This window comes from Oryza glaberrima, chromosome 9 (assembly GCF_000147395.1).
Source record: "Oryza glaberrima chromosome 9, OglaRS2, whole genome shotgun sequence".
In the NCBI taxonomy this organism is placed as follows: Eukaryota; Viridiplantae; Streptophyta; class Magnoliopsida; order Poales; family Poaceae; genus Oryza; species Oryza glaberrima.
This window is the reverse complement of record NC_068334.1, coordinates 500,082-562,862: the sequence shown is the minus strand read 5'-3', so window position 1 is coordinate 562,862 and position 62,781 is coordinate 500,082. Positions and strand designations below refer to the sequence as shown.

The following is a 62,781-nucleotide window of genomic DNA, read 5'->3' as shown; positions in this document are numbered from 1 at the left end:
CCATCATGCCATCCTGCTCGCCGTCGCGGCTTGGTTGGTTCGCGGCTACCTAATTCGGTCATCAATGATGGCTGCTGCTTCCTGCCGCCTGGACGGCCCACCGACACCGACTGTGCATGGCCGAGTCTTCGTTGCCGCCGTTGTTGCCGCTGAACTGTAGGGTTTGCGATGTGGATTGGGGAGAGGAGTCAGCGGTAGAAGAAAGGGCCTCCTGACATTTGCAAAATAACCAGTGCCAGAAAGGTCAATTGTATTCTGTAAAATCATTATTTTCTTTTGTTGGAGACTAATGGTCTGCGTCGCCCCCGGGAGCACGGACAACGCCCCATCCTCCTTCCGCTACCCCCTCCCTCCTCCTCCCCTTCGCCACGAGGACGGCGGCAAAGCCGGCCTGCCGTAAGGACGGCGGCGGCGGGACTCTCTCCCCCACGAGGAAGCTTAGCGGCGGGGACACCGAGGCTGCTCGATAGCGGCGGGTAAGTGGTCGACGCGGCGGATCCAGCCACGCCGGATGTGGATCCGCCTCCCCTGGCGGCAGATCTAGCCTCCCTGGGGCCAGATCGGGGCGGAGCGATGGCGGACTTCATGGCGACGGTGGCAGGAGAAGGTGATGGATGCGGCGATGATGGCAAAGGCCCTCAGGGAAGAGGCTGATGTGCACTAGGGTTCCCGATCTTCCGAAAGGTTCTGATAAACAACGATTTGGGCGGAGTCACGACACAAATCGATCCGGCTTCTTGAACGTGCACGCTCTTGAGCCCCGCAATCGCAGCACCACGTCTCCTCTGGTTATCACCCGTGTCGAAACGCAGATGACCTCGCCGAGAAGGCTAATCCCTATTTGCCAATCGAAGAACACAAACAAGAACGAGATAGAAAACAACCAAAATTGTAGATAAATTAAGCTCACGAGTTGGGGTCTTACAAACCGATCTAGCGACAAAACTGTTCTCGACAGAATAATCTAAGCAAAACCCAAAAACCTAAAGATGGCGGTGGGTACTGATATATAGAGTTTAGGGTTGTGCAACCCCCTCTCGACGCAACCCTAATGGGTTCCAACACAATACACGGTCCAAAGGCCCAAATACGGTGACGCAGCATCGGGACAGATTCTGGACGTCAACTTGTTCGGTCGATTCCCATTGACTCAGAAAGAATTTTGATGTGGGACCAAAACCATTGGAAAGGTTATCTTCTTAGCTTTCCATCCATATAAAGAACGCCCCAATCCGAGCACGTATGCGACCTGGACGCCCGTTTTAGTGCAGACTGGTCCTGAACTCCGAATTGCACCCGAGGTTGACTTGGATTGGGCCTCCACGTTGACTTTGGACGTCCTCGATGATCCTCCATGGCTCTAAGTCCTTCTTCAAGTGTCTCCTTATCCCCTCCATTATTCCTAATCACAATATAATCATTAGGTAGCAATCTATTCTCGAATTCATACAAAGAAGAACATAGGAACGAGCTCACCTCTAAATTCAATTGTCGCGCACGAGCTCTTGTTATCGGTCCTTGAATGACCGTTGGAGGATTGTTGTGTGTATCCGAGGTAGTGATGTCCGCATCAGAGGCCGGATCCGGTCCTCCCGCGGGCGATGGTGGCGGTGGTCGGTCCGGTGCTAGCCTTCTCCGGGTCAGTGTTTTGGTGCTGTCAGTATGTCGGTGGTGGTCATTTTTTTCCTCCTTTTTCTGGTTATGACCTTTTAGGGTTGTAATGTTGTAATTTTTTTCTGCCCTATCAATAGAACTTCGCACTGTCTAGTGTAAGTCGTTTAAAAAATTATTTCCTATCGTTTTATATTTCTTTACGCAACAACTCCGGCTCCACTAACTTTTGTCCAAAGTAAAGGCAAAGGCCTCATTCATTTCAAAAGAGAGAGGGACAAAAAAAAACTGTAGAATATAGAGATAAAATTAATATTAAATATTAAAGTAGGGGAATGAACGAAATTATCCTAGTCTATAAATGTCCTCATTAGCCATGATTTGGTTAAGCCACATCATTAGCATTTTCTTAGCCGATGGATTAGAGCCCATCCGACCTTATAAACCATGGATTAAACCATTTCAGCCGTGCAGTTAGCAAAGTTCATTTTGTGTCCCTCAAATATGGTCGAGTTTCAATCACATCGCTCAACGGCAAAACCTGATAGAGAACACTTTTTTTTTTTTGCGTGGTACTACCTCCGTCCCAAAATAAATGTAGCCATGAGTTTCCGCGCCCAATTTTGATTGTCCGTCTTATTTGAAATTTTTTTATAATTAGTATTTTTGTTGTTATAAGATGATAAAACATTAATAGTACTTTACTTGTGACTTATGTTTTTAATTTTTTGCAAAAAATTTTCAAATAAGACGAATGGTCAAAGTTTGACGCGAAAAACCATAGCTGCATTTATTTTGGGACGGAGGGAGTACATAGAACACCCACCCTTAACTTTTAAAATCTAATCCCTCCATGGTTTTAAACGGCAGTTTTGGTTTGATTTGATGTTTACGTGGCAGGTTGACCGTAAGCGGTATAAGTGGTACTCCCTCCGTCCTCTAATATAAGAGATTTTAATATTTGTTGCACTGTTCGACCATTTGTTTTATTAAAAAAAATTAGAATTATTATTTATTTTATTTCTGACTTACTTTATTATCCAAAGTACTTTAAGCACAACTTTTCGTTTTCTTATATCTGCAAAAAAAATTTGAATAAGACAACAGACTTATTTTATTATCCAAAGTACTTTAAGCACAACTTTTCGTTTTTTAATATTTGCACAATTTTTTTTTTGAATAAGACGAGTGATCAAACAGTACAAGTAAAATGTCAAACTTACTTATATTAGTGGATGGAGGGAGTAGTACTTGGGATAAAAAAAACAGAATGTTGAAACCCACATGTCATTGACATCTCCCTCTCTCCCATTTTCGTCCCCATGGAGGAGCACCTTCACGGGAGCCGACTGGTGGTTGTCGCCACGTAGCCAACGCTGTGATTGTGAAGTCAAAGTTGCTGTGAAACATCATTTTACGGTCAACTCTGTACATTAGTTGTCAGTATTAGTCACTAGTGTCTGGCTGTTTGATTTGGATCAGATAACTAAACTAAGTTCAGTTCATTGAGAGAGTTTGAAGATATCCGTCCGAATCATCGCCCCAATCTCTTTGCTCCTGAGGGCAAAGGTTAGCAATACAACTCAAAACTTTGATATATAATCAGCATAGGATGATTCCAGTCTGGTGTGGCTTTACAGCTTAACTGTATAAATATGTTTTCTGCATGTGCAATCTGATCTTCTCGAATTACCTGGTGTGAGTGGGCGACATTGTCACCAAAAAGACCCTTGAATTTCTGGGGTTCATGTGGTTTGTTCTCACCCACTTCACCACCGTATTCAGTACCATCCCATAGGCCTCCATCTGTCTCCATTCCTACCATGTCCTTAACCTCATCTTTAAAAGAACCTTGCCTGCAAGTCCTACACGAGATTTCCTTGTGTCTGCTGATTCGTGTAAATTCAGAGTAGCAAATTGTCACGTGGAGCAGTATTTGAAAGCTATACAACCACTGCAGCATCAAGCTCGTAGAAAGAACAAAACAAAATGGCCTACAAGAACTGGATCATTTTGTTGAAAACTCAAACAACATCGTATGACTATACTTCTCACCAGGCTGAACGACCACCGAGGGAAAATTAGGTTGGTTCACTGCGTTTGGGAAACCTTGGGTCTCAAGACACAGGCCGGCATGCTTCCCATAGACCGCGCCTCCTTTGCCCACAATGCCATTGAGGAAATTTCCAGTGTAGAACTGCACTCCAGGTGCATCTGCCCAAATGTCAAGGACCCTGGAGCTTGAAGGGTCTGTCACTTTCGCCACATGGCACAAACCTGACTTCACTTCACCACAATCAATCACAAAGTTGTGATCATAGCCACCAGGGACTTGATCAATCCTGCTGCCAATTGTGGTCTCTGTCAGGAAATTGAAGGGTGAGCCACTAACTGGCATCATCTCACCGGTGGGTATTGAGGTTTCATCTACCGGTGTTATCTGAGACCCCAAAATCTGAACAGTATGTGCAAGCACATCTCCTGAGTTGTGGCCTGCCAGGTTCCAGTAGGTGTGCTGTGCTAAACTGATGGGTGTGGCCTTATTCAAAGGTATAGCCTCCATCTCCAACTTCAGTGTCGTACTTGCCAGAATAGAATATCTAGCGGTGACAGAAACATCTCCTGGGAAACCTGTTTTGTGAAAAATTAAAATCAGTCCTGGCACTTACATAGTTGCTTGTTTTCCGGAAGTTTTTAAAATACCTTCCTCTCCATCTTTACTGTAATATTTGAAGGTGATTGATGGGTTCTCCCCTTTGACATATTCAGCAACTTCCCAGATGACTTTGTCAAAACCTTTGAATCCACCTGAGATCCCATATTCAGTTGCATTAGTTTAAAGAAGACCAAATTGAAATAGCTGCAGTGGCATATATCTCTTTTTGAGTTTTTGTCCTCTATGCATACATGTGTGCAGTTAGATTAGGACGAAAATATGAAAAAAAGCAAGGTCCGTTATGAAAGATTGAATGCAAATGAGCCATTCTTGTTGAGAAATTAAGAACTACACCCCCGCACCACACAATACACCAAATATGCATTTTTGCATGTTTCTTGCATGAAGCATTAACATGGATGACATGTATCAAATAAGAGACGGAATAAAAGTATCAGGGAAATTCACAGCCAGATCCAAATTCAGTGAATGGTACAAGTCAAACATTTCTCAATATCTAACATTATTAAGGATATAAATTCAAAAAAAGAAAGAGAATCATTTCAATAGAGCGACTAATCAGGTGAGTCATCTTCACCACAGCAAGCCAACAACTGTTCATATTGTTGTTTGCTTGTCATTGCTGTTGCTAGTATCAGGTGTAAGAGTGTAAACTATTGGCCAAATAACTCATAATTTTCTTTCAAATGTACTTTTTGGGGGGACTACACCTTTGAATAAGGTAACTCATGGAGCAATAATATGAACTCCAAGAACAGATTACTATTGTGGCTTGGCAAAAGGGAATGGAACCGAACAAGAATAATTTCCAAACCGGGCAGCTACACTAACACAAACTGCTACAGAAAATAGACCGTACTGATGATTCGACAAGGTAAATATCCATACTTGGTCGTAATATAAAGAAACATCAAGTAACAAGTAGGTTTAGTTTTTTCAAGGGTGGTGGATCTAGTAATCCCATTAACTCAGTATTAATGGGACAGTTCCTCTAGGATTAATTAGAAATATTAGGAGGTAATAAAAAATGGATATTAAGTAAATCCAGCAGAAATATCATTATCATGTACACTTGATCAGCAACAGATGGTTCACACAAGAACAAACAGGCAATAGTTCACTATTACTTACGCATGTATGCCTGAAATATGCACAAAACAATGAATTTATGCAGAGTACCTTATGTCTTACCATGAAGAGTGTTTGGAGGGTTGTTGATAGCCAGACTATACTGCTTATCATTTAAAGTAAACTTCCCATCCTTGATCCTATTTGCAACTCGCCCAACAATGCAGCCAAAATAAGGTGAAGTGCCATTCTGATCATAGGAAAACTCAAACCATCAGTGCCAAACCAACTTATATAAGCATATTAAAAAATAGGGGTGCCATCGTTTGGCATATTGGTGGAATAAGCCAAACGGCATATTTGCAAACGAAAAATAATTTGTGAATAAAACTTTTATATATGTGTTCTTAGCGATCTAAAAGCAAAGGCTGAAAAATAAACTTCAATGAAAAAACCCCAAAATTAGCTCCAAATTTAACGTTGAAAATTCAAATTTTGGCTGATAAGCATATGAATATGCCAAACGATGGGGACCTAGCCATATTTCCAAGCATGTTTCAGTGAGTTTCAGACAATAGCTTCAAGTTCCATAGGAGTTAGAAGCAGGTTTCCAGAAATTTCAAGAAGCTGTTGAATTTGCATGTTTGGAATTTTTATCCTTGTTTTAACAAGTTCCACGAAGAGTTCTAAAAGGGATCACACAATTGTAGACGAAACATAGACCAAATGTAAGATTCATAGAAGTTTCAACAATAAAGGCTCGTGAGGTCAGTTTTAGGTGCTTGAAGTAACAGCTGGCCACTATAGGGTAATTAGACAAAATGCAATTGGTGTTTGCTATGCTGCAATTTTTTGGGGGCTGCCTATAAAAAATTGACATGTAACATGTCGCACGGCCACAATTTTATTAATTATTTATAAAACAAGTGCTAGAACACCACCTCATTCTGCAATTAAGTATTGATGAAGTAAAACTCATCATAAATATCCATACAACAATCTAATATATTGGTCTTTTTATGACTTAGAAATTAGTGACCACAAAACAATGTTAGGAAAACTCAACGAGTGTTGTATCATTTGAATGTTAATTTCTAGATTATGTGCTATGAGACTACCATCCAAAGTTATGCTGCCAATACATAATGTAGCAGAACAAATACGGAAGTTTCTTAAAAAGCACAATTTGGTAGTTATGAACTCAATGCTGTGAACAGCATGATTGATGATGATATTAGCCTTACGATGTAGTAGTAGGCTAGACGCTAACCCATACACTGATACTTTTATTGATTGATTAGATGGGAAAATAGAAAAGAAGAAATCATCACTTTAAACCATATGATTTACATAGTCCAAGAGAACAGTCATAAAGGCGCTAATATGAATTATCAGCTATAGGGAATTGTAATATGGTAATTAGAGATATATTAGGATATGATTGATTTGTATGGACTCCTTCCTTATCTCCTCTACATGTACTCCTATATATACTGGGACCCCGAGGCTAAATACAATCGTCCAATATTCACAGTACATCTCTCCCCATACACTTCAATAGGAATAACACAATCAAAAACATGAAAAAGGAATTGGTAACATGCCGACACACTTAAGAATACAACATGTTTTCCTATGTGCCAATTTCACATGCTGTGAATCACACTAACCTTTCTAGCGAGAGCTGCTTGTTAGAAAATGTGCATTATCCATGAGTGAATGTGTTACTGTAGTATAATATTAGTTTCGTTAATTTAGAGATAGGATTAGATTTGTAAGATTATCTTCTTGAAAGTCAAGTTACCCCCTTCTAAGGATCAGAAAATCATCTCTATTAGCCAAACAAAGATAAATAAACAAATCCCTGGTCCCTAAAACTCTAAGTGCCGGTCTTTCCCATGGCCATCTTGTCTGAATCTATTCCTCCCCAAATGGGGAAATCCTTCACAAAGCCACTCGACTTCAAGTTGTCACCAACCAAACTCTCTGTGATGGATGTTTACCCCATGATGATCAAAGGATCATTACAAAAGGGAAGAAAAGGTAAATTAAAAGAGAGGTACAATTGATAAGTGAATGCATTTAATATTTCCTAACCCAATATATGTTTGGAATTTCTTTAGGCAGCTGAACCCATGTGAGCAATCCTCATTCCTGATCAATTTTCCTTTTTTGACAATTTGTAACTTGGGAAAGCAAGCAAACATGAAACAAGATCAATGCAGAGATCAGATCAAAGTTGTTATAACTCAGTCCTATGATTTTATCACCAAATTTTCTTCGATTAAGGAGGGAATTTCTCAGAAGTGACTAATAAGCATGCCATAAATATATTTTAGATGGGTACAAAATGGATATGAAGGGAATTACTAACTGGATACTTAATTATTTCAGTAATTTTTTATACTTCACTTTCATACTTACGGACGATTTAAAAGCTCCGACAAGTAATGCTCAAAACTGTTGTGGAATGTTCTTTTTACTAGTTTACTTCCAGTAGACAGGTAAAAGTGCTACAGACTGCAAACTAAACATATAATTTAATTATCAGATTATACCTCCAACCGTAATTACTAGTACTAGTAACCAGCTTCAAGTTATTCAGGCATGCATCATTAAATGTGCTGCATTTCTCCTGGAAAAGAAAAACAAACAAAACTCATGTACTGTGCCCCATCATTAGTAGTTAATTGTACTAGACATGGACATGTCAAAAGATGAAAAAATCTCCAGCCTAGTCGTCACACTTACTACCACAAAGATGTAAAAAAAAAAGCAAGCCTCGAACAAGCTAATTAACAGCTAGGAATAGAAACATATGCATCAGCGACTCACCTGATAAGGATCCAGGGAATCGAATCCAAGCACCACATCATCAAGAACCCCTGAGAAAAACACAAACAACACCGTGAATCAATCCCAAGCAGCGCAAGAAAGAAGAAAAGAAGAGCAAATATCCAGCGAGGCAGCACCATTGTTATCTGGGACCAGGAGCGAGGTGACGGTGGCGCCGACATTGGTGATCCAGGCACGGATCCTGCCACCGTGGAGCTCAAAGAGGTCGGGGGGAGGGGGAGAGGGGGCGGGCATGGGGAGGAGGAGCTTGGGGTGGTTCTTGGAGGGGCGGAGCGAGGCAGCGGGAGAGGAGAAGATGGTGAAGGAGGCGAGGAGGTAGACGGCGGCGAGGAGGACAAGGAAGAAGGGAGGGGTGACGCGGAGGAGCTTGGAGACAGGATGAGAGGAGTGGGGGTGATCCGGTGGGCGGAGCCGGTTGGAGCTGGAAGGGAGGCGCAGGAGATGCGGGAGTGGGTGGGTTGGAGATGGAGTCCGCGGGGAGAGGGAGGAGGAAGAAGAATGGTGGTGGTGAACTCCCACAAGCTGCTCCATTTCCTCCGGAGATCTCTCCTCTCAGCTTTCGCAGGGAGCGCTGCGTTCGTTATGTGTGTTTGGCTTCGCCTAGATGCAAATCCTGGAGCTGCTGTTGGTTTCGGTTGACTAGTAATGGTAGGGTTCAACTTTCACGACATGCTCAACATGGTATAATATCTACTAGTACCTGAGTAATAAGGTATTATGGTGTTTACTACAATATATATGGTAGGAGAAGACATTAGCTTTCACTTGTCCCATTCAATTGTATGACATGAGAGGAGAAGAGGAGAGTGAGAAGAAAAAGTATTGTTGTTTTATTCTTATGGGTAGGCATATAGATAACTCATTCTAAAGACTATTATATAGACTATTTTCACAATGTATAAGTACCACTTTAGAGGCTTAAGACCCCCTCCTATTGCTACATTGTGGTTGCGCGTAAAGCTTCAACTCCTAAATTTAGCTCCTAAACCTAGCTCCGCTCCCATTTTAGATGAAACTGAAATTATTTGGAGCTCCACCAAAGATGCCCTTATCACCTAACTCGAAATCCAAAACTTTGGTGGAAGCTAGCTCTTATCTAAATCTAATCTAAAGTCTTCAAACCTACTGGGAACTGAAACCCTCACGGCATTTTGCGCTGGCGTGGATGCTGCGGGGTCGCGACACGTCATCCAGCGCTGGAAAACTGTGAGATTTCGCGAGCGCCCGTGCGTCCGCGTAGGCGTTGGTCGTTTTGCAAAAAGATCCTTTATTTAATTGATAATTTGTTTTACATCCCTACCATTTAGTTTCCACGTTATGTGCTCTTACGGATAGGCTCTCTAGGAGTCAACATATTGTACACAAAGAAGAAGAAAACCACAAAATAGGACTGCGCTCGGATAAATGAAACATAAGGGGCTTTTATGAAAAAAATTCTATCCCTATCACCCCTCCCCAGAAACCCTAGCGGCCTCCATTCCCCCTCTCCTCTCGCGCTCACGCGGCCGCCGCCTCCTCTTCGTGCCGCCGCCCACACTCCTCGCAACGCCGCCTACTCTCCTCGCTGCAGGTGCCGCCGTCGCCGTCGCGTCGCCTACTCTCCTCGCAGCGCCGCCGTCGCCCCGTCGCCTACTCTCCTCGCTGTAGGTGCCGCCGTCGCCTCTCGCACCCAACCGCGTTGCCACACCTCCCTCTGGCCACCGTGCGGCCAGATTCGGCGGAGGGTAGGTCATGTCCGCCGGATCGGACAGCCACGACATCCCCGCCGGCGGATCGGGTTGCCCGGAGGCGAGGTCTAGCACGGGAGGCTCATCAATAGCGGCCGTTTGTCCACGGTGGCGTGCTCCACGAGGAAAGCCCCTGCACTCAACCCTCTTCTTTCTTCTCACTTGAATATGATCCAAAGCACCACACAATGGCAAGGAAATGAAGCAAAGATTGGTGGATGCACAGGGATTTATCTCTGGTGGTGCAGTGATGCCAAGATAAGCGCAGAATACAAAGATGACGGCATCGGCCAAGGTGAGGGTTTGATCTGGTCGTTTGCAGCTTGACTGATTGTTGTGGCTTCATCCGGTTGTTGTCTCCTTGCCAGGATCTGGTGGCTGTGTTTTTCTCAGGATGGGACATAATGGATCTAGCGGTGTTATGAACAAGGTTGGGTACAACAACTGATTGGATGGAAACTGGAACATCTCCATTTCCCCTTGTCCCTTTGCATCGGCTACTCTTTGATCTTTGCAGGTACTCTTTCCTTCATCCCTCTACTGCCTACTCTTTACTCTGCTACTTTGTTTAACCTATGTATACCATGTGCTTAGGATGCATCAGATGAACCTATCCAGTAATTAATTTTTTTTTGCATTTTTACACTCTGTTGTCAAATTACAGACTTCCAATATCATAAATCACATGTTATGTCTGATCTTTCAGTGTCTGAGTATCTCAGACCACATATTATATCGGTTCTTTCAGTGTATATGTGTGTGGAATTCTAGCTTGTGCCCTTTTCTATCTTTGTTGCAATTAGCAATGACTAGAATGGGAGAAGTAAGTAAATCTGATCTGACTTTGACATGTATAGGTTCTTGCTTCATCAAACGAGTGCATCATGATAATATGGATGTCCTGGGAGGCCTGCTGGACAGTCAATATTGTTGTGGTGGTGGAAGTATTATGCATAGCAGCCCTTATTTTGCTATCGAAATGTTAATCAGGTACATCTTAATGTTGATTCCTGTATATTTCGGATGTGTGCTCTGATTACTGGTGGTTTGCCATATTAATGCTCTTTTCGCCAATATACAATATTATTTTCTCTCAGTGATCATGCTCAGCTCATCCCTTACATGGGTTATATGTGGACTGCTTTTCCTGTCTATTTTATCAGTTGCTCACACCATTTTTATTTCTTGCAACCAAAAACATCAACATGCCACTTATGCTATTAAATAAAATTTTCTTTTTGCTAATGCTATCAACAAGCTAACACGGTCAAAAGTAACCACTAAACACCCTATTTTGCAGTTTGTGGTATTCTCTGTTTTTAGTAATAACAGATAAGTGCAGAACTTGAACATTTACTGTTTCATTAATTGTTTTTAATTTTCATATACATGTAGATATTTCTGGCAATCTCCCTGCATTGGTACCTGATCAAGTCCGGAAACTGAAGAAACTCAGCGTGCTAACTTTGGCTGAGTCAACAAAGGTGCAAATTTGGGCTGATACTATCTAATGTGCTATGCATTTTTTTTTTTGCTTATCCTGTGTACATAAAGTTGCAAGGGAGTGTTTAGATCCTTGGCAATGGGGATTTTAGCCTTGCATAACAAGGGGAGTTATCGTTTGGAAGTAAAAAAAAAAATCTAATTTTCCCTGGCAATCTAGCTTAACGAGTGTTAGAAAAAAACTTGCTGTCGAAGGAGAGAAAAAAGGGGCCCATCTTCATCGACAAGCATATGAGCGTGCACTGTTGATGGCACCAAATATCGTGCCTCACTACCTTGCTTATGTGGGCCATAGATGAAATGAGCAAGTTTAAGCTAGGCTGAGCAAAGATAATTTAAGATCCAAATGTATCCTCAGAATTGTTTCATCAAATAATAGCTGGTTTGCATGTTTATTATCTAGGTTTTTCATTCTTCTTCCTTTACATATGATGGGAAATAGTTCTATGCAGCTATAAGTGTTAAATGATGGCGATTCTCTGAAAAAAAAATAATAATCAATGCCAGAAACAAGCTTCTTCCATTCTATTATGTGTGCCCAATTTAGTTTTACACTATCTGTAAATCCTATCTTATTCTTTATCTGCATAGCCTGTTTGAGTGTGCACTGGAAGTAAAGTTCATGTAGTATTATCTTTTACCTTAAAACTTTGTTCTATGTTTTTGCTTTAGATGGTCCTAAATGTGCTTGGTTTTTATTCTCATTTCTATTCAGGTGCTACTGTATGATCAACTCATGCAAGAATTGGATGTTTCCAATGTAATAGAACTTGAAGATTTCATCTTCAATGAGTGCATGTACTCGGTGATAATCCTATCTGTAGATCCTATCTTATTCTTTATGTCGTTCTCATAAGTGATGTTGACCAGTGGGCAGTGGCACACACGATGTGTGGGATGGCTGCCTGCCTGTCTGCTTGCCTCTTACCATCATTCCTTTCCCTTTGTTTTTTCATGCTGTCTCTTTCTCCCTTTGTATGTGTGTTGCAGCCTTGCAGGTTCTCACTATCATGTATTTCTGAATTTGTGCAGGTTCTTGGCAAATAACTCAGATTTCCTTTAGCACATCATTTCTGGATAAAAAGTATAAGAGGTTGGCTTTCTGTTTTGATTCAACCTCTTTTACTGATTTATTGCATTCTTTAGATTGCTCTTTATGAATCTTTAGCTATCGAGATTCATAAATTTGTTTGCTTCATTCTTTTATGTGGTCTACTTACAGTTGCTTTGCAAATCAAGAGGCACACTTCAAATGATCTGGAAGAAACCCCCACCTTAAATCCTTAACACACTACAAACCACAACTATCTTTAATCATCTGTTGCAATATAATCTTTTTCAGCAAGGAACAGTACAGTAGGAATGAGCAGAAAAGATTGGTTTATTTGTAATAACACGTGTTCTTTTTATCTTGTAATAAAATGTATTACCAGCTTGACAAAAGGAAACTATCCGTTTATGTTTTATAGGCTCAATATTAAACTAATATCATTAGTATCACATTTTTTAATAATATTCTTAAGCCTAAACCTAAACTGAATTATATGGAAGCTGTCTGATTTTGAATGGCTTTGGTAAGTAATGTAGTATTTCTTAACTATTTCTAATATCATCAATGAAGAGATGATCTTCTTAACGCTTTTTCTTTCATGTGCCATGTACTACTTAAAAAAAGAATTGAATACAACGTGAAGAATTGGAGGGGATCTCACTTGGCGCTTCACATTTGAGGGGATCTCACTAGGTCAATTGGCATGTTTGCTTTATTTTATTTCAGCTCATCAGAAACAAGCAACCAAGGTCTGGTTCTTTATAGATTATTGCCCGCGGATGGCCATGCTCTTCAGCAACCAAAAAAATTTGATATAATGAAATTCCTTCCTCCCATAAAGCTTCAGAGCTGGTGGTTGAGCTTCCTACCACGCAAAGCTGAAATTTCATTTTTGAAATATTCCTACTGTACTGTTCCTTGCTGCTTTAAAATTGTTGTGCTTTTGTTTGTAGAGTGTGCTGAATTAATCATAGAACCAGATTTACAGTAGGAATTCATGGAAGCAGCTTATATAAACATATGTAAGATTTAATTTATGTGAATTAAAATAAAAAAAGTGGTTTAGATAGTTAATTGTGGATTGAAGAAATAAATATAAGGATGCAATGGCAACACATATTCATTTTATATCTTCTATTATTCAGCATAGGAATGGTTTCAGATTTTTCAGGTTTTACAGATAGAAGCAATAACAATATTTCAATATAAACACAAGAGGAACACTCTTACTTGTTGGTGACATCTATAAACGGGAGGCACCAGGGTGTCAATTTAGCTTTCTAGCATGTCCTGCTTATAAAAATCATCCCAGCATTGTTGTTTGCCTGAATTAGCTGTAGAAAAAAATATTATTGAATGGATACACAAATTATCTCTAGAAAAAATCTGCACTACAAAACATAGAAACATGATGTAGTATATCAATTTTAACATATAGAATCAATAAATCACACTAATCTGCTCTGCTTGCTGGGCCTCACAGCTCATAACGACAACAACCGCACATTTCTTCGGAAGTTTGATCATTGCAAGCATGTCATATGCTCTCTATAAATGTAATGTGCATGGGTGTCATATCAGGTTGCTATTCAAAATTCATATAAAAAATTATACTGCACCACTGGGAGTTTATGACTTACATATTTATGCTAACTGTATCCAAATGAGATTATAAATCATTTTCAGCTTACCTCTAATAGTAGTAGAGGCAGACCAATTTATTGCTCCATATGCTTCCTTTCTTCCGCTAGGACCGCTACATGTACTCTCAATTCTTTTGAAGCACTCATTCCTTTTGTCAGCAGTGAGGGAGGGATACTTCTTGCTAGCATGTTTTCTACTTAATTTGAGTCAACTTAAATTTTAGTTTCTACATGATGATGTTTCATACCTTTTTTTTGTGGGTGGAGGAGAGGTGTGGTAAGCAGAACAGAACAGAACATGACCGAAGAGGGAAAAGATCAGCTATAGGAAAGCATATTACCAGTGACATAATTGCAGGAGGCTGACTTGACCAGCCTCATTATCCGCCTCCACCAATTGTTATTTATATGCATTCTTTTATCAGCAAGCACCTATTGATCCTGCAATTCATGCATTAGAAAACAAAATTAAGTACTACTCAAATACAGCTGACAATAACAAATTAGCTAGCTGCATATTATATTTTCTAGCTCTTCGGCTCTTGACCATGCACATTATGCATGAACCATGCTTGCGCCCTTGCGCATAATAAAGGCTTACATTTTTGCATAGCAGAAAGGCATGATTCTTTGCCTCAATTATTTTTTCACATCATGATTAGTGGCAAGCAATATTAAACAGTAAAGGAAAAATTCACATTGTTCACAGTGACTAATACAGTATCAAGTTTGAAAGAAATACAAAGAAATCACCTAGAGAAAACTCACATAGATTACATAAGCAACATGTACCACTAATGAAAACATCCAATAACACTTAGAGCAAAACATTGGTTATAATTAGCAGTTATTCAGTCAGATTGTCCCAATATTTCTGGATTGGTCTTCAGATGAAAAATCACCTGTTACTCCTAATGTAGCAGCAAGCAACTTAGACTGCAGCTTCTCCATACTTTTCACCATCTCTACAACTTGACTGCCTGGTGCTGTTTGATAGCTTCCAACTCTTGGAGAATCTTATTTTTTTTAAAAAAAGTTTTAGTTTGTGCTTTAGTGCTTCAGCAGTTCAGCTAAAGCACAAACTTGGTAGAAAATTAAGTCTCAATTCACAATTGTATCAGTGGCGTTTTACTCCGCCTTGAGTTGACTGCTTTTATGCTATTATCAACATAGAAATGGATTTGTGAAAAGCCAAAATTTCTATTGTAAATTGTTGTGCTATTTGTCCTGTCATTTTTTTATTCATCCTGTCAAAATTCCTACTGCACAACTCCTGCTCAATTAATTAAATAGATGTTTACAGATGTTTTGATACACTATATTGTAAATTGAGATTTAGTTTTCTATCAAGATTGGATTGTATATTACAGAATTGGTACTCTTGTATGCCATAATGCATCTTCCTTCACTCATTTTACTAAAATAATCGAAGTCTTCTTTTCTGAGGCCACCGTTGCAGCGCGCAAAGCGCGCGTTTGCCTCTAGTAAGATATCAAGGTGACTTGAAAGTGTTTGGCTAACTCGATCAGTTCCAAAATCTTACAAGAGAGGAGATAGGCGAAGGACGGACAATACCTTAGAATCATAATGTGGAACATCGATTCATCCTACAGCATAGAATTATAACCAATCAATTCGAGTTAATATGATATTTTCATTATCTTTTCTCCAAGTACTATTAGAACAATAAATTGAAGATCATCTAATATTTCATTATACTCTTTTCTCCAACTACTGTAATTAGGACCAACCAATTCATCTGGTTTTTTTTTCATTCAAACCATGTCTCAGGAAACAACATAAGCATCACAAAAGGGGAAAAAAATTCTAGCACAATTTCCATGAATCCATGACAAAGCAGCCTAAAATGGATTTATTTATTGCATTCTAATTCTAGCAACCAATTAATCAAAACATTCAATCATTCCCGCTGAAATACTGAACATTCGATGCGAGGAGTTGGGGGAAATTTTAAGGTTTGGTGAAAAAAATATTGTGTCGCCACCGTGAGCCATAGTTGTCACGCCCAGAAATTCATGAACCAGAATTTCTAAGCTGAATGTGCATTAAATCTCTATCCATGACTAGCCAGGGTACACAAACGACAATTGTTGACATACAAATCCACGTTTTACAAAAAATATAAAAGATTACAAATACAGCGGAAAAGGTAAAAGCGAGCTAAACATAGAAACTTGACTTCTGCAGTGGGGCGACTCTACTCCACAGGCAATCCTTGAGGGCAGCGACAAAACCAACTCCTCAAATCGACCTCCAATGGTGCAACACTTCAACTCTGGTGTGGGGAAGAGAGAGCAAGACTGAGTACTACCCACTGTACTCAGAAAGTCATACCGGAAGAGGAGGTATGATGTAGGATGAATCCAAAGGAGGCTAGGGGTTCATTTGCAATAAAGCAGGTATTTAAAACAGTAGTTGAAAGCAGTAAAAACCATTATAGTAATTAATCAATATTAACCAATCACTGTCCAACGCTATACCAGTTGCAACAGGCCCAACCAACCACCTGAACTACACCGGTTCATTAAGCTAGACTAGGGGTGAGACTAATCCCGATGAACTTGGTTGATCGCCCATAACCGCGGGCACGGCTATTCGAATAGTTTTACTCTGGCCAGAGGTGTACAACTGTACCCACAAGATACGATTCCACACATGTCGCCATGCCTCGAAGTACCACCATGGCCCTGCAATGGGGGAAATCGTGACAAGACCCTTCGCATAACCCGCCCCTAACCATCCACACCACGCTAAGGTTTCACCTCCACCCCTCAACAAGCAGTGGGCAGTCCCCTGGTGCGCTGCGATGAATCCAGCAGCTGGACAACCGGACACCCCGGTCGACCCAACTCCATCACGCCCACCCTTGCCACCGGTGCCTAGGAAAAGGTCGAGCTATACTACAAGTCAAGCAGTTACCCACTCCCGCTTGTGGCAAGCACGGTAAGTCTCCCAGGGTTTCATGTGAACCGGTCCTTAATTGCCATGGGTGCGACCAGCAAAACCATGCACCCATAGCCCACCACTCAGTGTATTTTAATTAACTAACGCCATTGCGGTGACACCAATCCAAAGCTATGCTAATAGTCAAAGTCTATGTAATAATGTGATCCCCATTTGTGTACTAGTTGAACTAGGCATGCCTAAGCATTTCCTAAACCAACATCTAGTCATTTTGATACCCAAGTTATCAATGGCATAGGATAAACAATAAATAGTTAAGTAATAGGACCCATCCCACATGATATTATAAAAAAAGCAATATTTAATAGAAATATGTGACATTTGTAAATTGGGTACAATATGATCAATTGTAATGCAATTGTAATGCATGGCTTACCTTGCTCTCGCACTGATGAGACCTCAGCAACGTCTTCGAGGAACCGCGGATCGACGAAACCACCGAAATCTACGCAAAAAAGCATACAAGAAAAACATACTATAAGTCTACTGAAACAGGAAGCAAAACCATTTTTAATGGATTCTAGGGATTTTTATGAATTTATTGAGACTTGAATGGACTTAAACAGAGCTCGGATGAATTAGTTATGATTTTTAGAAGATTCTCTGTATTTTTTACTATAAAAAGAAAAGCCTTAATTAATTTTATTGCGTAATAAACCCAGGGCTGACGTCAACAGAGGGGGAGCGGTGCCGACATGCAGGCCCCACGGGTCAGCTACTCAAGAGGGAGGGTGAGGCGCCGGCATGCGGGCCCCACCGGTCAGAGGCTCAAGGGGAGAGAGGGGCGCCAGGGGGTCCCATCTGGCAGCGGCTCAAAGACAGGGGCGTCGGCGGGTGGCTCGGCACGGCTCAAGCCGGCCGACCATGACGAGGCGGCGGCGGTGAGCGGCCACCAGCGGCGACCGGCGGACGGCGAGGCGGCGGCGACCGGCGCGAAGGTGGCGGCGCGCGGCCGGAGCGGCGGCGTGGCCAAAGGGGGAGAAAAGAAGGGGGAGGGAGTCCTCACGGGCGGTCTTGGCGGCCGGGGCGGAAAACGAGGGTGGCGGCGATGACCGGCAATGCAGAGGCGCGGACAGGCGGCGGCGGCACCCTAGGGGAGAGCAGAGAGGGGGTTAGGGATAGGGAAGGCGACCACGGCGGGCGCCATTGACGGCCGTAGATGGAGGGGAGGGACAAACTCACCTGCGCACAGGGAGAAAGGGGCTCCGGTGGGGTTTTGTGGCAACCAAGCGGTGGTCGAGGTGCGGGCGACACTAGCGAGCACGACGGCGGCAGTGGCGTGGCTAGACGGCGGCGCTAGGGGAGAGCGATGCGGCGGTGGTAGGAGGCACGGGAGGGGCGGACACGGCGGGGAAACTCCCCGATTTGCGGGCGCACGCGAGGGCGGGAGAAGCGGGGGAGAGGGTGGCGACGTGGGCACGGCGCGGAGTGGAGCGGAGTGGGCGTGGGAGAGGCGGCGGCGTGGGCGGTTGCCGCCGGGGGCGCGGTCGGCTGGAGGAAGGGGACGACCTCGACAGGTGGGCCCCACCTGTCGGCGTCCCGGAGAGGAGGGAGGGAAACTGGCCAGCCCAACAAGAGGGAGGCCGAGCGCGGGAGGGAGATGGGGTGGACTGGGCCGACGGCCCAAGATGGAAAAAGAAAGGAAAAGAAAAAGAAGAAAAAGGGAAATAATTTCTTGGGATTTAAATATTGCGGTTTGTGGATTTTAATTGGTTAAAATTATTTAAAAGGCTCTGAAAATTCCACTAAAAATCTTGTTAATGTATTGCGACATGTGGGACCCAAGAAAAATTCCACAATGCCATTTCCAATTATTAATTGTATTTATTAATTAGGGATTTAGCTCAAGGTTAATTTATACAATTTCTTCAGCTGATTTATTCAACAAATTTTAAAGCAAGGAAAAAGGGGGAAACTTCAGGGCGTGACAATAGTGGGCCTCAATGTGTTGTCATCAGCCGCCGTGCTCGCACTCCACCTTTGGCCGCCACCCTCCGCCGTTGTGCGCCGCCTTCGGCCATGGCCCTCAGCCACCGTGCGTTGGGATGGGAAGGAGACACGAAGGAGGACACACATGGAGGAGGATCTGGTGCACCGCCATCTGTTTCTCATTGTTTCCCCACTGCCGCTGCTCGCTTTCCCCTTCACCGCCTGCTCTTCTGCCTCCCTAGCTTGCATCTTGCCGTCGCAAGAGCAAGAGAGACAGGATGAAGCGATCGCTAGAGACGCTACGCCGCCCGTCACTAGTGAAGATAATAAATAATCTACTTCTAACTTTTAACTCATTTGGTTTAGATCCAATCACTTTAGCATATTTTAAAATCAAATTCGTACTACATTTGAGGAAGTGTAATATAGTTTGAAAAAATTACTAGAGAAACTTGGTGATCACTGGAGAGAAGAGGTGCCCAGGTTTGTATGGATGACGCAACCTTGATGGTAGCGGTGGTTTTTCTGATAGTGCTAGTCGTCTTCTCGAAAGACTTGCTCCAACTGGTTTCCATCTCCTCAAATCTCTCCAAAACTCGCTTGAGCATCTCATCGATCTTGCACTCACATCCCTCCATTCATCTTGAAATAGCCTTAACAATGCTTCTTCCTCAATCTCTTCTTCATGATGAGAAGAACATCCTCCTCATACACCTCAAGTGGACTTTGGCATTCCATCGAATAGCCGGCAAGTACTGCTCTGATGAAAATTCCCATCGCCTGATTCTTCCTGTGTTACTATAACATATCAATAAAATATAACTTGAGAAATTCGTGAACGAAAATATTTAAATGGGTAAAACCGTCATTTTGCTGTGTGTGCAAATATTATTTTCATTTGTTATTGACTATTCAATAAATCTTCATTATAGGTTTCATATGCATTAAAAAGATAATTAAAATTCTAAGCAATTGTGGTGCAATATAAAATCATGAAAAAAATTCTTAAATAATCTATACAACACATACAAACTACTGTAATTTTGACATCATTTTATCACTTGATTTGATACCTCAGATAAATCATCCAAAACAGCAAAATCTACAAAACCGAAATAGCACATTGCCAAGTTGTTTGGTTGCATGCAACAACTTACCACGCCTAAAGTGAGTTATGCCACAGTTTTTCAGTCACCTGTTTGGTTGATGACTCAACTATGGCTAACCACAACTTTTCTCTAATTTTGGCTAATTACATTTTGTGGCAGCCACACCTAACATGTGGTTTGGCAAAGTTAGTAAGCAACCAAACATTCCCTCACCTTCACCAAAATTCAACCATAGCTCTCCTAGCAAAACCTTTTTTTCAGTATGTTAAAAAAGATATACTTAACTATCAGGAGTATTGGCTTAATTTAATTCGGAATCTAACCACTTTAAATAAGAGCCCCAAGTTCTTTAAAAATTTACCATGGTAATTCTAAAAGTGGTTTAGCCTTGGGACTTGGCTCATGTTAAAGGTCACATCCTTCTCTACCTATTGCTGGCTTGTCTGCCCTAAGTCCCAATATAAGTAGAGAAACACAAGAGTGCAAAATCAAACCTTGAAATAGTCTCCATAGTTTGTGTTTCATTCTCTCTATCACTGCCAGTGGGGCCCAGGGTCCGTGGGGCCCAGGGTCCGTGGGACCTACTTGTCATCCTCAAGATCACACCCCAGCTCACCCCCACTGCCTGCCAAGTGCCCTAGAACTTGTCATGGCCACCGGTTGACACCTAGCTCGAACTTGACACCTAAATCTCCACCATTTGACCATCCACCTCGCCAGCATACTCCATGTCTCTCCCTTATCAGTTCTACGAAGACACAAAGCGATTTAACCTCGGAATCGCCGGAAACGGCCTTGTCTTTCTTGTCGATCACAAGTGTTTGATCGTTGCCATCCGCTCTCTGGTGAGGTTCGCTTCAAACCATCATTGGGAACGTATTTCTATTTCTATGCCTAATCTATCGATGCCTTTTGTTTTCGAGATCGAGCCGTTCAAGAACGTCGGAGCGCGGCCACGGCTGCCCCCGGTGTCCAAAGCGCCGCCGTTCGTCGCTCCGCCGTTCCCATTGACCCGGTGCATTTCTGGCTGAGCCCTCACGCCCCCGACGTCGCCAAGGAATCGAACCAGGAGCGCGTGGATAGGGAGATCCCCTCTTTCTTCCTCAAGTCCGGCCGCCGCCCTCGCCGGCCATCGCCGTCGAATTCTCGTGAGCGTGGTATATATATGTCTTGTCTTTGCAGTGATTGACTGCTGGTTTTTTGGTTGGTTTGTTGATGGATTAGGTTACCGATGTGTAATTAGCACCAGTTGCCGCCGCCGATGTGTAATTAGCACCAGTTGCATCCACGAATTGGACTGCGTCGTCGACGTCCTTGCCGCCGCCGCCTTCGTCGTAGAGGCACTGCCCATATAAAAATTTTTAGACTGCAGTGAATCAAAATTTTTTAGTACCACATGGGAAAACTTCGTTGCTTGAATCAAAATTTTTTAGTACCACAAGGAGTTTGGCAGGTTTGGTTGCTTGGCGATCGAGGTACGGCCGGCCTTGTGCGTTAGATAACAACCAAGGCACTCCTTAACCTACTCATGAGTCTCCGGACAAACGCCTCGCCTGCCAAACTCCTTTTCTTTTTTTTTTTCAAAAAATATAAAAGTAAATTTCACTTACCTAGATATTATATGAAAAAGGTGAATTTTACTTACCCATATTGGTACACCGGCCTTGTGCGTTAGATAACAACCAAGGCACTCCTTAACCTACTCACGAGTCTCCGGACAAACGCCTCGCCTGCCAAACTCCTTTTCTTTTTTTTTTCAAAAAATATAAAAGAAAATTTCACTTACCCAGATATTATATGAAAAAGGTAAATTTTACTTACCCATATTGGTTTACTTAAAGCCCGTGGGATCTTTGGAAAGTTAGGGGCGCCACGTCAGCAGATTGGTTCGGTTAATTAAAGCGCATATGCATTTAGCGATGGTAGTGCGCAGCGATAGTGCAGCTTATGTTTTACTAAATTGGTTTGGTAGGGCAAGATTAGATGCGTTTGTTGCCTTTTATCGTTCCTATTGGGCCATGTTTCCTGTGCCGGCCCTTCCTTTGCATATGGGCTTTTCCTTTTCTCATTGCTCGGCCCATGTTCTATCTCGGTGGTCCTACTGAAACGATCCTCCTACTGCGTCCACACGAAGCAGCGCTCAGAAACTCTGCTCGGCGTGTACGGCGCACGCCGGATTGGCGCCGTCCCCTGCCGCCGTACGTGGTAGTGGAGGATGCTTGGTGAAATCTCCTCTCGGCTGCTCCGCGCATCCCTTCTCTCCCCATTTTCTCCTCTTCGGTTTTCTCGGTGAGGTCGCCGACGATTTCATCTCCTTTCTTTTTCCTCTTTCTTCCTGCTCAGTACCAGTCTAATCCAGCGATTTCTCCCTTTCCTCTTCTTCCCCAGGGTTTCCTTCACCGTTCTATTGCGCATTGCCTTCCCCTCGGAGCTGCTTGCCTCACCGGTTTGGTCGGCTGCGTGCGCTCGGTCGGGAGGCCCTAGGGCCTCCACTTTGTCTGTGAAGGTAATCGAATGAAAGGCTTCTAGATTATGACTGTTTGCTTGGGTCATGCCAATTTTTTATGTTTATTGTATCAGCTTGATTACTCAGATTTATTATTGGTGTTTCGATTTGTTCTTTCTGTGTATTATTATGTGCATCCTCTGTTGCTTACTGCCTGTATGTAGTGTGGGAGGCAATATGTTGTGTTGTTTTCCTGCCATCCTTATTTGCCAATGCCAAGTGTATTTACACCTCCACTAGCCAATCTACCTTGCACATATCGACTACATCCCCACCTTCAACCATGGAAGACCCAGACGAAGGGGACAGCGGCAGCTTCGACGCAACACCAACAGTTCAGCCTGTTCTTCTCCAATCTGCTGATATACAGAATGATGAGGTTGGAGAACCAGAGGACCAATATATTCTTCTCTCATCCACTCATCCAGATCTTCAAGAAAATCAGGTATTTCTATCAACAATATTCCTTCTTCAGATTTATTCTTAATTCGTTTGAGTGGCATCCATATATTCATCTTTTTGCTTCCCCACATATTCACACTCATCCATTCATCATATCCTTTGTTCAAAAATAGCCTTCACTTCCAGCAACCAACTAATAATATCTTCCAACAGATTCAGACAAGCCAAACAACAGTGCATGCTCCACCCACATATGAAGTTCTGTCACAGGCAACTGGATCTGAACTTGCTTTGCATATGGATATTGAGGACAATCCTGCTTCAGAGCAATATGTCTATGTCCCAGGAGTAAGTCAACAGAAAAGAGCACCTTTTCTTCCGCCCAATCCAATTTAGACTTAAAGTTCGTTCACCACAAAAACTTATACTCTATCCTTTGAAACTATGATGCATTCACTGCTGATCACCCATGTGGTTCAAACAGATTACAGTATAACTGGTCATTACATATGCACAAAATAGATTGCATTCCAATAAAGCGTGTACAGAAGGCTAGCAAACAACATTTTTTCCATATGAATATAGTTTTGCCAACCAATACTAATATATATCTGTACCTGTACATATTTTTTTTTAGACAACTGATTTATCTTTTTCCAATATACACACAACTGAATTGGACTAACAAATGTTTTTTACTCACCTTGATATCAATAGGTTGCAACTAAAGTCTATATCTCCAAGCAGCTCCTGCTAAATGAGATTGCATCCAAGCTTGGCTTAATAATACATTCGTTACTAGTCAAGGTTGAAGAGACAGATCAATACAGGGCAAGCTTAACCATGGATTTACCAAGAGCAGGCATTCGTGTATAAAAAAACAAGATACATTCTATGGCGATATAGCGTAGACATCCTATGATGCTAAAGAGAGTGTTGCACATGCTGCCATTCAGTGCCTTCAGAAAAAGAAAAATATTGCAGATGAAGATATTAACTATAATTCTCTCATATGCACTGAGAAAAAGTTCCACACAACTAAACAAATGTTAGACCTGTTCGCACATAGTCTGCAACTCCAAAGAAATGAAGGACACCTTCTCCAATTGAAATATAACAAGTTAGTGCATAAGATCACCAAGATCTGTGCCCAGAGTACGTCATATCTACCCATACGTGTCAATGGTTCAGACAACCAGCATGGGCAAACAAATGACATAACTGTTACATACACTGGTCGCTCTCCACCTATCACATCAAATGAGATATTTGCAAAGAAACTGGTAGCTCTCATGCGGTTCAAGCATGATCAATCCTCTTCCTTCCCACATAGACAGGTATTATTCATGCTCCTGCTTTACACATATCACCATTTTGAATATACCAACAACTCATCACTAGACACTACATGTTGTTGACCCAGCTATACATCACAATTATTCAATAATATAGATTCCCTTTTTGCAGGATAAACAAGGGCCTGTGTCAGCTGGGTAGGAAATGCAAACATGGTTAAACCATCAAGGAACTGCGGCACGATACTACTTTGCATGTCTCCTTTTTTTGTGGCATATGGCCAAACATCCTAAGACATCATAACTGATGTTCAGCCACAATATCCCTATATATTATCACCATCTTCTAGCAAAGCTATATAAATATTGCGCCCTGTACACATAGTTCCTGATGTTATGCCTCGCACAAACATATCGACTCCATGTAAAATATTATATGCTATATATGTACTGATGTGCTCTCTTTTATGTGAAAAAAAATTATGCCTCTTCTGTTCATCACCATCTTCTACATCAATGAATACCAGACAACTTCCTGTTTTGATCCTTCTTATTAATCTGATTGAAAACAGTTCATTACAGAAACCATGACAGGCTTTTAAATATATGCTACATACAAACTCATAAATCACACCTATCCATTTGTACGCATCTTAGATATATTGTCTCTCCCTTTTCCCTTTTATAAGATAATGACAATATTGTTGCTACATGTTGATCTAGAAAACTAAATATGTTCTCTATCTTACTTCCTTTCAGATTTTGTTTTCACAATCATTGAAATTTGGGTGGTTTGATTCCCTTTATGATCATGCTTACCTATGCCCTCCTAATCTCAAGGTGAGCACAAAAATCTCCTTTTGTTCTATCCACTATATACCAGTTTGTATGCAGATTTCAGACTTTCAGTCTAGGATTTGTATATCCATTTGAAAATGTAAGAATAATCCATGACTTGATGATTATTTTTGCATTTATTACTGATTTTTATTCACCTAGCTCTACCATACGTTGTTTTTTTTAATGGTTTATGGCTAAAATCTTAGTTGTGTCTGTAACTCTATATATTGCTGAACATTTAATGTAAGCCTAGCTTTCCCATATGCATCAATTTGGAAAAAAAAAAGAGTGAAAAGTAAACCTTGTGCTCACTTATGATCTTCAGAAAAATTATATGTTGATATTATTTTCAGCTAACAACTATTTCTACAAAGCCATGGCTTATTGGTTGCTTTTGCAACATATTACCTCGAGGGAATGCAAATTAGAAATGACATGCTTCTTTGTTACCTTTCTCCTATGATCATGTTGAACTGATTTGCTGCCCTCCTCCCTTTTCCCCTTCTACTTGAAATAATTTGCTGTCCTCCTCCCTTTTCCCCTTCTACTTGAAATAAGTCAAACTCAAGCTCTCTTCGACTAACAATGAAGACAGATAATTGACCTTTGCTTATGATGCTGTTTTTTTTTTACCTAAAATACCAGGAACAAGCTCCATACCTCATTGAATTATATTGTGATAACTACAGTAGTCCAATAATGTGTCTATGTAAGTTAAGACATAAAATCCCAACATATAATGCATCTAGCAAGAAATTATTCGAATATAGTTACAGTCTCTTATGCACGTGCGCAGCATAGCGCGCATTTATTGCTAGTAGGTATTATACGAGGACAACCAAGGCACTCCTTAACCTACTCATGAGTCTCCGGACAAACGCCTCGCCTGCCAAACTTCTTTTCTTTTTTTTTTCAAAAAATATAAAAGTAAATTTCATTTACCCAGATATTATATGAAAAAGGTAAATTTTACTTACCCATAGGTATTATACAAGGTCTAATGGTATGGTTATGTGAAACTTGAAGTCTATAATACTTGTGTTATTTGCCATGTTATTTGACACATGGCAAAAACCCGATGTTTTTGACTTTGTGCAACTTGAATCAAAACCCTATGGTTATCACGTTGGATACTCCGCACTGCTCTAAGCCACTTACAAATAACCATGCATATATCTGCCACCATATAAGTTTACTATTCCCGTATGCATAAATCTTAGTTGGGGGGGGGGGGGGGGGGGGGGAGGTGGGCAAAATTTCAGGAATTTGGATATTTTGGAACCGAAAGAAAGAAAATTGAATGAAGTAAAATTTGCTAAGTTCACAAAAAATATAAAAAACATCGGGTGAAATAGTTTCTCAACGGTGAGGTATAATATTTTGGAAATGTTGAACAGAAATTGCGAACCGTCCATGCGGGCGCACATTAATTGTCCCTACTAGAAGTCCAAATTTGCCTGAGTTACACTAATTTTGACGGTCGTTATAGACCAATTTCGACCGTCAATATAACTAAAATAAAGGATAACTAGCTATACTTGCAATGCATATTTATTTTAGAATAATATATTTTCACTTGTACTTGGAGTATTATTTGTTTGCAGAGATTAATGCATAAATAAAGAAGTAATAAAGGAAAACTTCACTCCTAAGCAAGCTTAAGGATAGAGGGGCCCACATGTCAGGTGTAACCGTCCTAAAAACTGTCATAACTGCCACAACCGTCATGAGGATCCACCTGTTAGCCTCCTGACCAAAGCTGGAGGCCTGCTGGGCCGGCTCAGGTTCGGCCGAACCAGGGGTTTGGCCAAACCCTGAGAGTGTCGTCTCATCTCGGCCCTCCACGTGGACGCTTCAGATGTACTCCCAATGATGGTTGCGGGGCATTTTCGACAATTCCAACTGCCATAACCGTCATTGGAAGGCTATATAAATGGGTCACTTAATCCACTTCAATACACACTCAAGCAAGACTTGATCTTTCTCAACTTTAGTTTACTGCTCTAGTGCTAAGTGGAGTAGTATAGAATAGCTTTTGGAGTTCTTGAGTCATCGGAGGAATTCGGATATGGCTCTAGTAGTTTTCCTTTCCTCTTTTGCAAGACCTTTGGAAAAAAAAAGAATATTCTTCTTTATATACTCTCGGTACTTTACTTTGTCTGAGTATCGGTTTTACTTTATATCTATGTCATTATAATTGTGTGGTTAGCCTACCACAGAGGTGCAGTGGTGTGGGTTTAATGTCTGATAATTCGGTTACTCTATGTCATCCATGGGGATATATATAGAGTAGTATTTAATGATGTGAGCATGGTGCTTAGATTATTAAATATCATTATTTGGGTATATATGCTGCAGGACAGTAGAGGTGAGCCGCTGATGGTGACAGCTCAGTACAGGTATTCCTCCACGTTAGTATATATTTCTAAGACAATTCCCTAGGGAGAATACTCCTCCGTATTTAGCCCTGGTTGGACAGCCATGATAGGTTGTCGTAAGAAACTCGGCAACCCGGGTAGTCTCTTGAAACAGCAGGAGGGCACTGATAGGGGGTATTGGCCGCACAGTTATGTACTAGTAGATGTAAACTAGAATTGAGTGTATATTAGAAGTATAGGAATTGATTGATTTTCTATTTCTTCTTCCACATAGCCTAGGATTAATTAATGAGAGAATCAAAGTTCTTGTGCTTCGGGTCACTCTACCCATACATATGAATTAATCCCTGGTTAGATTTTGATTATACAAGTGATGTATATATATTGTTAGCATAGGTCTCTCTTAAATCTTCTCTTGGGATTAAATAAATACGATACCTTGGAATACTTCTGGGTGAAATACTACATTGGTATATTCGTGCACTTGCAGATTATTTCTGTAACCATAAATATACCAACGCTATTTTTGTGCTATTGCTGGGAATTCATATTTCTAGTAACGACGTTAAGAAATACCAACAACTGACATGTACGGGTTGAGGGTTACGGGAGGTGAGTTGGGGTGCGTTAGTGGCAATTTTGCTTACATATTTTAAAAAATTAAAGGGTAGTGAGTCTTTTGGGTGGAGTGGAGTTATGGAGCAGAAAACCCAGCTCCACCCCTAGTTCAGTTTTTTTAGGAGTACATATGCTAACTCCACTTCCAAAAAACGGAGGATCTGGATCGTTAGGCAGATCTCTTGCTCTAAGTAAGTTAGAGTTGAGAGCTAGAGTTGTAACAAACATACCCGAAGATAATAATCAACCTCTAACTTTTAACTCCTTTGGATTTAGATCCAATCACTTTAGCATATTTTAAAATCAAATTCGTACTACACATGAGGAAGTGTAATATATTTTGAAAATGTTATTAGAGAAACTTGGTGGTTGCTGGAGAGAAGAGGTGCCTAGGTTGGTGGAGTGACGTAGCCTAAATGATATCGGTGGTTTTTCTCGACAGTGCTGGCTGTCTCCTCGAAGGACTTACTCCAACCTTTTTACATCTCCTCGAATCTCTCCAAAACTCAAATGAGCATCTCATCGATCTTGTGCTCGCACCCATCCATTCATCTTGTAATAGCCTTAATAATGCTTATTCCCTGATCAGCATCTCCTTCGTGATGGGGAGAACATCTTCGTTGTACACCTCAAATGGACTTGATATTTCATCAAGTAGGTGGCATGTACTGTTCTTATGAAAATTTCCATTGGCCAATGCTTCCTCTGTTACACACTACTGATCTTATTGTCCTGTGTATTCGAGAATTTATTTTCGGTGAAAAGTAATAATTATATTAATGATAGTTCAAATCTCTATCTTGCTTGGGGCATTTATGTAACTTGTTTTAGTAATTGACATGCTTCTTTAACAATGAGAAAATATATTGTGTTCTAATTGACATGCTTCTTTAACAATTAGAAAATTCCTTGTGTTTCCTTGAAAATTTACCAAATCTCTTCTATGCCCTAAGTTTGTTTATTCCCTTATATACCCTTGAATTTTTGTTTGGATATCTTCCATGCCCTTGCCGCTAGTTGACTGGTAAATTCCTTAAAAAAAATCCATCTCTTCCCTTTGGTATTGTTATATTTATGAGTTTGTTAGGGATATATTATTTAGGACAGAAATTATTTTTTATATTTTATTTATGTAGCTTATTTTTTTATTAAAAATGATCTATATAAAAATTGTTAATAATTAAAAAATATTTTCTATGCCATATAAAAAATGATTTTTTAAAAATAATATCTCATATAACAAACTTATAATTATAATAATCTCATTCAATAAATTTCTACACTCAACAATATACTCCATATATCCTATATACTTATATAGTTCATCCCCACTAAGTGTAGTTAATGCTATTTCTCTCTTCTCTCATTAAGCCACATCACCCCAATTATTGCTAGTCTTTGGATGATAAATCTATGGTCCAAATTGTCTCTTCTTTCTTCTCTCTTAAAAACATACCATCTCAATTATTTTTAGTCTCAAAATTGTTTTAGTTTTGATAATCAAATTACATCTTATTTGTACATATTATGCAACTTAATTTTCCACAACAACGCGACAGGGTATTCATCTAGTTTATATTTTTTTCATACCAAAGGGCAAGATGAATTTTTGCACATGAATCTAACGGTCAACTAAAGGCCATTTAGCCGAAAGGGTATGGAAGAGATCCAAGCTAAAATTCGAGGGTATATAAGGGAATGAACAAAACTTAAGGATAGAGAAGGAATTAGGTAAATTTTCAGTAGCACACAAGGAAATCAGATTATGTTTGTCCATTCCTTGTTTGTTGGGATAGTTCTGGCCATTGTAAATGTATAATTATGGAGTGGATCTGACTTTGGGTCTCTTCGCACCACCTTGATGTCTCTTTCCTGCACGCTTGTACTAAAAATTTAGGGAATCAATTGAATCTATTGTACTAATTGCAAGTGATATGTAGAGACCCGTTTCTACATTGAATAATATGATCTTATTTCTGTATTTAGTGGAATGTTCTTATGTTACTTCCTCCGTCCCACTAAACGTGTCGTTCTATGTTCTCGGAAGTGTCCCATAGAAAGTGCCGTTATAGTGTCGTTCTTGATATAGAAGTTGGATTGCTAGAACAACCATAGCAAGCGGATGGTGGGGGACATCCCTGCTGATGAAATGACAACCACATCAAATAGGTAGGGGCAATTTGGTCTTTTTTACATCAAGATAATTTGGCTTGGGAATCTCAAAAAGACATGTTTTTCGGGACGGAGGAAGTAGCTCTCAACTGCAAACATCAAAACGTTTTGAAATTGACATGTATTAGGAGGAGAACTTAGAGATGAGTGATGAATAATATGTTTGTGCTGAACTGTTTACCTCCAATATCTTATCATCATGTATAGTATTACCAGTAACTTTTTGCCATGTCATTTTTGGGAGTTAACTTGCTAATATTGCTGAGTGATGAATATGTTTGTGTTTTACTACCACTCTATCATTGACATGTGTACTACGTTTGGCACATGAAGAGGAAACAAGCCACATAGTAAGTTTGCAATATTATTATAACTGACAATCAATATGGCAATTTACCTATGGAATCACAAAGGGAACTGTTGTCGAAACGACAACCGCATACGTCGAAAGACGTGATTACTCAACAGTGGTTGGAAAACAGTAAAGTGTATTAAATTGAGAATTTTTCTTGGGCTCTCCCCCCGGCCTTAGGGGGCTATTTATATCCCCATTACAGGTCCTTACTACTAGGGTTTAAGTTATACAGGGGAATTTACATGGTTGCCCTTATGAAAGGGACATTTACATGGGTATACAGTGTAATTGAGGTATATGGGCTTCTGATGGGCTGTCTGGCGAACGTTGGCCCAATGGCCACTGGGCGTAAGAGGCCTCCTGGGCCTCCCCTAAGCCGAACTTGCTATGGCGAAGTCACCCTCCTTCGTCATACACTCTTCGCTTTATAGTCTTCGCCCAAGATGCCTTTATCCTTGCGAGGTACCAGCGCGATTCTCCTCCCTTCGCCGTCTTCGCCGTGGAGGCTTCGCCCTAACGAACTTGACGTCTTGGGCTTGAGCCCTCACTGGTTGCATGGTTTCGGCAGGTTTGGTCGAAGGGCCTCATGTCGTACCGCCAACAGGAACCCTTGAAAACTGAATGTTTGTACTGTCTTGTTCCTGTATATGTGGTGCACACGATTTTGTTGCAAAATGACATTTGATCCAAAGAAGATGTTTGATTTAGTATATTTTGGTGCATGAAGCTGGCAATTTTTTTTTTACTTTACATGGAACCGCAGCAATATATGAGTTACACACACAAGCCAATTAATCTTTATGACCTGCTGGACATTAAACAGGGTGTCGACAGAAATGGAGAGAATACTCATCTAAAACGACTTAGAACATCCATGCCCGCTTTCACTTCCATTGAAATGTCACCGAGTATAACAGAAAAAAATTTGTGCGGGAAGCTACTTCTGAGAACAAATGTATTTTTTTCTGCATGTTTTTCAGGGGAGCTAGCATGCTTTTGGAGGAGTGTAGCCTCATGTGCAAATTAAAGTCTGATGCATGTCTTGATCTCAAGTTGTTCTCTTTAAGGTATGGAAGTAGGAGTGGGTCAATTTTCAGGATTGGGTAAAGATGTGTCGACTTCAAGGAAATCCAAAGTCGCAGATTTTTTTTTTAGAAAAAAAACACCAAAAACATGACACGAAATATTTATGGAATCTGGAAAATTTTAGTCAAATTGTTTCCCATATAGAAAATTGCATAAGCTAAGGTGCCGATACAAGAGGAACAAAATCTAGAGTGAGTTTGCACCGGAAGTCTGGGAGGAATTTAGCAAGGGGGTTGCCAAGACGACGTCTCTACGGAGAGGAGCGACGAAACCATCGCCGCTGACGTCCGTCGAGGTCCAAAAAGAACCGAGACTAGGTTTTCACCGACAGCCCCATGAGAGGAGATGGGATGCACAACAGCACCCTCAAGAGGGAGACCGACACTCGAAAGCGTCGTTGTTGCCGTCCCGGCCAAGACCTGGCTAGGTTTTCACCCGCCGCCTACTTGTCTGCAGCTAACGCACCAGTGCTCCACCACCATCAATCTTCTGTCAGCGTGCACACCGCTGCACCGACGCCCCCCGCCGGCTAGCCTCCGCACCGTATCGGCCTTTGCTGTCGGCCACGGCTCCGCGCGCCGAGCTGGCCTCCGCTACCAGCCACGCATCCTCGTGCCGAGCTGGCCTTTGCCGCCGGCCACACCTCCTTGCGCTGCCCGCCACCTTCGGCCTCCTCATCGTGCCCGCCGTTCAACCGACTTCGTTCCCAACCAGCACCCAGCTTCTTCCATCCCCGCCATCGTCTCCTCCTTCCGCCAAAAGCACCACATGGGCGTGGCCGCCGTCGTCATCGTGTCGTCACACCCTCCCGCCAAGCTCTCGTCTCATATGTCTGCACCGTCACCTCCATAGCCATGTCCCGCTGTCTCACCGGCCTCCACCGTCGCCCCGCTGCCTCCACGTCTGCGCCGCATCCTCCACGCGCGCGCTGCCGGCCCACGGGGTTGGCCTCCCGCACCAGGGAGGCCGGAACCGGACAAGGTGGGCAAGATCTGGCGAGGGGCGCCAGACCCAGCGTCGTGGCGCCACCGCCACCACGCCGCTGTACCCCGGCGCCTCGCCATCGCCGCTAGCACGAGGGGCTGGCCTCCCGCGCCGGGGAGGCCGGATCCGGACGACAGGGTGTCGGATCTGGCGGGGAGGGCGTCAGACCAGTGTCGCCGCCTCGCCATCGCCACCCGGTCCACCCAGCCGCCGATGCCATCACCTTTGACGCCGGCAGCCAGGCCATCACGCTCTTCGCCCAGCGCCTGACGCCGTCCCAGGAGCTGGCCGGGGTCGTGGGCTCCGAACCCGCGACCTCGGGGGAGAAGGAGGCCCTGCTGCCGCCGTCCTTGTGGCAGTGAGGCGGAGGAGGGAGGGGGGTGGGGGTGGTGGCGCGCCGGCGGTGGCCACCACCCGTGTCGCCCCTGCCCAGTGTCGTGCAAGGATAGACGACTTATCTGTAAATACTATATAAATGTTATATAAGGACCTATTTAGATCCCCTGGCAAAATTTTACACCATGTTACATTGAATGTTTGGACACATGCATGTAGTATTAAATATAAAAAAAATAACTAATTACGCAGATTGCGTATAAAATGCGAGACAAATCTTTTAAGCCTAATTGTGCCATGATTTGACAATTTGGTGCTACAGTAAACATTTGCTAATGACGGATTAATTAGGCTTAATAAATCCGTCTCGCGGTTTACAGGCGGATTTTGTAATTTGTTTTGTTATTAGACTACGTTTAATACTTCAAATGTGTATCCGTATATCTACTGTGACACGCCAAAACTTTACACCCCTACCTAAGGCTGTGTTCAGCCATGGCTGTTCACATTCTCTACTCCTTGTTTTCCGCGCACACGCTTTTCAAACTGCTAAATGATGCGTTTTTTGCAAAAAGTTCCTATACAAAAGTTGCTTAAGAAAAATCATATTAATCTATTTTTTTTAAAAAATTAGCTAATACTTAATTCTCCTCCCAATTAATCTTCCAATAAGATGCACTCTTGGAGCCAGTGTCGTCTCTCAGGAGACCCTATTGTTGTGTTTTATTTCCAGGATTGCAGGTGCCTTGCAAACAAAATAAACAAAAACAAAACGAAGCTGGAAGAGGCTACGACGCTTCTTGATTTATACATCCTGCAAGTACTTGCATGTTTGATAGTAGAAACAAAGATCCTTTGTATGGGGATAAACATTTTTAGAACTAAATACATAGGAAAATAGTCACACGTTAATATCAGAAACATAGTTCCTCTTTATATGGGAACAAAAGTTTCTTACTGCTTTGAAACCGAGAGCTTTATGAAAACAACAATATGAAGTACCAAAATATAGAGAACAAAAGCAGACCTAAGAATCATCAACCTTTTCAGCCCTTCGGTTCTAAGACCAAATTGATAGGGTCGCCGAACAGCTTTGGCATCAGAATCTTCATGCACAGCCCTGAATGGATTTCGTGCTACACTACCATCATTGTTACGACTTTGAATATTTTTATGTAAATTATTCAACCTTTCCAATTCCTTTTCTTTGGCATGAACATCCACGATCAGGCCTTCAGCTTGAGCCTACCAAACAAAAGAAAAAATGTGGTTAATAGGAATTACAAGTGACAAAAAGCATATTGAAGTTTATAGGCTAAAATTAGAACTGACTTGCTTAGCTGTCAGCTGCTCAATGAGGCTATGTAATTGTTTCTCCAGGACCTTTTCCCTCTGGGCTGCATACGTGACAGAACTGAGGGACTGAAATATACAGAACGTGAAACAAAAATAAATAAATAAATTATACTCCCTCCATCCCTAAATATTTGACGCCATTAACTTTTTTTAAATATGTTTAACCGTTCGTCTTATTCAAAAATTTTAAGTAATTATTAATTCTTTTCCTATCATTTGATTCATTGTTAAATATACTACTACTACTCAAGTTTTTGAATAATATTAACAAAAGTTTTTGAATAAGACAAACGGTCAAACATGTTTTAAAAAGTCAACGGCGTCAAATATTTAGGGACAGACGGAGTATATGTTAAATTTAATGTACGTCAACAGAAGATCTATTAGCATATGTCAGAGCTCAAAGCCTCCAACAACCACTTCTAAGTCAATTTCAAATTTACCCCTTGGCCCTGTATCCAGGAGGGCCTTTATCACTCCAGATCTAACTCATCAAAATTCCATGCTGTGACCACAAAAGTATTTATTACACAAAACGTTAAAAATATCCATGCTACTCTTGGTACGATCATTTTTGTAGGGTACACATATAGCTCAAGAATCCACACAGTTCACAACACAAAATGTATTTCTATGTATATGGCACAACATTGAAATTATCTATGCTCCGTTTGGTAAATCATTTGGTAGGGTATAGTGTATACATGTAGGATGTAGCTCAATGTGGTATTCCAAAAAAAGAAGGCATGGAAGGCTGCATAGTCATTAATTTAGACAACTCGTGTTTCTCTTCAACTAATGATGAAGTAAATAAGACAACAAAAATTTAAAATGTTTATCTTAACAAAAACAATCAAAATTTACCAGGAGTCGGATTCTTCAAGGATTCTCCTTCAACTACGGACCACTCCATCTCCAGCACTCGCACACTACTTTCCAACAATTTCTGTTATGAAGATCTGGTTATAAACCTACTAACTGTTTTAGATTGAGAAATGATTCTATGTTTGTATCATACCAGCTCTTCATTCTTCTCTTTCAAGTCATTAGACTTGAGATTAATCAATGATTCAGCTTCCATCAAAGCATTTCCAGTATTGTCAGAAGCAGCAGCTGATGCTTTATTTTGAGAAGCATATTGCTCATTCTGAGCATTGTCCAGCTGTGCCTTCAAATCCTGCTCTGAAATTTCCATTTCCTGCAAACATCATTTTTCTACTAAGTTATTGTGCAAGTTCCTGCACATTTCTGGTAGGAAAAGAAAACGATATGTTCAAAAAAAAATGTAAGGATATAGCTCAGTTGGAGAGCACAGATCACAACTTAAGTCTCACGCATTATGAGACAAACCATTTTCTTTTGTGAAGACTATGCCTGCCTTCCTGTTTACTGTGCGTATTCAACATTACTACTTAGATAGACGTGCACAGTAGCCAAGTGGAGATAAAGAATAAACAATATACATGTAAAGCCTTCAGTTGTTCAAAAGAATGAAAATCTCTTTTACTAATACAAAAGAAACTAGTGATGATGGTGGTGACAAGTCTGCTATCCAACACGTGACGACTTCTCCAGATAATTATATTATTTGTATAGGTGGTTCGTAACAGACTTATGTGGGGATTGATTTTCAATAAAAAAAATATGTGCAACTTCTGAATTTCAGAATTTATGATATGCTTAATCCAGATGGAACACGTATGTATTTGTCTAGTACAGAAAGAAACAACCCACATTCCTTCAATAGAAATCTTTTCTCCAATTGTATCAGTTGATTGCAGCGCATAATGTACATGTAGTTCTTTCATAATTCAATTAACTCCACATATCTCATATATCCTCCCTAATGCCAATCGCTTAAAGAAAGGTGATCCTCTCCCTAGTCAATGTGCCACCAGTAGGGTATAATGTGCTTAGGAACATCAGGCGAGGAAACCATGAGAAGGATAAGAGAGAGAGATGATGATGATGATGATGATGATGCAAGTGTAGAACTACCTTGTTGATACAACTATGAATAATGTACCTTCAAATTACTCCGAAGCAGAGTAACCTCCATCTGCTTTTCCTGAATTTTCTGCCGACAATTTGATATAGCTTTCTCATAAGCTGCATTTTCTTCTTGAAGTGTTATCTCTCTCTGCAGTGCCTACAAAAAATCTGCGAATTGTATTACAGAAGTCCATAAGAAATGCAGAATATGCCAGGCTGTGTTACTCAGAGTAATTGGACAATAAAATGATTAATTTCGGAAAAAATAACACTTGGACAAGGTCCATATAATAAGATTATTTGATGTAATATGAAAAAATGCATTGATATTCACATACGTGATTAAACATCAAAAAAGTATGAACATAATTCTAGTTAACTAAAAAGTAGAAAATGGGCCAACCTACCAAAACTAAATTTGGTAAGGTACAGATGGGGAAGATATGTCGTTTGCTACCAAATACCGCTAAGTGGTAAAATAAGGGTATTTTGTTTGCTAACGAAAATAAGCTCTACCTAAATTTCTTAAGGCAATGAACTAATCAAGTCCTATGTGTTTTAAAAATACAATTAGAACTGTTTATATAATTTGATATAAGATCTGATCCTGTGAAAAGAAAAAATAATCCTACCTGGGATGGTGATCCTGAAAACAGTGGACATATATTTATACACAACTATCATATGCAAGAATAGCAACAAAACGATCACATCGTGCCGCTCCAGATACAAATCAATGGTGGCCACTTAGCCTCAGCACATTACAAAGGACAACTGCTTGTATTGGAATTTTTGTAGTTATTACCCTTGATAGCATCAGTTTTGACATACCCAGCCTGACCAGATAGACACCACGAAGAGAATTCCTTGCATAAGCTCATTAAACAACATGCATGAGATTATGGCAAAAGTTTAGTCCTTTTACACAGCGTTGCACATCTTTTAGTTTTCAATGATCTCATGAGTCTTTTTTACTTTTCTGTTCCTGAAAAAGTTTTGACATGCCCAGCTTGACCACGAATACCATGTAAAAAAATCAGCTTCATGTATCCAAGCAAGAACATGCATGCAACCAAACGTTCGCATTGCAACACGGGATGGTTCATGTATGTGTAGCCCAATAGGTTGAGAAGAACAGGCCAGCACTTGATGTCTATTAGCACTAGCATGCACACTAAGTTTCAGTTCTAGAGATCAATAATTGGGCCTCCTAACTTATACCACCACATGGTGCACTCTCCAAATTGTGCCGTACACCTGCTTGATGAGAACTCTACCATGGATACTCACACAACACCTAAACCGTCAATTTATGAGGCAAATCGTTTCTATGGTTGAATCAGTACATTTCTAGAATCAGTTGCTACTGTATTCAAGAAAAAGAACCAGTTGGTACCTAAAGATGGAACTGCAAGTTTATATGTGATTAGGTGTAATAGAATGGCATGGTACTGTCCAAGAAAGGACACCACATAACTTTGGGTTTCAGGAATCTTAGTTTGCCCTCTAGTAGTCCAGTGACAGCAATGGCTTCAAGCATGTGTAACTTTTAAATACAGAATCCGGTTGAGAAATTCTTCAATACTTTGGAAAACTTGAGTAGTGCTCTTTCCAACCGTTTCAATCCCACATCAAAACTCATTTTGAGAACAAAAAAATTCAGTTCTACTGCTGTGCCAACAAGCTTTGGCCTTAAGCATAGTTATCATGTGAGCCCACTCAGTGTGACCAGCTCCCAAGTGACCATCACATGCCCTGCTTAGCCACAAACCCTTGGCAAAATTTTCCCTTCCCCCTCATAATTTTCCAAGAATTTTCTAAGTTGTGTCTAGAATAGTTTTCAATGCCACAACCTGTCAAGATATAGTTCACACTAGACCTATTATTTTCTTGCATAACTTATGTGTTCTTGTGGTTCAAGTATTTCAGCTCAACAAGTTTAAATACTTGAACCTGATTATCCCTTGTGTGACTTGTCAATCTATCGATTCATTTTTTGTTATATTGTCCTTAGTTTTTTTTATGTGCATAGCAGGAATTGTTGTCCTAAAAATTGGAAACCTTAAGATGTTCAAGATCACACCAAAAATGAAATAAGGTGAAGTAAAATAATCAAATAAATCATGAAATAATTGATTTGGAACTTGAGAGGTACGTGCAACCCTTAAAACAAGGAACACATGAAATATATACTGACAGTTTTGGGGAGGACAAATGGTTTGGCGGAAGATCGCTGAAGCAAACTTTCTCTCTACTATATGCTATATCTTTTAATAAGATTGTTACCATTGCAAAGGTTATGAATGCAGGATGGAAACTCTTTACATTTAGGAGGGCTCTTTATGGTGAAGGGCCAATTTTATGGCAGAAACTTGCAAGTGTTATGTCAGACCATTCTATTGAATAACCAGAAAGATAAATTAGTTTGATTATTAACTAAAAATGGCCACTTTACTATCTTTTTTTTTTACAAAGAACTAAAACTATAGCGAACACAACTTACTCTCCGACAAACATTGGAAGTTCAAATTACATTTACAAATTAAAGTGGTTATGTGGTTAAATTCTAGAAAAGAGTATCCTGACCAAGGGTATTAGAGCATTGTATGGAAAAGAGATGATAACTAATGCTAATTTTGCACTACTGTCTATTTCTGAAGTGTCCCCTAGCAAGATTCACATGGAATGTAACGGACCTGATACTTTGAGTGATTTATTTGGATCTTGGTTGTCACAGTTCAATAAAAAAATGCAGAAATTAGTTGCCGCTTGGATAGCTGTTCTTTAGTCATTATGGAAAACAGGGAACACATCATGTTTTAAAAATATCATGCCAACTGTCACGTGCTAGGATTATTAGGGATGAAATAGGGTGAAGAGAAATAGATTTGGTTATAACAGAGGAAAGAACTGGGAATGGCCCTGGACCTAAATGACGCGACGCTCTCTGTTGCACCGAGAAGGCAGGGCCGATGGGCACTAAGATAAATCTTGATCTAATGCCTAACTGACCTGAGATAGGATCCCTCCTTATATACATGGAGGACTACTTAACCTAATCCTAACAGACCGTGACTCTATCAAACTGAGCTACGCACTTATCATGAGGGGTGGGGATACCGTTCCCATTGGGCCTAGGACTCCCGGCCCAAAGCCCATGACAAACTGACCTTGTGAGATATTGTATTGAATGTATCATTTGGTCTCATATTGGTCGTCATTGCAGATATTGCAGGGAAACGCAAGTCAGCTGCAATGCGGAAGGGTGGCAGGCTGCCAAAGCAAGTGGCTGCTGAAGTCTTCAGCTTGAGGTATGGGTGGAGATAGCAACCGGCTCGGCTGGAATAATTGCAGGAGCTTGATTGCTGAATTAAATGTGGTTCTTTTTATATCATAAGTTTCATTTTGTGTTGGCAGCGTCTAAGAGTCACTGTTTTATGTCATCTACTGTTGCTCCCCCTTTGCCCTTTGGAAGTGCTTAAGGCTATGTGTCTTTCAGGAGTCTGTTATTAGATGGAAGTGCTTAAGTGCATTTTCTAGTAATGGAAATGTGTGTGTTGGAGGGGTGAAGTTATCCCCATAGTTCAAAGAGAAAATCGAACAAATGTCATTGACAAGCGCACTATTCAAGGAAATGCCATCAACGAATGTAACTTCCAGGGAATGGCATCGTACGAGACAGTTTGTCCCATTCAGAGATGCCATCACTGTAAGGGTTCATCCATTGCTCTTTGTTAGCCCATGCAAAAAGATCATGTTGTCCCTAGGAGGGATGAACGATGCATTCTTCAACATGAGTTAATTTTATAATTTGTCAAGTGCATTTCGAGATAAATTAGTTCAAAATATCGTAATTTCACATATGATTGTATTTCATATACAAGATTAACTCTGATGTTGAAGATTACATAGTAGAGAATTACTGAATGAATTAATAAGAAGGCAAAAGAAAAAAAAGAAACGACGGTTTACCTGTTCCTTGGTGGAGGAGTGGGCATTGAGCTGGAGCGCGAGGGCGGCTGAGGACGCGAGGGAATGAGCATGGAGGTGCGGCAGGCGCTGCGCCACATGAGGCGGGGGCACCCGGAGGCGGAGGTCGTGGATCGAGCGCCGCAGCGATGCTGCCTTGGCATCCAGGTCAGCAGCACGGAGGCGCTGCTCCGGGGTCATGGCCGCGGACGCCACCGCCCGAGCGTCATCAGCTTCGTCGTCGTTGGCGGCGCCGGCCCCGCCGACCACGTCGGCCGCCCACGCGAGGATCCCTGACATGCCACACTCCTACCCTCTTCCCTGAGAGCCAGGCAAATAGATCTATCTACTACTACACAAGTGAAGCAAATTAAGGTTAAGACAAAGAGAAAGAGAGAGATTTTGAGGATGTGGGAACCAGTGCTCTGCTCACCTGCGAGGACGCGGTGGAAGCAGGATGCCGGCGCCGCTGCTGGCGGGATGGAGATCTGCGGCTGAACAGATCTGGCGAGGAGACGGGGACTTAGCTGTTGCAGTAGGACTTAGCTGCGCGGGTCCCACACCCATTCACCGCCCTCTCTAAGTCCGAGCCTGAGCCAATTCACTCTCCCATCTCACCTTTCGATCTCAGATCCATTTGGTTTGAAGTCATTTTTCGTGAGATTTCTCGGGGAAATCGAAGAGCAAGATATATTCCTCTATTCTTTTTTTTTATTTAAATTGGTAGAATATGTATGGGTGTGTTCGGCTACGTGTTGCAGCGCAGCTTCACAGCCCGCTGCTGCTTGCCTGCTAAAGCTAATGAACTAGCCCTAAGCTGCAGCACAGCGCTTTAACACCGCTGCCAAACCGGGCCTATACCAGAGGGTAATCCTAGAACCTTTTTACCCAAAATTGTGATTTTGAGCGTTGCAATGGGGATTTGATTATTGTAGTGTTACATGTGTGCAATGTGCTTGTTGGTTCTCTGTTTTTTTTCAATATACTAGCATAATGCCCGTGCGTTGCACGGATGACGGATGATAGTGGGTGTTTGAAGTTTGATCACAGTCGTGTTGTTCTTGACCATTAATCTTCTTTATATTTGCGGGATATATATTTCTAAGTAGATAGCCTAAAAAAAATGAGAGAACTATATGAATATACCCGTGCATTGATATGTGAAGAAAATGCGTGGAGTTGAAAAATATTGCTCCCTTCATAAAACATGAGCTGAACATTGTGAACATAAGGAGATCCTCTGTGTAACAAAACCAAATAGGCAAATTTTGCTACAGGACATCGTGACTTCACGGTTTTAATTAGCTGTAGGACACTACACAAAGTAACTTTTGGGATGACACTCTTAAAAGTTGGATATTTGCTAGTGACAGCACGCTCTCCTTTATCTCCTCCTTATCCGGTTCCAGCTCCTTGGGCGGCCTCACCGCGTCCACCCCGGCTACCTTGCCGAACGCGTGCACGAAAATAGATTCGTCAACTCCGCCGGCCATGCCACGTCCAATTCCCACTCGTCTGCGAGCTTCTCCATCACATCGCACGCACCGACGCAGGCCACCGTGACACGCCTGTTGTGCAGGAATGCGAGGAGCTGCGCCATCCTTCCGCCGTCCTTGTGGAAAGGAAGCACGCTGACGGTGTACTTGGATTGGTTGCAGTCGGGCTGGTACACAAGGCATAGGAGCCGATGATGTAGATCACGACGTAGCGGATCGGGGTGCCGGGGTCCCGAGGATGGCCGCGCGCGCCCTTCTCGTCCCCATGGGCACCAGTTGTTGGGCGGTGCGTGGCCACAGAGCACAATGAGGCCGAGGACAAAGGGTGTGGAGAGGCGGTGGCCACGGTATAGCAGCGTGATTTCCCGGAACCACTGCATGTTGCCCACGTCACGCTTGGGGTAGGTGACGTCGATGAGGGCGAGGTCATCGTCATCATTGCCGATGCAGAGGACAACCTCCTTCTGGTCGCCGGCGCCGGATCCGTAGTCGCACATCGACACACAATGATTTCACATCACAAGAACGCATCTCACATCAACAAATGAACTCTCGCATCACAAGAACACATCTCACAGCAACAAATGAACTCCAAAAACGCATCTCACAAATCACAAAGAATCACAAATAACAAAGAGAGAAGGAGAAGGAGAGAGATTCATCGGTCGCCGACGCCGTTGCCCCACCTCCACGCCGGCCACTGACGCATGCTGCCGCTCTGCCAGGCCCCCATGCCTCCCTTCCGCCGGATCTGCAAGGGGAGGGAGGGGAGGGGCCGCGCGCCGCTAGATCCGCCGCCCCCTCCACCGGATCTACGCGCCGCCGGATCTGCCGCCCCCTCTACCGGATCTGGAAGGGGACGGAGGGGAGGGTCCGCCGTGGTCGTCCACCGCCGCTGGCTCTCGCCGCCCTTCTTCCCACCCACAGTCAAGGGAGAGGGAGGGAGGGGCCGCGCGCCGCCGCATGCTGTCGCGCCGCCGGCTGGGAGAGAGGGGAAAAGAGGAGAGGAGAGGAGAGTGGGAGGAGAGGAGTGGAGTGGGGGAGAGGGAGGTGGGAGGAGAGGAGTGGGCGGAGGGAGAGATTTGTGTGGGCGCGGTTAAAAGCGATGGGCCCGTGCGGGTGAAAATTCAGGTGCGGTTGGCTTAAGCCGCCCACGCGGGATACTGTGTTTTCCTGTGCGGGCGACAGCCCGGCGCCTGTCCCCTTATTTTTCCATGCGGTTCTACTTACAGACCGCATGGAAACAAAAGGGTGCGGTGTCCAGGAAAATATATCATGTAGTAGTGTCGCAGATAAAAAATAGTTTTGCATATTTACTCATAGTCACTTTTGCATATTTACTCACAGTCTCTAGTGGTCATGCGTGCTTTCTCGATCTGTCAACTCAAAATTATACGTGGGCTCACGTGGAGACAGGTCATGTGACGTGTGGATGATAGCACAAATACTCTAATTTGGCTTATCTCGTGGAAACTTTTTATTTTTTTTCAGTCGATATTTTTTTTGTCTCAAACAAATATTTGTATTTAACTGAAACTTTAAGAGATTTTAAAGTGATTTTGATGTCAACAATAAAAGTAATAAAGAAAAATCATCATTACTTGTGAAGTACTTTTACGTGTATTATAAAAAACTTTTTTCAGCGAAAATCAATAGCACAATAAAGAAAGGAACTTTGACTGGTCGTAGTTTTTTTTTAATGAAAAAACTGAAGCTCGTACTTCATTACCGAGGAGGTTGCCAGCTCCAAGAGCTCTTCTGCTCCGAGAGCTCTAGGCTCTTCGTTTACTCTCTAGGCTCTTCTCTATCCCAGTCTCTCCGTCTCTCTCCCTCCTCACTCGTTCCCCATTCACATCGCACGCCGTCATCCAGGCATCCAGCGCCTCCACCAGCGTGCGCCCTCACATCCTCCCATGCTCAGCCCTTGCGCCTCCTTCCTGTAGTAGCGGCGCCTACTTCCGCCTACCGGCTGCAGCAGCGGCCAGCGGCGCCTCCTCTCCTTGATCCGGCAAAAGATGGAGAAGCGCGACAGCGAGAAGATGAAGAAGTGCAGTGGCTGACTGGGGGCGACGGCAAGGCCTCCTCATGCAACGGTTCTAAGCCGTTGATGCTGCCCGTGCGGATCCACCACCGACGCCTGGATCCCGTTGTCTCTTTGTCTCCCTCTCGCGCGGATCAACCATTGGCGGCGACGGGATCCCGTCATCTCTCCGCCCTCCTCTCGCGCGGATCCGCCGTCAGCGGCAATGGGAGGGATGGATCCAGCGACCTCTTCCCTTCCCACACGGATCCGTCGTCTCTTTGCCCCCACGCTCGCACGGGTCCATGGATTTGGTGGTCCGTGGTGAGGGGTGGACCGTGCGCACTGGGCTGCGTCCGAGCCGCCGATGGTCGTCTCCTCCTTCCCATTGCCTCGCCGAGCCGGCAATGCTTGATTGTTTTTTTTTGCAGTTTTTTCCTTTTTTTGGCCCCGGTGATTTAATTTTTGGGATGGTTTTGCTTTATTGTTGTTGGATTTGTGATTCAGTTTCTCTCGTTTCCGTGCATAGTTCTGGGCTTGTACGCGCGTACGGGACGGCTCCCGTCCCGGTCTCTCGATCTCGCGTGGACTGACGAACCAAAATTTTGGGAAGAGATCGCACACGGACGAGTGAAAAAAATCGCGCATACGAACGAAAAAATTCTAATACTAATTTTGGTGACGATTGGAAAAATACTAATCTTTTAATTAGTTTATATATATATATATATATATATATATAGGAAAGTGATTCTATACACCCAGGTGTACGTACTCCTGCTCCCATCCACCGTTCATCAACAGCCACCCTCGATCAACCCTGTTACCGGATAAGTGTGTTATTCATCGTATGATCTGGGAGAAAAGTTATGCCCCAAGAGGCAGCCGGACCCCTCCTTATATAGTGAGAGGAGTCCGTATTACAACATACAGTCCATATTCCTAACGGAATAGGCAAGTAAAGATAAAATACAATCGTAACCGACTAGGATCCCGGGTATTTCCTTGATACACAAGTTAGGAATATAACACGAGCCCTTTAAAGATATTCTATCTACATATGGTACCCCTATAGCCAGTCGGATATACATGCCGTGTGGGTATGGGGTATCCATAATCTCCACAGTAGCCCCTGAGAGCTTTACAGTCGACGAAATAATCTTCTCTTGCAATCTTGAAAATGATAATCTGAGTGCTTTAATTATTCCTGCCTTGATGTCCCGACTGCTTGAATCAAAGACTGTGAAGGGCTGAAATAAAAAATCAGGTGCATCGACTAGATGCACCTAATTAGGTGTAGCCCCCGACTATGTGATTAGTTGAATAAAACTAAACATATAGTCAAGGTATATTAAATATCCATCCAAGTGGATTTATAACTGAATTACTGAAGTATTGATATAGCTAAGCATATGCGACATTTGATAAAACATTCAGCTGACTGCTCTAGCTTGAATATGCCCAAAAGACATAAGAAGATCCGAGTAAAAACACTCTAAAGATCTGTTGATCAACATATATGATAAAAAATCCGAGTAAAAACTCTTAAAGGATTTATCAAATGTTGTATAAAAAATGATAAATGACAAGTCTAAATAGCCTAAGCTATGACTCATGCCATTATCAAATTGAGCATATCACATGCCAAAAGAATGACCATTTTAAATCAGTCATCTCAATAAAACCCGAACAACTTTGTAGCCTAAAAAGGCCAACAAAAATTAGTATAACACTTCTTTGTTGGGCACCTTTTTATTTGCATCGTAGTAAATTCCAAAGAATTACCTAACTGCGTCAAAAAGGATTTTAACAACATTGGGCTATTCTATCATGAGCGATTTTTGCCAAAGAAAAAATATATGCACAAGTCCCTAAGGATCACAACCAGCCACGCTGATATTGAAATTGGGCTAAAAATACCAGGAAGGCCCAGGCCCATTAGTACTTTCTGATACCCAGCGAAAAAACCACTGAACAAAAACGCCGCTTCATCTTCCCCGCCGCGATCTCCTCCACTTTCTCCATTCTCCGCTACAGTGCAGCAACCGCACCAGCGAAACTAGGGTTAGCAAATCCACATCAATCCACTTCTCCTGAAGCTTCATGGGTTTGCGAAGATCTTCCGCACATCCGCCGCACCAATCTCCCTTTCATTTGCAGCCGCCCTTGCTTTAGATCCCATCATCCATTTCGCATCCATGGCAGAGGAGAGAGAAAGCTTCGAAGGTCAATGGGCTCCTTCCAATGTTACAGAAGAGAACTTGAAGGAGATGGTGGCGCACGGTGTTCTTCCGGCAAAGGAAATCATCGGCTGGCGTCCGGCGTGCGGCGAAGCATTCCCAACCCCGGACATGCACGAGATCGTGGTATTTTCCAATTTCTTCTATGGTGGTTTCTCTCTTCCAACTTCGAAATTCTTCAGGGGGATCCTTGAGTTTTATGGGATTAGTTTACATCATCTTAACCCCAATTTCATAGTCCACATTGCAAACTTCGTCCACGCCTGTGAAGCTTTTCTGGGAATTAGGCCGCATTTCGCCCTATTCTGTCGCATTTTCTTCTTGAAGCCCCAGCCAAATAAGAACAAGCCGTGCGTCGTTGGGGGAGCCGGTTTTCAACTGAGGGGCACTTTGAGCCAAAAGTACTTCTCCATGCCTTTCAAAACTTCCAATAAGGGTTGGCATGCAAATTGGTTTTATGTGCAAAATCCTGAGCCAGCACTTCCCGAGTACTCCTGTCTTCCTCCAACATATCAAGATACATGGAACTCGCTTCCAATGGGAGATGAAGTTGCTCAAGCCCTTACTCTCCAAGATCGCATGCTGAAGCTCAAGGAACAAGGTCTGCACGGGGAGCAAATTACTCGACACTTTATGAAGAGCCGGTTGGTGCCTATCAAGGAAAGATCCCGTACTGCCTTTGAATTTATGGCAAGAATGATCCCAATCGCGAAGATCCAGAATCTCTTGAATTTAAGATTATGAAAGAGAGGATGTATAAGATTTTCTCATCCGGCATTGTAGTCGACTACTCGCACATGCTGCAGTGGTGCCTTATCATGCCTTCAACCCTCCTCCTCTAGTAAGTATTGAATCATCTGATATTTCGCATAGCATCTTCCATCTTTTGCAGTATTGGCTGAAAATTTGAAGTGTCATTTGTAGGAATTTTCTCTGATGAAATCTGACACCCCCCTCAACCACTCAGCGCCGCTCTCCTCGCCGACACCCTAGTCAGGCTAGTGGGGGCCCAAAAATCCAACCATCTGCCCAATCAAGCAACCCAAAGCCGACTGATCAATCAGGCTCTAGGAAGAGGAAACTAGTCCTAAGCGACGACGAGGGTGATGTTGCTGAAAAAGCTAGTAGCAAAGAGGCAGCTGGAAAACAGCCCAAACCAGCTAACCCACCAAAGAAGACGACATCCAGTCGTCCGATACCCAAAATCAGAAAGTCGTCCAGGTATGAGTCAGCTTATAATCTCTCCTTTATTTTGAAACATGCATCATTCAATATAATGTTGATAGCACATCCTCAATTTTTAGGAAGCCATCTGACATCGATCCATCTGGAAAAGACCTCAATCCGACTAATAATGAAACTGGTTCTGCGACTGCCGATGAAGTCGGGTCAACAAAAGAAAACCACCCGATTGGCAGTCAGTCGGCAACTGACGATGTAGAGACTGGAAACGAGCCCCCGACTGGAAACCAGTCGGCGGATGCCGAAACCAGCGCTAACTAGGAGCCCCTGACTAGAAACCAGCCAGGTGATGGGCAAAGTAAGGACATCCCGGAGACAGAGGAACAAGCGAGCAGCCCTCCACTAAATGATACCAATACTGGTCCAGAGGCCAGTTCTTTTGATAAGGTTCAAGGACCTGCTCGTCCTCCACCGAAGATTATAACAGGTAACAACCCTCTGAATACATCTATATTTAAGAAATTCTCTTCAATTGCTTTACTGCTATTTGTGTGAATGTAAAGGCCCGATGATTGGTGACGAAGAAGAAGTCCTTCGAATTCGATCAGCTGAAGATTCTCGTCTGCCCATCTTAGTTAAATGGTGGGATGATGAGATGCAATCGCAGGGCATTGTAATCAATAAGAAGAAAGAAGACAAAGAAGTGTCTTTGTTAACAAGGACACTTAACCAAGCCACTCGTCATGTAAATGTAAGTTCTCTGCCCGGAATTTCTTTTATCCAATTGATAAGATCAATAAAACGACTGAATATATACACCTTGTAGAGAATCCATCTTCGAAATTGTCACGCCTAGAAATTCCCGAATAGAATTCCAAGCAGAATGTGCATTAAAATCCCCGTCCAGGACCGGCCGGGGTACACAAACGACAATGTTGACATTCAGATCCACGTCTTACAAACATCATAAAAGTCTTACATAAATGCAGCGGAAAAACGAAAGACAACAGGAGCTAAGCCTTGACTAGAACTGCAGCGGGAACACCACTCCACAGGCATCCTCGACGGCACGGACGAAGCCTACTCCTCGGAGAAACCTCCATCTAACACATACTCGAACTCTGGGGTTGGGAAAAAAAATAGAGCAAGACTGAGTACTACCCACTGTACTCAGCAAGTCATACCGGAATAGGGGTATGATGCAGGGAATTATCAAAGGAGAGCTAGAGTGGTTCATTTGCATAAAGCGAGCATTTATAGACAGAAGTTGAAAGATTTAAATAGTTGTAATAATTAATTAATATTGATCATCCGCTGTCCAACGCTATCCCACGTTGCAACAGGCCCAACCATCCACCTATACTATCCAATTTCATTAGACTAAACTAGGGTGAGACTAATCACGGTGAATCTGGTTGACCGCCCATAACCGCGGGCACGGCTATTCGAATAGTTTTACTCTGATCAGAGGTGTACAACTGTACCCACAAGACACAGCCCCACGACACGTTTCCGTGTGCCGACATGCCACCATGACATACCGGAAAGAGGCCGTGACAGGACCCTTCGCATAACCCCCTCTAGCCAAGCACACCACACCTCAGGTTTCACCCCCGTCCCCAGCGGGCAACGGGCAGTCCCCTCTCGTGCCTAGGTGAATCCGGAAGTGACAGAGGCCGTCGCAGGGCCCGCCCCGCTCCATCACGCCCACCCTTGCCTGGATGCGTCGACTAGAGGAAAGCTACACTACAAGCCCAGCCGTTGCCCACGCTGGCTTGTGGTAAGTACGATAAGTTCTTCCAGGGCATCCCGCGAACCGGTCCTTAACTGCCATGGGTGCGACTAGCAAAACCTTGCACCCACAGCCCACCATGTGATTCATTTTAATTAACCAACACCAAGACGGTGGTACTGAACCAACCTTACCAATTGAACCTAAAGGCTATATTTTAGTGAGCTTTCCCCATTGTGTGCTAGTGGAACTAAGCATGGCTAAGCAATTCCTAGTCCAAAATCTATTCATGTTATAACCCAAGCTAACAAAGGAGCATGGTATCAAAATAGCATGGCTGTAACAATAGGTAATCACCCCGTAGTATCATTGCAAAACAAAATGCAGCATTTGAAAGAAAACATTAGGACATTTGCAATATAGGACCAACATGATCAAGTGACAAGCATGACTTGCCTTGCTCTGCTGCTGGAGGAACCTCGGCGACTATTTCGAAGTACACCGGAGCGTCGGAAGAATCGGAATCTAGCGACATACAAGGCAAACATTGCAAACAGGCAATAAGACTACTGAAACAGAGAACAAAACCATTTTTAATGGATTCTACACATTTTTCTTGATTTACTGAGACTTGAATGGGCTTAAACGGAGCTCGGATGAATTAGTTATGAATTTTAGAAGATTCACTGTGTTTATTACTATAAAAGAAAAACCTTAATGAATTATTGTGCAATAAAGCCTTCCAGGGCTGACGTCATCAAGGAGAGGGGGCGCCGACATGCGGGGCCCACCGGTTAGCGGCTCGGGGGAGGGAGGAGAGGGGCGCCGGCACGCTGGCCCACTCGGCAGCGGCTCAAAAGGGGGGGCGGTCCACCGTGGACCGGGACCACGTGGGTGGTCCACCGCCGGTCCATAGGACCGACGGCCCTGATCGCCCCCGGGGCTGATCGGACGGGCGGCGGCGACCCGGCTCGGCTCGGCTCAAGGCCGGCCGACCGGCCACGGCGATGGCGTCGGCGCGCGCGCGCGCGCGCGTTGCCTGTGACGGCAACCGGCGGCGGAGGCGGCGGCGCGAAGGCGACACGAGGGCGGCGGCGCTAGGCGGCGGCTAGCAAGGAGAGGGAGGGGAATAGAGGGGAGAGAGATGCCTCACCGAGAGTGGCCGGCGTGAAGGAAGACGACGGCGAACGGCGACGGCGACCACGGGAGGATGACGGCAACCGGCGGATGGGATTCGGGGTGCCCTAAGGAAGGAGAAGAGAGAGGTTAGAGGGAGAGAGATGAACCACGGCGATGGGAAACCATGGCCGAAGGCGGCGGACATGGCGGCTCTCACCGTCGCACGGTTTGAACGGTGCTCCGGCGGCGAACCTCGACGAAGGAGGGGTGGACGGGGTGGGTCTCGGCCACGCAAACCTGACGGCGGCGACGGCGCGGTGCGGCGGCGAGCCTAGCGGCGGCTAGCGGCGGCCGGAGTGGCGGGAAAGGCGGCGGCGGGTGGATATACGGTGCGGGAGCGATGGAGAGCTCGGGAGTGTTCGGCGAAATGAGGAAAAAGAGAGAGGGGGTGACGGCGGAGCTTAAATAGGGAGAGAGGGGGCCGGACGTGGCCGAGAGAGGCGGGAATCACCGGCGAACGAGGGGGAGTGGGAGAGGAGAGAGAGAGGCGGGAATCGAAAACCGAATCCCGGCCATCTCGGGCGCGGGCGCGGCCGGGAGACGCGGGGAGAGGGGGCAGCGACGTGGCGTGGGCGCGGGCGACGCGGCGTGGGTGCGGGGAAAGCGGGGGGAGGTGGGGCGTGGCGGCGGCGGTTTCGGGGGTGGTGGCCGGCGCGGGCGGCGGGAGGTTGGGGGAGGACCCGACAGGTGGTCCCCACCTGTCGGCGACCCCGGGAGAGGAGGGAGGCGGGGTGGCCTGGCTGGGCCTCGGCCTGCGGCCGGCCCAGCGGGGAGGAGGGGGAGAAAAAGGAGAGAATGGGCCGGAGGCCCATTCGAAAAGAAAAAGGGGAAAAAGAAAAAGAAAAAGGAAGAAAAGGATTTTCCCTGGAATCAAAATATTGCATGCTCAATTTTAATTGGTTAAAATTATTTCTAGGGCTCTGAAAATTCCACTAAAAATCCTGTTAGTGAATTTCGACATGTAGAACTCAAGAAAAATTCCACATGCCAGATTCGATTATTATTTGTATTACTTTATTAAGGTTTTCTCTTGATTTACACAAGTATTTTCTTGAGACCATTTATAACTTCAATTTAGGCTTGGGAAAGAACTTTGGGGTGTGACAAACCTACCCCCCTTAAACGGAATCTCGGCCCCGAGATTCGGAGGAGCTGGCGAAGAGGTGCGGATGGGCGGCTTTCAACTCATCTTCCCTTTCCCAGGTTGCTTCCTCCTCTGAATGGTGACTCCACTGAACTCGGCAAAACCTGGTGACCTTGTTTCTGGTTCTTCTTTCGCTGGTATCAAGTATACGAACCGGCTTCTCCACATATGTCAGGTCCTCCTGAATATCAATATGCTCCGAATCAGCTTGTTCTTCGGGTACTCTTAAGCACTTCTTTAATTGGGACACGTGGAACACGTCATGGATGCCGATCATATTGGATGGAAGTTCTAGCTGATAAGCAATTTCCCCCCTTCGTTCCAAGATTTTGTAGGGTCCCGCGAAGCGTGGTGCCAACTTGCCTTTCGTCTGAAAACGGTGTACTCCCCGGAGCGGAGTGACACGAAGATACACGTAATCCCCTGCTTCAAAAGTGAGCTCCCTTTGGCGGTTATCCGCGTAGCTCTTCTGTCGAGACCGGGCAATTCTCAACCTTTCCCTGATGGTTCTGACTTTCTCTTCTGCTTCTGCTAATACCTCTGTCCCGAACAGTTGACGCTCGCCTGTCTGATCCCAGAAGAGAGGTGTGCGGCACTTCCGGCCATATAAAGCTTCAAACGGTGCCATCTGTAGACTGGCCTGGTAGCTGTTGTTGTACGAGAATTCCGCATATGGCAAGCTTTTGTCCCAAGCTCCACCAAAATCAAGAGCGCAAGCTCTCAACATATCTTCCAAGATTTGATTGACTCGCTCGGTCTGACCATCAGTTTGCGGGTGATAGGCCGTGCTGAAATTTAAACGGGTCCCCAATTCTTCCTGCAGCTTCTGCCAGAATTTTGAGGTGAACTGACTCCCTCGATCAGATACAATCTTTTTGGGTACTCCATGTAGACACATGATTCTCGAGAGGTAGAGCTCCGCCAACCTTTTGCCCGTATACGTGGTATGTACTGGTATAAAGTGAGCAACCTTAGTGAGTCGATCCACGACTACCCAGATTGAATCGTGACCCGATGATGTCCGGGGCAGTCCTGTTATAAAGCCCATTCCAATCTCCTCCCATTTCCATTCCGGGATTTGAAGAGGTTGGAGTAAACCTGCTGGTCTTTGGTGCTCTGCCTTCACTCGTTGGCAAACATCGCAGAGTGCGACGAATTCAGCTATTTCTCTCCTCATGCTGACCCACCAAAACTTTTCTTTGAGGTCTTGATACATTTTGGTGCTGCCGGGATGAATGGAGTACTGGGTCTGATGAGCCTCGGTGAGTATCAGATCCTTCAGTTCCTTGTCGTCAGGTACACACAATCTTTCTCCCAACCAGATTGTGCCATGTTCATCTTCATGGAAATCCCGAGCCTTTCCGACTCTCATGTTCTTTTTCAGCTCTGCTATTTCAAGATCATTTACTTGAGTGGCTCTAACTTGATCGACGAGCGTAGGCCGTGCTTCTAGAGCGGCTACGAACCCGTGTTCAACAATTCCCACGTTGAGATGCTCAAACTCCTGCCGCAATTCCTCACACATGCCCTCGATGCATAGGGCAGTGCAGTAACTTTTCCTGCTTAATGCGTCTGCCACCACATTGGCTTTACCCGGGTGTTAGTGAATGCTCATATCGTAGTCTTTGATTAATTCCAACCATCTTCGTTGTCGGAGATTTAGGTCCGGTTGGGTGAAGATGTATTTCAGACTCTTATGGTCCGTATATACTTCACAGCGGTTGCCAATCAGATAGTGCCTCCAGATCTTCAAAGCATGAACCACAGCTGCCAATTCCAGGTCATGAGTTGGATAATTCCCTTCGTGTGGACACAACTGCCGCGAGGCATATGCAACCACTCTGCCCCCTTGCATTAGGACACATCCAAGTCCGTGGCGGGATGCATCGCAATAGACTTGGAAGTCTTTCATCTGATCGGGCAGAATCAAAACTGGTGCGGATACTAATTTCTTTTTGAGCTCCTCAAAACTCTTGTCGCACTCAGCTGTCCATTTAAACTTCTCATCTTTCTTAAGCAACTGAGTCATGGGTCGGGCGATCCTGGAGAAGTTTTCGATGAATCGGCGGTAATAACCTGCAAGTCCAAGAAAACTTCGAATCTGCGACACGGTCTTAGGTGGGGTCCATTTGGTAACTAACTCCACGTTCGATGGATCAACTGCCACGCCCTGAGCTGTAATGACGTGACCCAGAAATTTGACTTCCGTCAACCAAAAGTCACACTTGCTGAACTTGGCGTATAGCTGGTGCTCCTTCAACTTCTCGAGTACCAGACGGAGATGTTGCTCATGTTCTTCTTTGGACTTTGAATAAATAAGTATGTCGTCGATGAATACCACAACAAACTTGTCCAGAAATTCCATGAACACTTTGTTCATCAGATTCATGAAGAATGCGGGTGCGTTGGTAAGTCCGAAAGACATAACCGTGCACTCATACAGCCCGTGCCGAGTGGTGAAGGCCGTCTTTGGAATATCCTCTTCCCGAATTCTCAACTGGTGGTAGCCTGATCGCAGGTCTATCTTAGAAAACACTTTAGCTCCTTTCAGTTGATCAAACAAATCATCGATTCGCGGCAAAGGATATTTGTTCTTGATTGTGACCTCGTTGAGTGCGCGATAATCAACGCACATCCTCTTCGTCTTATCCTTTTTCTCCACAAAAATGACCGGAGCACCCCAAGGTGAAGTACTTGGTCGAATGTACCCTTTCTGCAGCTGCTCATCAACCTGCTTCTTGACCTCTGCTAGTTCGTTGGCCGCCATTCTGTACGGTCTCTTGTAAATTGGAGCGGTTCCCGGTGCCAAGTCAATCCGGAATTCAATCTCTCTCTTGGGTGGCATGGTAGTGAGGTCTTCGGGAAACACTTCTGGGTACTCGCAGACTATGGGAATCTCTTCCAATTTCCTCGAATTCTTCTCCTCGGTGACCACTGGGATTTCCACCTCAATCTGATTCAAAGAGACTCCTTGCTTTGGTGAGTCTGGTGATTTGTACACTACTGTTTCTCCCTTCTCGTTGGTCAAGGTGACTGTGCGATTCGCACAATGAATGACTCCCTTGAACTTGGTCAGCCAATCCATCCCAAGAATGACATCTAGGTCTTTGGATTCGAGAAGAATGAGGTTGGCTAGAAATGGTGATCTTTGAATTTCTATTGTTATAGAAGGGCTGAATTGAACCGAAGTGGAGCTATTCCCTGGGGTATGAACCCGCATTGGTGTGCTAAGTTCCTCTCTTACTAACCCATGCATCCCGACAAACTTCTTTGAAATGAACGAATGCGTTGCACTAGAATCAAAAAGTACTGTTGCAGGGATTGAGTTAACAGGAAACGTACCCAGTACGACCTCTGGTGCTGCTTGTGCCTCCTTCACAGATGTGTGGTTGACCCGAGCCTGGACAAACCTTGGCCCGGCACGCCTAGGCTTCGGGCATTTGTCAGCAAAGTGGCCAAGCTCGCTACAGTTGAAGCAGGACCCTGGTTTTGTTCCAGCTTGGCTTGCGCGGACGGGCCTGACTGTGCCGGTGCCACTGGTGGGCGTGGAGCTGCACCGTGGTTGGGCTGACCTCCATGGTGGTTCTGACTGCCACTGGCGCCCTGGTGGAAGTTGCTAGGGTTGAGCGGGCGGTACTGGCGGACGATCATGGTGGTAGGTCCACCCTGCTGCCCGGGAGTGAAGCGCGGCCTCTGGTGACTTCTCTGATGTGCCCTGAACTGAGCGGCCTTCCTCTTCCTGTCCATCTTGTTGCGTTGATCCTCCTGACGGATTGCCTTGTCAACCAACCTCTCAAAGTCAGCATAGTCCCCAGATATCAGTTGGTTGGTCAGCTCGTCATCCAAACCTACCATGAACTTTTCCTGCTTCTCGGCGTCGGTGCGGACATCCTCCGGTGCATATCGCGCGAGGCGATTGAACTCATGGAGATACTCTGTCACAGTCCTGTTGCCCTGATGGAGTGCCCGGAATTCCCTCTTCTTTTGTGCCACGACCCCATCTGGCACCTGCGCCTTCCTGAAGCTACGGCAGAACTCTACCCAAGTGACTTCAGTACCTGGTGGGTGGGTGACCATATGATTGTCCCACCAAGCTGACGCAGGACCTTGAAGCTGGTGTGTGGCGAAAGCAACCTTCTCCTGATCATTGCACTACAGGAGATTCAGCTTCTTCTCTATGGCATGGAGCCAGTCATTCGCCTCTATGGGGTTGGTGGTGCTGGAGAAAGTGGGTGGCCTGACACGTAGAAATTCTGGCAACTTGGACTAAGGGGGAGGGGGACCAAACTGCTGATGCTGCTGTTCGGCATGCTGCAGCATCCTCTGGTGCATCTGCTGGTGCTGTTGCTACATCTGCTGCATCATGGCTGCTATCATCTGAGTCTGATGCGCCATCACTTGGGCTAGCGTCGGATTCTCGGGAAGTGGTGGCGGACCATTGCCGGAATCGCTGTTGGGATGCACACCATCAGTGCGCTCTTCGCCGTTGCTGCCCTCGCCTGTTGTACGGCTACCGTTCCTGGTGTAGACCATCTGGAGGAAGAGCAGACGGGGAAAAGAAGAAAAACAGATGCTCAAGAACTAAGCTTTATTATATAGGAATTTAAACTGCAATTGTTCTGGTCTGAATTAAAACACTTAAAAAAAAAAGCAAAAAAAACCTTATTAAGACAGCCATATCATAGGCACATGATATCGACCGTCGACTGACCCCATGCAAGCAACCTAAACACACAAACTAACAAGCAGAAGCTAGACAATCGATAAACTAATGGAAAACGAGCCTAATGCTCGGAACGGCTCCTGCGGTCGGTGGAGTCGAAGGTGTCCTCCTGCTCGTCACCAGGTCCCTCTGAGCGACTCCTAGAGCTTGGCAGGTAAGTCTCACCGCTGCCCGGCTCTAAGCCACTGGAGCTGCTGCTGCTGCGGTCGCGGCTGCCACTGGGAGTCGCAGACAATCAACCTCCATTGCCACTGGCTGGACCCCTGGCGGCTGATGCTGGAGCGAAGGAGAGAGCAGACGCGGGAGCTGCGGGAACAGGAGCTGGAGCTGCGGGAACTGCGGGCGGAGGTGGGTTCCTAGACGCAAGCTGGATGCGCACGGGTGCAGTCATCGTCTTGCGAGGCGTAGTGCGGATCCGGACTCCTCCTGGCGTGGGAAGACCCTTTAACTGAGCATTCTCCCTCTTCAGGCGCGCTATCTCGTCCTTCAGAGCGACGATCCTCATGAGCTTCCCATCATTCAAGGCCTTGGACGCCTTGTGCAGGTCCGAGTGCATCCTGTCCATCCCCTCATCACAGCACACATGTGACCAAAGGTGGTGTCGTTCTCGCCGGCTGTTGGACGGAAAGTACTGACATCATCACCGCTGGCTCGACGAGGGTGAAATCGGTACGCCGTGTCGTGGAAGATGTAGTTGTGGCGCTCCCGTAGTCTGGCCATCATCAGGTATGCTGCCTCCTGACAGGCGTGATCTGCTGTGCCTCCGGATGCCTCCACCACCATATTAGCTAGGCAGGTACCCACGTAGCCATGGACCTCCAGGCGAACACGGTGAGGAAGCTCGCCACTGAGCGGTGGAACAGTCGTGTACTCTGGCGCGTTGGGGTAGCCCACCACCAGCATCATACGTGCTAACTCTGTCACAAAGTCAATCATGCCTTCTCCGTGGTGGTTGGGTGGGTAGCTGGCCATCTAGAGAAAACAAAGGAGTAGGATCAATGCATGCTCAAATCCAAATTTAAATAAAGCAATAAAGGACTCAAATAAGAGAATCAAATAAGAGCGAAATTTTATGCATAGATCATTTTGCATGAGAGCGAAAAAATAAGACAGACTTACATAACGATAAAATAATGGGGAAATTAGATACATACTAATAATGACAATAAGAGCATAAATACCTTGCAACCCATATTCCTGAGCTAGGACCCAATGCATGTCACCCATCAAATCCCAACTGACTGATGAATAAACTCCAAATAATTTTACTAAAACCCTAGACTGACTTGTTTTGACAAATCTCACTTAAACGAGCGACCAAAATTTTTCCCTTGAACCACAAGAACAGATCCCAATTTTCCCGAAACAAATCCAATTGCAAAGAACATATGCAATGAAAAGGATTCAGAGGGCTCTTAGGTTTTTCCATTTGGCTTGTCCTACGGACAAGGTCGGCTCTGATACCAACTTGTCACGCCCAGAAATTCCCGAATAGAATTCCAAACAGAATGTGCATTAAAATCCCCGTCCAGGACCGGCCGGGGTACACAAACGACAATGTTGACATTCAGATCCACGTCTTACAAACATCATAAAAGTCTTACATAAATGCAGCGGAAAAACGAAAGACAACAGGAGCTAAGCCTTGACTAGAACTGCAGCGGGAACACCACTCCACAGGCATCCTCGACGGCACGGACGAAGCCTACTCCTCGGAGAAACCTCCATCTAACACATACTCGAACTCTGGGGTTGGGAAAAAAAATAGAGCAAGACTGAGTACTACCCACTGTACTCAGCAAGTCATACCGGAATAGGGGTATGATGCAGGGAATTATCAAAGGAGAGCTAGAGTGGTTCATTTGCATAAAGCGAGCATTTATAGACAGAAGTTGAAAGATTTAAATAGTTGTAATAATTAATTAATATTGATCATCCGCTGTCCAACGCTATCCCACGTTGCAACAGGCCCAACCATCCACCTATACTATCCAATTTCATTAGACTAAACTAGGGTGAGACTAATCACGGTGAATCTGGTTGACCGCCCATAACCGCGGGCACGGCTATTCGAATAGTTTTACTCTGATCAGAGGTGTACAACTGTACCCACAAGACACAGCCCCACGACACGTTTCCGTGTGCCGACATGCCACCACGACATACCGGAAAGAGGCCGTGACAGGACCCTTCGCATAACCCCCTCTAGCCAAGCACACCACACCTCAGGTTTCACCCCCGTCCCCAGCGGGCAACGGGCAGTCCCCTCTCGTGCCTAGGTGAATCCGGAAGTGACAGAGGCCGTCGCAGGACCCGCCCCGCTCCATCACGCCCACCCTTGCCTGGATGCGTCGACTAGAGGAAAGCTACACTACAAGCCCAGCCGTTGCCCACGCTGGCTTGTGGTAAGTACGATAAGTTCTTCCAGGGCATCCCGCGAACCGGTCCTTAACTGCCATGGGTGCGACTAGCAAAACCTTGCACCCACAGCCCACCATGTGATTCATTTTAATTAACCAACACCAAGACGGTGGTACTGAACCAACCTTACCAATTGAACCTAAAGGCTATATTTTAGTGAGCTTTCCCCATTGTGTGCTAGTGGAACTAAGCATGGCTAAGCAATTCCTAGTCCAAAATCTATTCATGTTATAACCCAAGCTAACAAAGGAGTATGGTATTAAAATAGCATGGCTGTAACAATAGGTAATCACCCCGTAGTATCATTGCAAAACAAAATGCAGCATTTGAAAGAAAACATTAGGACATTTGCAATATAGGACCAACATGATCAAGTGACAAGCATGACTTGCCTTGCTCTGCTGCTGGAGGAACCTCGGCGACTATTTCGAAGTACACCGGAGCGTCGGAAGAATCGGAATCTAGCGACATACAAGGAAAACATTGCAAACAGGCAATAAGACTACTGAAACAGAGAACAAAACCATTTTTAATAGATTCTACACATTTTTCTTGATTTACTGAGACTTGAATGGGCTTAAACGGAGCTCGGATGAATTAGTTATGAATTTTAGAAGATTCACTGTGTTTATTACTATAAAAGAAAAACCTTAATGAATTATTGCGCAATAAAGCCTTCCAGGGCTGACGTCATCAAGGAGGGGGGCGCCGACATGCGGGGCCCACCGGTCAACGGCTCGGGGGAAAGCGGGGGGAGGTGGGGCGCGGCGACCGCGGTTTCGGGTGTGGTGGCCGGCGCGGGCGGCGGGAGGTTGGGGGAGGACCCGACAGGTGGGCCCCACCTGTCGGCGACCCCGGGAGAGGAGGGAGGTGGGGTGGCCTGGCTGGGCCTCGGCCTGCGGCCGGCTCAGCGGGGAGGAGGGGGAGAAAAAGGAGAGAATGGGCTGGTGGCCCATTCGAAAAGAAAAAGGGGAAAAAGAAAAAGAAAAAAGGAAGAAAAGGATTTTCCCTGGAATCAAAATATTGCATGCTCAATTTTAATTGGTTAAAATTATTTCTAGGGCTCTGAAAATTCCACTAAAAATCCTGTTAGAGAATTTCGACATGTAGAACTCAAGAAAAATTCCACATGCCAGATTCGATTATTATTTGTATTACTTTATTAAGGTTTTCTCTTGATTTACACAAGTATTTTCTTGAGACCATTTATAACTTCAATTTAGGCTTGGGAAAGAACTTTGGGGTGTGACAGAAACGAGGCAAAGACCGCAACCCTCGAGAAGCTAGTTCCTCACCTTGGGAGTCTGTAAGAAACCAGAGCTAAACTCCGCGAAACTAGAGAGCTGGCTAGGAAAATTGAACATGATCTCAGGGATCGGGTTGCCGAGCTTCAAGAAGTAAACTTTGAATTAAGTGGTTCATCAAAACCTAACTTTATCCTCGCTCAATCTATTCTGAGTTGATGTATGTACTTAAATAACCATCAAAATGCATCATAGTCCAAGCTGCTAAGATCACCGAGTTGGAGAGGCGAATTAAAGCTCTCGAAAAGGATAAGGGTGATCTTACAAAAGAAAGAGACTTGGCCATCAAGGATGTTGAAGGTAATTGTAGTCGGATTTCCAGAAATAGACTTGTCTACGCATCCTCGATGCTAACAGAATTGTTGTATGCAGATCGCAAAATTAAGTCCGAGGCTCAGTTTGATGTCCTAATTACCAAGATGGAAAAACTTGAAGGGGCTAGAGATGAAGTCGCCAATGCTGCTACACCGTTGATCGAAGCCATGTTCTACAATAACAATGGTCCGAGTACAATCGATGCTGTTGAAGTCTTCGACAGATTGAGAACTGCTCCGGACACATATTTCAAGAATATCAAGGAGGTTGGAAGCATAGGAGCTAGCATGGCTCTAGCGATGACTAAATCCTTGTATCCGAAGATCGACATTGATGCCGTTGATGGCTTTGCAGACGGAACAAGCGAAGAAGATGCCCTTGACCTTATCAATGATGCCCAGAAGGCTGCTGACAAGATTGCTGCAGACGTTGTAGAGAGATTTCAAGATACCAATCTTGGTCCGACTGGGTCTGATGATGAGAAGACTGAGTCTAGTTGAATCCATATGATGTAATCTGTGATGATGGAGGCTCAATTTGTACAATACTGATGTATTTATGTTGTGCTTGATAATTTAAATTTAGTCGCTGATTTCTTAAAAGTTTTTGTCGAACCTTATTGAGCCTAGAACCCGCAAAAGTTGTCAAAAAAAACTCTCAGTCCTCATTAACTAAGCCAAAAAATCAATCAAGACAATGATAAATCAAGTAAGCAAATTGAATTGATAAAAATCATACTCCATTATTATTATTATAATAGCCCCTGACTGGTAACTTCAAGAAACAACTTGACGTTGGAGTCAGAGAGAAAAAAGTATACACAAATAATGCCTAAGCATAAAAACGACGAAGATGCTCGATGTTCCAAGAATTGTCAACGTCTAAACCATCTTCACGCTTAAGTTGATAAGAACCTGGCCGGGTAACTTCAGAGATTATGAATGGTCCTTCCCATAAAGGGGATAACTTATGCCGATTTCGTGTAGATTGAATTTTCCTTAAGACCATGTCTCTGACTAAAAATGCCCGTGATCGAACATTACGATTGTGGTAGCACCGTAACCCTTGTAAACACCGAGCTGACTGGATCAAGGCTGCCTCGCGAGCTTCCTCCAGTCGGTTGAGATCATCCACTCGGTCTTCTCCGTAGCGCTCCTCTTTGAAATTGCGAAATCACAGGGACTCAAATTCCACCTCACTTGGCAACATTGCTTCCGCACCATAAACTAATAAGAAGGGTGATTGCCCCGTAGCCCGACTGGGTGTAATGCGCAGAGACCAAAGTACTGACGGCAACTGATCTACCCACTTGCCGGTGTAGGGACACAGTCGGTCAAGAACTCGTGCTTTGATACCTTGAAATACCATACCATTGGCGTGTTCAACTTGCCCATTACTCATAGGATGCGCTACGGAGGCATAACATATCTTGATACCGAAGTCTTCAAAAAATCCTTGAACACACCGCCAGTAAATTGGGTTCCATTATCCGTAATGATACGATTAGGTACTCCAAATCGATGAACGATGCTGATGAAGAAATCTCGAGCTTTGTCAGCGGTAATTGTGACAACTGGTTTGGCTTCAATCCACTTGGAGAACTTATCCACAACTACAAAAAGATGAGTGAAACCACCGGTGGGCTTTTTGAAAGGACCAACCATATCAAGCCCCCAGACTGCGAAAGGCCAGGAAAGAGGGATAGTTTGCAACTCCTGAGCTGGTTGATGAATCTGTATGGCAAAGAACTGACAACCTTCACATGTTCACACAACTTTCTCAGCATCAGATACCGCAGTAGGCCAGAAAAACCCTTGTCGATAAGTTTTGCCAACGATTGTTTGTGCTGCAGCATGGTTCCCGCAAATGCCAGAATGTATGTCTTGTAACAATTGCCTTCCTTCTTCCAAAGAAACACAGCGTTGCAAAATTCCTAACGGACTTCTCTTGTAAAAATCATCCTCATTCATAACATAAAGCCTGCTGCATCGAGAAATCCGCTCGGCTTCATCTTTGTCTTGAGGTAACTCTTGTTTAGTCAAAAATTTGATGATGGGCTCTCTCCAATCGGCGTCAATCATGCTTACTTCTTGGGTGCCCGCTGTCTCGATCATATCTTTCCTTGGTACTGTCGGCTCGTAAAGGTGCTCAACAAAAACATCTGAAGGGGCTGCTTCTCGCTTAGAACCGAAGTTAGCTAGTCTGTCGGCCGCTTCGTTGTCTTGCCGGAGCACATGAGTTAGCTCTAGGCCGTCGAACTTGTCTTCCAGATTACGCACTTCTTGTCGGTAAGCAGCCATATTATCATCAAGACATGACCATTCTTTCATAACTTGATTGACAACTAACTGGGAATCGCCGCGAACTATCAGACACCGAATCCCTAGAGATACTGCAATCCTTAGTCCATGAAGAAGCGCTTCATATTCCGCCACGTTGTGAGATGCAGAAAAATGTATCCACAGCACATAACTTAATCTTTCTCCAATCGGGGAAATCAGAACGACCCCTGCTCCAGTGCCTGAAAGCCTTATCGACACGTCAAAGTGCATAGTCCAATACTCCAGCTTCTCCGCA

At 44.0% G+C, this 62,781-nt stretch overlaps 3 protein-coding genes, 2 long non-coding RNA genes and 1 pseudogene across 17 annotated transcripts in view; 2 read left to right on the top strand and 4 right to left on the bottom strand.

The window, feature by feature from the left end:
• Nucleotides 1-3,486: 3,486 nt before the first annotated feature.
• LOC127785301 (uncharacterized) lies at nucleotides 3,487-8,864 on the bottom strand. The gene is made up of 5 exons (XM_052312738.1): nucleotides 8,329-8,864; nucleotides 8,192-8,241; nucleotides 5,480-5,606; nucleotides 4,315-4,419; nucleotides 3,487-4,242 (listed from the first exon to the last, which is right to left on the bottom strand). Exons 1-5 carry the CDS (start codon nucleotides 8,741-8,743, stop codon nucleotides 3,620-3,622), a joined length of 1,320 nt encoding a protein of 439 aa, XP_052168698.1. The 5' UTR covers nucleotides 8,744-8,864; the 3' UTR covers nucleotides 3,487-3,619.
• Nucleotides 8,865-9,682: 818 nt separating this feature from the next.
• On the top strand, nucleotides 9,683-17,801 carry LOC127785332 (uncharacterized). 4 transcript variants are annotated; one of them, XR_008019724.1, is made up of 7 exons: nucleotides 9,683-10,234; nucleotides 10,308-10,456; nucleotides 10,797-10,929; nucleotides 11,335-11,423; nucleotides 12,158-12,247; nucleotides 12,475-12,535; nucleotides 17,784-17,801. It is a non-coding gene; the product is annotated as an uncharacterized LOC127785332 (long non-coding RNA). The 4 variants fall into 4 exon arrangements; XR_008019725.1 differs by lacking the exon at nucleotides 17,784-17,801 and adding an exon at nucleotides 16,345-16,363; XR_008019723.1 differs by lacking the exon at nucleotides 17,784-17,801 and adding an exon at nucleotides 13,118-14,755.
• An 854-nt stretch (nucleotides 17,802-18,655) lies between these two features.
• Nucleotides 18,656-26,399, top strand: LOC127785331 (uncharacterized). Of its 8 annotated transcripts, none has more exons than XR_008019717.1 (6): nucleotides 18,656-21,004; nucleotides 21,083-22,448; nucleotides 22,548-23,110; nucleotides 23,281-23,415; nucleotides 23,785-24,404; nucleotides 24,535-26,399. XR_008019717.1 is itself a non-coding variant. In XM_052312765.1 (3 exons), the coding sequence occupies exons 1-3, from the start codon at nucleotides 22,949-22,951 to the stop codon at nucleotides 23,941-23,943; spliced, it is 456 nt and encodes a 151-aa protein (XP_052168725.1). In that variant the 5' UTR covers nucleotides 22,746-22,948; the 3' UTR covers nucleotides 23,944-24,404. The 8 variants fall into 8 exon arrangements, 1 of the variants encoding a protein (XP_052168725.1); XR_008019720.1 differs by having other exon boundaries at nucleotides 18,702-22,453; nucleotides 22,548-22,665; nucleotides 22,830-23,110; nucleotides 24,535-26,394; XR_008019719.1 differs by having other exon boundaries at nucleotides 18,703-22,448; nucleotides 22,548-22,665; nucleotides 22,830-23,110; nucleotides 24,535-26,393.
• A 7,511-nt stretch (nucleotides 26,400-33,910) lies between these two features.
• On the bottom strand, nucleotides 33,911-41,020 carry LOC127784844 (golgin-84). Of its 2 annotated transcripts, none has more exons than XM_052312243.1 (7): nucleotides 40,882-41,020; nucleotides 40,452-40,800; nucleotides 36,514-36,636; nucleotides 35,506-35,685; nucleotides 35,352-35,433; nucleotides 34,464-34,528; nucleotides 33,911-34,376 (listed from the first exon to the last, which is right to left on the bottom strand). In XM_052312243.1, the coding sequence occupies exons 2-7, from the start codon at nucleotides 40,746-40,748 to the stop codon at nucleotides 34,086-34,088; spliced, it is 1,038 nt and encodes a 345-aa protein (XP_052168203.1). In that variant the 5' UTR covers nucleotides 40,749-40,800; nucleotides 40,882-41,020; the 3' UTR covers nucleotides 33,911-34,085. The 2 variants fall into 2 exon arrangements, with proteins under 2 accessions (XP_052168203.1, XP_052168204.1); XM_052312244.1 differs by having other exon boundaries at nucleotides 40,452-40,797; nucleotides 40,882-41,016.
• A 729-nt stretch (nucleotides 41,021-41,749) lies between these two features.
• Nucleotides 41,750-42,441, bottom strand: LOC127784625 (uncharacterized; annotated as a pseudogene).
• Nucleotides 42,442-58,988: 16,547 nt separating this feature from the next.
• Nucleotides 58,989-62,781, bottom strand: part of LOC127784000 (uncharacterized) — a 14,362-nt gene continuing 10,569 nt past the window's right edge. Inside the window, exon 6 of one of the 2 annotated variants that reach the window (XR_008019428.1) lies at nucleotides 58,989-59,046. This is a non-coding gene — a long non-coding RNA (uncharacterized LOC127784000). The remainder of the gene's footprint in view (nucleotides 59,047-62,781) is intronic. The other variant, XR_008019426.1, reaches the window with a different exon arrangement.

What these genes read in the sequence shown, in the direction of transcription:
- LOC127785331 (XM_052312765.1), top strand. Translation starts at nt 22,949, where the DNA reads ATGGAAGACCCAGACGAAGGGGACAGCGGCAGCTTCGACGCAACACCA. An exon ending in CAGATCTTCAAGAAAATCAG is followed by an intron (nt 23,111 to 23,280) that starts GTATTTCTATCA and finishes ATCTTCCAACAG; the next exon opens with ATTCAGACAAGCCAAACAAC. An exon ending in AATATGTCTATGTCCCAGGA is followed by an intron (nt 23,416 to 23,784) that starts GTAAGTCAACAG and finishes TGATATCAATAG; the next exon opens with GTTGCAACTAAAGTCTATAT.
- LOC127784844 (XM_052312243.1), bottom strand. Translation starts at nt 40,748, where the DNA reads ATGTCAGGGATCCTCGCGTGGGCGGCCGACGTGGTCGGCGGGGCCGGC. An exon ending in AAGAGAAGAATGAAGAGCTG is followed by an intron (nt 35,434 to 35,505) that starts GTATGATACAAA and finishes TCTTCATAACAG; the next exon opens with AAATTGTTGGAAAGTAGTGT. An exon ending in AGCAGCTGACAGCTAAGCAA is followed by an intron (nt 34,377 to 34,463) that starts GTCAGTTCTAAT and finishes TTTGTTTGGTAG; the next exon opens with GCTCAAGCTGAAGGCCTGAT.
- LOC127785301 (XM_052312738.1), bottom strand. Translation starts at nt 8,743, where the DNA reads ATGGAGCAGCTTGTGGGAGTTCACCACCACCATTCTTCTTCCTCCTCC. An exon ending in CCTGGTCCCAGATAACAATG is followed by an intron (nt 8,242 to 8,328) that starts GTGCTGCCTCGC and finishes TGTTTTTCTCAG; the next exon opens with GGGTTCTTGATGATGTGGTG. An exon ending in ATTCCCTGGATCCTTATCAG is followed by an intron (nt 5,607 to 8,191) that starts GTGAGTCGCTGA and finishes TCCTATGATCAG; the next exon opens with AATGGCACTTCACCTTATTT.